Source organism: Hylobates moloch, unplaced genomic scaffold (assembly GCF_009828535.3).
Source record: "Hylobates moloch isolate HMO894 unplaced genomic scaffold, HMol_V3 SCAFFOLD_18, whole genome shotgun sequence".
In the NCBI taxonomy this organism is placed as follows: domain Eukaryota; kingdom Metazoa; phylum Chordata; class Mammalia; order Primates; family Hylobatidae; genus Hylobates; species Hylobates moloch.
Window position 1 is genome coordinate 6,279,053 of NW_026652293.1, and position 60,537 is coordinate 6,339,589.

The 60,537-nt window shown below is 39.1% G+C and overlaps 1 protein-coding gene across 8 annotated transcripts; it reads right to left on the bottom strand.

Annotated features, from left to right (window-relative positions):
* Positions 1-583: 583 nt before the first annotated feature.
* Positions 584-43,497, bottom strand: CD46 (CD46 molecule). 8 transcript variants are annotated; one of them, XM_032136734.2, is made up of 14 exons: positions 43,184-43,487; positions 38,303-38,491; positions 37,852-37,954; positions 35,760-35,845; positions 34,043-34,240; positions 28,294-28,476; positions 27,838-27,882; positions 27,681-27,725; positions 25,795-25,836; positions 12,778-12,816; positions 10,984-11,019; positions 10,409-10,472; positions 5,788-5,859; positions 2,442-2,579 (listed from the first exon to the last, which is right to left on the bottom strand). In XM_032136734.2, exons 1-13 carry the CDS (start codon positions 43,278-43,280, stop codon positions 5,808-5,810), a joined length of 1,179 nt encoding a protein of 392 aa, XP_031992625.1. In that variant the 5' UTR covers positions 43,281-43,487; the 3' UTR covers positions 2,442-2,579; positions 5,788-5,807. The 8 variants fall into 8 exon arrangements, with proteins under 8 accessions (XP_031992622.1, XP_058286605.1, XP_058286604.1 ...); XM_032136732.2 differs by having other exon boundaries at positions 5,767-5,859; positions 43,184-43,484; XM_032136731.2 differs by lacking the exon at positions 5,788-5,859 and having other exon boundaries at positions 584-2,579; positions 43,184-43,488.
* Positions 43,498-60,537: the final 17,040 nt, after the last annotated feature.

A 60,537-nucleotide genomic window follows, 5' to 3' on the forward strand; every position in this document is an offset into this window, starting at 1 on the left:
AATTTTATACTTTGTTGGGACTTGGGTTTTTATTTAGCTCTACATATGCGTTAATAGGATGCAGAAGATGTATCTTCTACTGGACACATGTATATATAGATGCTTAAATGTGACTATCCCAAGGTTAGGTAATAATAAAGACTGTAAGAGCTGGGCAGAAATCAGGCACAGTTTCATGAAGGGTAATATCTGAGCTGGGCCTTGGAAGATGCATAGGATCTCAACAGGACAGTAGGTGTTTCAAGCAACAGTGAACAAGGAATACAGCAGAAAGCACAGGGGAAATGGTCAGGCTTGACTCAGAGTAGGTTATTTGAAGAAGTGCAATAGAAAAGGCTTGGGGAAGAAAGTTGGGATTTAATTGTAAAAGGACTTCATCCAGTAGGTAATGTGATGTCACTGGATATCTCTGTGCAGTATCTATGTGATGGGTTGGGAGTGGAGAAGCCTGGGGATACTTAAGGGTCTGAGCTAGGAGGGACAGGAGGAATGGCTGCGGGAGTGGAATGGTTAGAAGATGGGCCCAGTTAGAAACATACTTCAATTTGAGACAAAACCCACTAGAAATAAACACATCATCATGAAACATCTCCAAATGTACAATTTTATTTTAACAGATTTCAAGAGTCCATTTTTGAAAAAAATGAGCAATAAAGAACCTCTATCAGTGAGACTTCTCATTTTATAGCAAATAGATTTTTGCAGCTTAAAAAATTTTCTTAAATTCATATATGCTTCTGTCATTTAAACAAACTTCCAGAGAAAACTGGTCTCTATATATTTAAGTAACGAATTTGACAAAATACATATTTATACATATATAGATCTCTAACATAAAATTTGAAAAAATCAAATGTGAAGCAGAAACTGCCATAAAAGTATATTGTATAATATTTATTTTATACATTAAAGTATTTGGTTGAATATACTTCAATTAGGTTTCTAAAAAACACCATTCTTTGCTTCTTACTAATTGCGACATTCTTGAAAAGCATGTGAAACGGGTATAAACTTCAACTCTGTGCTTAATTCAGAATTCCTGTTTGTTGTCCTCAAACTTTTATCTTCCTAAAGCATCTCGCCAGAGATTACAAAGGAAAGGAACATTTACAGAGCACTATAAACATGTCTTTGGACAGTAAAACAGTATTTATTCTTCTACACTCTTGATTCTCCAATCATATCTTCCTCAAGGCAACGTCTCTTTGACCCAATTTGTGCAACTAAACATAAAATTTCAAAACACAACTTTTAGCAGTGTGATTTGAATTGCAGTGGCAGTCCCTGCTTTTCGCCCGCTGGCTTCTTTGAAAGAAACTGCTTGGCTAAGGGACTCAGTAGAGGGCCGAGATCTGCCTGAGTATAAAGTGCTACCTGAGCTATATTTACTTTTTCCATCCCTTGGTACAATCAACAGCAAATAGACAAAGTGAAGTTACCTTCTTGAGATACATGGCTTACTTTGTACTCCGCCTTTTAGGAGATGACGTAAGACGCATACATAGATAAGAGGCTTCTACTAGCCAAGGCAATGTAAATGGACTAAGATTCTCACATGACTGGAGGTTATCTGATGAATTTATTCTCTTCAAAACCACCTACTTTTAGAGGGCATGTTTAACCCCGCTCTTTATTTAAGGAGGGAAAGAAAAACACATGTAACCAGAATTCAGAGTGGGTCACTCAACCTAAGAGAACATATGGAGTTCTCTTTGGGAAAACCACAAGGCTACAGTGTTCACATCGCACCATGAAGTGGCACTCCTGTTACGGCTGTCAGAGACCTCTCACTTCTTATGAAAGGATGCATCTGATTCTGAAATTACTGATATATTCGATCAGTTAGGGATGTTTTAAAAAGTGAAAACAAATGCCACACATACACTTTCTAGCTTTCTGAAATCACCGAACACATTACAAAAAATAAAGAATTTACCCTATTAACTTTTAGAGAATTTTTCAATAATAATCTTCGTTAAGGAAGTCAAGCTTGTGCATATTCCCAATTTTCAGTGTTCTTGTTTTTAATGCACAAGAGCCAAAGTAGCATACACATATTCATAAGGGCTTTTTACAATGAACGATATATAAAATACATTCTATAGTTGGTGAAAGAATAATCTTCAGAGTTGGCATTAATCTTTGAACAAAAAAGATTTCAAGCCACTTTCTTTACAAAGAAAATATCATTTCATTGTGAACTATATTTCTCTAACTTTGTCAATTTTATAAAATACAGCATATCCCTGCTTTAATACAACCAGGCATGCTGTGCTGACTGGTCCAATAAGTCTAAGTGTTATTTAAGGGAAAACAGGCAATCTGTTCATACCCAAATTCATACACGTTTCAAAGAAGCATCAAAGGATGCTACCTACATTCAAACCACATTGGAAAGTTAGTTAAGCCACAGTTGCACTTATGAGAGTGAAACCAGAGAATAACAACTATTGAAGATTTTAATAGAGTCAAAAGATGAACTGGCAAACCAGGTTGTGGAATCCATTCAGCCTCTCTGCTCTGCTGGAGTGGTTGATGTAGTCTGGTAAGTGGCATATTCAGCTCCACCATCTGCTTTCCTGCAAACCAAGGTATAAAGATCATGTCAAAGATAAATATAATTAAGTACAGAAATTAAATTCCAGAAGCCTATTCAGAAAATGAACAATTAAAAAAATATAGTAATGAGCCGCCAACCTGGGAAATAAATTATTCTTTTAAAATAATTTCAAATGTTCAACTGGTCTCACTGTAAAAAAAAAAAAAAAAACCTTCCTTTATCCCTGTCTTATATTTTTGATCCCCTCCAAAACAAGAAACAGAGCAGTAGCATACAAAGTACTTAGTAACTATGTCCTCATTTTGATGTAGGGCCAATGGGAAAGACTGGAGACAAACGCATGCTTTCCTGATCCCTCCATTTTAAAGCTGTAGCTCTGGCACAGAACCTTTAAAAAGATAGTGGTTCTAACTGTTCAAGTATGTGATGCCTCATCTACCCCTCACTGTCAAGAAAATCATGTATTCCACTAAGAGTCTCCTAAATAACTAAAGTTTACATCACACTTTTAGTATAACAATAGACATCTTTGTAAAACCTATTATTCTAGTCTAGTGCTGGCCAAAGATAGATGATGCCAGTCATACAAGTAATTTAAAGTTTTCCAGAAGCCACTTTTAAAAACATAAAAAGGCAAAAATAATTTTATTTTCTTTAACCGAGTATAACCAAAATATTGAGATGTATTTTACATTTTTTTGGCTTAGTCTTTGAAATCCAGTGTGTGTTTGACACTTGCAGCATACCTGACATTGGACTAGCCACTTTGGAAGTCCTTAGCAGTCACACATGGCTATTGAATATTGAATTGGACAGCACAGCTCTGGGCCCTCCCTGCCTTAGTAAATTGACTTTAATAGACAAATGAAAACCAAATTTGGACCAGTCATTATTTACTAGTATGTGTGCCACAGCAAACACATTGCCTTTCCAATGTCACAGCTAAGCATGTTAATTTTGGATACTTTAATAACCCATTTATGCCTCATGTTCCATTACTGGAAAGCTAAGCATGTGGAATTTATCTCCTACTGCTCAAGGTCATCGCCAGGGTCTGACTGCAAAAATTCAAAAAATTGCAACCTCAGGCATAAATGGGTTTGTTCTTCTTTGTCAGGGAGGCCATCATTATGGTTCTCCACTGTGTCATTACTATACTTATAATACTGCAGTTCCCTAAGGACTGTTGTGATGACAGACTTGTTTGGCCTGTCACTGAATTCTCCAAGACCACTATATTTTTCTTTTCTTTTCTTTTTTTTTTCTTTGAGACAGAGTCTTGCTCTGTCACCCAGGCTGGAGTGCAGTGGGGTGTGATCTTGGCTCACTGCAACCTCCTCCTCCCAGGTTCAAACAATTCTTGTGCCTCAGCCTCCTGAGTAGCTGGGATTACAGGTGTGCACCACCATGCCCAGCTAATGTTTGTATTTTTAGTAAAAACAGGGTTTCACCATGTTGGCCAAGCTGGTCTCAAACCTTAAGTGATCCACCCGCCTCGGCCTCCCAAAGTGCTGGGATTATAGGTGTGAGCCACCAGGCCTGGCCACCACTATATTTTTCTAAGTAAATATTTTTTTCCCATAGTAGTAGAATCTCTTTCTTTAAATAAAGTTTTAAATAAAAATCCAATCTATGCCAAAGATAAAAGGCATTAACATAAATTTAAAGAAACATTTATTGGATATAACAATGAAGCTATTTTGAAGATAGCAAAATATTAACTACAGCATTCATTAAATTATCTTCAAATGTTTACAGATATCCTGAAGCTCAGAGAGAGTCTAAAAACTATTTTCCTAGTCGGCTTTAGCCTCAAAAGTGTCCTAAGAGACTAAGAAGGTATAGTAGGCTTCCCTTATCCATGGTTTCACTTTGCACGGTTTCAGTTACCCATAGTCAAATACGGTCAAAAATATTAAATGGAAAATTACAGAACTACGTTTTAGATTGTGTGTCATTCTGAGTATCATGATGAAATCTCACACTGTCCCACTCCGTCCCTCCCGGGATATAAATCATCCCTTCGTCCAGCATACCCACGCTGTGGACACTATGTGCCTGTTATTCAATAGCTGTCTTGGTTATCAGATTGACCGTCACAGTATCACAGTACCTGTGGTTAGGTAACCCTTATTTTACTCAGTGGCCCCAGAGCACAAGAGTAGTGATGCAGGCATATTTTTATAATTGTTTGATATTATTAGTTATTGCTGTTAATCTCCTACTGTGTCTAATTTATAAATTGAATGATCATAGGTATATATGTATAAGAGAAAACAGTACATATAAGGTTTAGTACTCTCCCAGGTTTCAGGCAACCACTAGAGGTCTTGGAATGTATCCCCCGTGGATAAGGAGGAACTACTGTATATAGGACTGGGTAGGCCCAGAATGCCAATTCTGGTTGGTATGTTTTGTCTTTCCCTTTCCTCCTGTGACCAAAGACACCACTTTGCTTTTACTAAGAAATTGTCCTTCCAGCTGGCCTTTGTAGATCCTGCTCCCAAACTTTTGATTATAACCTAGGTTAGGGCCTCATATTATAAGAGGTGGGATATGTATCTCCCTCTCTTCCCAGCTCTGCAGACACACATTCTAGCACAAACAGAGGAATAATTCCAATTCAGTTCGAAGACAGAAGGTGGACAGGGTCCAAGGGTTTAAGGCAATGCAATCCATTACTTTTCAAAATCTGAGGACTTTTTTGTTTTCCTTTGATATACTAAAAATATCCCAGCCCAGGGAAACTGATAAAATGTCTTTACAGAGTTATTTATATGTTGGAATTGAATAAATTTACAAAACTAAGTAAAATATATTTTGGTTTCTATAAAAGGGCATTTTTCCTCCTTGCACTTAAAGTGAGTTGATTCTGTGGTTATTTCCCAGTTGGCTCACAAATTCTTACTCTTGGATTCACAGCTGTTTTATAAGGTAGAAGAAGTGAGATAGTCTGATAAAAGGACTAGGGGAACATAACTCTATTTAAAGCCTACGTCAAAGCAGAAGCCTGTCAGTACACATTATGTTTTCAAAGGGAATGGTATAAGAAAACATCAATAATTTAGCAAAGGGAACAGGAATGTAAATTTCCTCTTTGATATTTACTGCCAATATCTCTTTGCTCAGGTTATTGATATCTATATATCCACTGAATATTTTTCAAAAGAAAGGACATCTGAAAATAAACAACAGAAAACAGATACCTTTTAATGATAAAAGCAAACCTTTCTCTCATCTCTTCTTCTCAGAGAGAAGTAAATTTTACTCCTCTGTGGGTCTCATCAGTTAGGTATGTGCTGAACAGAAGAAGGGAAAAGGGCTGAATAAAATAGTGACTTCAAACCAAAAAGAAACAAGAGTAGCATAACAAATGGGATAAAATCCAGTGTAAGAGAATAGCAGGAAAGCTGAGAATTAGGTTCATAACTTAAGACTTTCTCATTCTCACTGAAGGACTGGAAACATGAATTTTGTGCTAGAAGCTACTTGAACTTTGAAGTCATATAGATCATCCAGCAGATAAACAGACTGGAAATTCCTGTTTAATATGTTTATCTTTGAAGCCATTTTGCATGAAGTGATTCATGTCAAAATGTTTTCAAGGAATAACATTGTTGGGGAGAAATGGTACTGGTCTCTAGCACTCTTGATTTTTTTTTTTTTTTTTTCAAGAGACAGCATCTCACTATGTTGCCCAGGCTGATCTCAAACTCCTGAGCTCAAGCCATCGGCCTGCCTCGGCCTCACGAAGTTGCTGGGATTACAGGTGTGAGCCACCAAACCTGGCCTAACACCCTCAATTTTGAGGGAATACATTGAGTGTGTATCAAATCCATGTAATATTATCTAGAAATCAACTTTACGACGTCATGTATTTTCAGATGTCTCTGGACTTTAAGAAGTTTCTTCCTGTGGCACATCTGTTTTCAACCTGAGGAGACATCCTTGCAGAACTTCGTATTACATGGCGTCTCATATTTCTGAGATGGATCTAATTTTGTAAGGATGCTTTCTAAACTAATTACAAAACATTTTTGTAGTTGCTCAAAATTTTTTGAAGGGTTAAATGCTCAAGAATTTAACAGCCAACTAGAAAAACATTTAAGTTAATTTGATCCTTTTTTTGCCCCATGTCACTATATGCCCCAGTTACCTGAATTGACCACTATTTTTAATAAATTGGGTCAGTCAATATTAATGTAACATTAAAAGTCAGTTTAGGTTACACAAAATAATAAATACCATTAATGGAAAAAAGGAAAAACTATTTGTCACAGGTAATGAATATATAAATTATGCAAATAATTTTCACTAACTTAGCCAAACTGTCACTTATCCAGGGACGCTTAACTAGAGTTAAAAAATAATCATGCATTTAAAAAAAATCATTACTTAAATATTTATGTAAACAAAAGGCATCTGTTGTTCAGAAGCACAGTCATGCCATGCAATACAGGACTCAAGCAGTAGCAAAGACAGGGCTGTGGCTTCCAAGACTAAAAAGTATGGTAGAAGAATTAGTAAAGAAAGGAAACGGGAAGGGAAAAGGAGGGAGCATGTGGATGGGACCTGTTTCGGACCCACTGGTATCCTATACTGTTCTTAGCTGAGAGCTATGAAACAGAAAAGCGGCAGAATACTTTAACCTTTTGCCCACTTTTTATCAAGTAATGTAAATGATGTTGGATGATCTTAAAATGACTACTTACACTATTTTTGTATTTTGAGATGAAGGCTGCAGAAGAGTAATTATTTTCCCAAATCATCATAAATACCAGTTTACAACAAATACATTTTGTGCCAGGCTTTAACAGCAATTTGAGATTATTTGTGCCTGCTAGCCTGCTTCCAGTTACCCCCGGAAGTGGAGAAGTACCTCCAGACATTTTATAGTCTTTATAAGAAGTTTCTAAGGCCACAACAGCCAATCTAGGGGGACAAGATTATGGACATTAAACAGTGCAAAGAAAATAATGGAAATCTTTGGGGGTTTTTTGTGGTTTTTTTTGTTTGTTTTTTGTTTTTGAGACGGAGTCTCACTCCATCACCCAGGCTGGAGTGCAGTGGCGCAATCTCGTTCACTGCAAGCTCCGCCTCTGGGGTTCACGCCATTCTCCTGCCTCAGCCTCCCGAGTAGCTGGGACTACAGGCGCCTGCTACCGCACCCAGCTAACTTTTTTTTGTATTTTTAGTAGAGATGGGGTTTCACTGTGTTAGTCAGGATGGTCTTGATCTCCTGACCTCGTGATCCGCCCGCCTTGGCCTCCCGAAGTGCTGGCATTGTAGGCGTGAGCCACCGCGCCCGGCTGGAAATCTTTGTTTTTTAAGAGTTAAAAAAGGTAGGAAAAGCCAAGTACTATTTATTACCTCATAGCCTTTTTTTAAGGATACACATGGATGAGGAATCTTAAAAACTTCAATTATCTTAAATATTAGAAAAATTTGCCAATAAGCTTCATAGTGCTTCTTCAGACTTCAACAATATGGCCACATCAGTAGTGGCCAACACCCTGGTCAGTGTAGCCCAGGCACAGCAGCAGCAGCAGCGCTGGGAGCTCACTAGACAGGCAGGGTCTCAGGCTCCACCCCAAACCCAATGAATCAGAATCTGTACTTTAACAGATTTCCAGGTGACAAATGTGCACATTAAAGTCAGAGAAGCATTGCTCTAGACTCTGAAGAAGAAAGATAAACCACCCTCACATTCAGTTCAGCTATCAAAATAACATGGAACTACAAAATAATAGATCCATAAAGAGACCCTAGCTTTGGATTCAGCCATTACATACGCTGAATTTCCAATCGAGTATGTTCCTGTCATAAAAAGGGCAACATCTATTCTAAAAGATTCCCATGCAGTTTATATTTTAAAGTTCAAAGGCAATTAGGAGTTTCCTTTCTCACACCATTTTCTGGACTATTTTTCCTCAAGTTGTGCTACTATTTGCAGGATTAATTATGTTGCATTGGCTAAAGATATCATACCTTCCCAAAATATTTTAAAATTTTAATAATGGCAATTGTCGGTTGGACCCTATGCTGTAAAATATGGGCTTTAAAAAAAATCACTGGACAAATTAATTTTGGAATCTCAGTTCACTACTGTTATTGAACCTTTCGTTTGGGAGTGTAACAGTCAGATAACTGTTCAGCTTTAAAAGACCCATTAAGGCGGGGCACGGTGGCTCATGCCTGTAATCCTAGCACCTTGGGAGGCCAAGGTGGGCGGATTACCTGAGGTCAGGAGTTCAAGACCAGCCTGACCAACATGGTGAAACCCCATCTCTAGTACAGGTACCACAAATTAGCCGGTGGTGGTGGTGCACGACTGTAATCCCAGCTACTCGGGAGGCTGAGGCAGAGAATCCCTTGAACCCGCGAGGCCAAGGGTGCGGTGAGCTGAGATCACGCCATTGCACGCCACCCTGGGTGACAGAGCAAGACTCCGTAAAAAACAACAACAACAACAACAAAAAACAATTAACTGCTAGCTAGAGAGAATTTGATTAATACTTGTCAAGGAACCTTTAAAAATTCTGATGCAGTGATATTTTAGACAAAGAAGGAAAATAAGCAGAATGCGACTTTGTTTTGTTTTCTTTAGAACTTGTTTCTACACAAACCTTACGGATTTGTAAAAATATTCCATTGATAATATTTTGTACTCATGTTGCAGATATGTAACTTTTAAAATATACAACTGATAGATAAATCAAATATGCATATCGTGTTCCATAAATACAAGATTTAAGATTCAAGTGAAGGGATTATGGGTATTTAAAAAGATAACCAAGTAATATGAAAAAAGTTTGAGTTCCTTATGAGTAAAGAATGTACTTTTATGACTTAGCCCAAACCTGATGATCAGTATAAAAGGAATATATATCATAAAACCATGAGTACCAAAAGTCTTAAAATTATTAGGTTTGATTTCAAAGCTATTTCTAAAACTACAGGGGAAAACATTTTTTAAAAATCAATAAAAATGAATGTATATTATCTTTCAGAAATTTCAAAGCACCTAATCTTAGTCTATGTTCCAGGATTCATTCTAAGTCTTGTTAAATTGTAAGCTCTTTAACTAAAATTTGAGTTTGATGTTTAAAAACCCTATTTTCTTTAGAAGATATGTACTTGTACATTTTTCTTCTATTCTAAGCCTACTCACTTTTTACATTTTTATATATTAAAAGATACACGTTAATTGAGGTACCTTATAAATCTAACCCCTCTCAGCAACTTTAACCCCATCAGTTTTACTGCAATCTGGTAAATTCAGAGAACATAAGAGGGAAATCGGATAGTGTTGTTTTGAATCCCCCAGTTTAACATGTATAAATAACAACATTAAATGAAAAGACACCAAATTGGGTATTTAAATGAGATACCTACATAGCTTCTTGCAACTAGCTAAGCTATATAGACAAGTGGAAACTTTCATTATAAAAATTCCAGTGAATACAACTGTCAAAGTCTCCACAGTGAAATACTTTAAATTTAATTTTGGCCATTAGTGCAATTTTGGAAATAGGGAGTAGGGTAGAGAAGGCCTCATAGTGAGTGGTCCACGATTTCCTAAATAACTTAAACCTCAAATCCAAGAGAAATTTTTCTTAAAGTCATAATAGCTGTAGGAACTCTGCACAGATGTTTTTATGTTGCAGCGATGTTAGAAGTAGCTGAAAATATTTTTAGCAAAGAAATGCAATTGGTAGGACACACTAATGCAGGCATTTTTTTTTTTTAAAAAGATAGCATGCAATACAGATTACAAACTTAAGCTGCACAAAAGCATGTTAAGTATAAGAAGGACCAAGAAGTTAGAAGAAACATGCTTTAATTTACCCTTTCTTCTTCCTCCTTTGAAGATATCCGTACAGGACAACACAAATTACTGCAACTCCAACAACTACAAGAAACCAGGTAACAAATGACATGTAATTCTGAAAACTAATCACCAAGATTCAACATCTAGCAGAAGAAATAAATGTTGGTTACATTTCAGTGGTCAAATGTTATTTAAGCATCTACACATTTATATTCCATCCAGACTCTTTGCTATCTAAATCCAACTTCCCATAATCACTTACACAGTCCGTAGTAAGTCAGAGAAAAGTCCTTGCTTAATTTAGAAAACTATCAAAAGCACATTTGGGAAGCCAACTAATATTACTGATCATCTTGAGAAAATATGTATTACTTAGGCTTTGTTGCTAAGTAAATATACAGAATATAACAATATATAAAATCACTAACACAAGGTAGGTAGTAAGTATATCAAATAAAATGTCAGGTTTTCCTAAATTGGTTTAACCAATTTACAAGCTGAAAAAACTATAGAAACTGAAAAACTATTTTTAAAATGCATGTCTTCACAGTAATTTTTTGACTTAAGTGGTGTCAAAATTTGTGATACTTACCTATGGCAATAACAATCAGAGCAATGACCCAATCATCTGAGAAAGAAAACAGTTCAAAGACGTTGAACACATGGATCTCCAGATAGCATTTATTTCAATCAGATCATCTAAACACTTGATATGGTTTAGCTGTGTCCCCACCCAAATCTCATCTTGAATCGCAATTCCCATAATCCCCACGTGTTGTGGGAGGGACCCCATGAGAGGTAATTGAATCATGGAGGCAGTTTCCCCCATGCTGTTCTCATGACAGTAAGTTCTCACGAGATCTGATGGTTTTATAAGCAGCTTTCTCCTTCACTTGGTTCTCATACTTCTCCTTCCTGCCATCATGTGAAGAATGTGTTTGCTTCCCCTTTCTCCATGATTATAAGTTTCCTGGGGCCTCCTCAGCCCTGCAGAACTGTGAGTCAGTTAAATCCCTTTCCTTTATGAATTACCCAGTCTCAGACTGTTCCTTACAACAGCATTGAGAATGGACTAATACAAGACCACAGAGGAAAAAAAAATTTTTTTATATAGTTTTAGCATGACTGCTAGGGCATCCAGGTCATTTTGATCACAGAACCCTTCTAACCAGTTTCCAGGTTAAGGGTTCCACTTGTGAAACTCTTAATGGGAACCTCATTTTTCATTGTTTTTCTCTATAGCTACCACATCAGGTTATTAAGCAGTAAACTTATTAGAATAATTAGAATTCACTATAGTAAAGGAAAATGATTTTTGAAAAGTATTATCCCATGAGAGTTGGTTTAGTTCAATAGTCATTCTGTCATTTCTTATTATTTTGGTAGACATTTAATTTGTATTTTTTCCTCCAAAAGTGATCTGTAGAGTGACTCATAAATAAATTTCTATTATTCTATCACCTAGATGGTATTTATAAAGTCTTCACAAACAATACTTTATCTTATCAATCCCCTTCCCATCCTCTCTACTTCCATACTCTGCCCTGCCCCAAAATTAAGACATACTCCTAAATACCAATAGGATTCCCATCATAAATGAAACACCAGCGCACACTGATAAAAAATATACAGAGAAACTTGAGCATACATTTTTGACTATCTAGAGAACACAAAATAATCCTATAAAATCTTAATTTTTAGAACTGTTTCTGTCCGTAGTACCTTTGCTTCTAAACTGCCATTACTTTTATTAAATTGCTATAAGTCAAAGCATAAAGTGCTATGTTCAACTCTGCTCTTCTCATCTCATAAACAGTTATCAAGTGTTTAACAGTTTTAGATGGCAATAGATTTACTGGCACAATGACACTTGGACCACAGATCTTGGAGGCAAGTCACATACTAAAAAACAAGCCTAAGGTGCATTATGTAAAATGATTAACCATTAATAAACTAGTCTAAGAAATGAAAGGTAATAGATTTTTGTTTTTACTTATTAAGAAATCTTTATATTTTATTGGCCTATATCACAACTGTACTTCATCTTTTTTTTAACATGCATTGTGTAAACTGCGTGAGCCTACATCAAGTGTGTTAAATCAGCTTGTTACAGAAAAAGTAAACCCAACTTAGATTACTTTAAGGTTCATGTATATAAGATATGAATAGAAAGAAAATTTATCTACAGATTACCATCACAAAATAACAATATAATGAGGAAAGAAAATTGTGTTTTATATATTTTAACCTACATACAAACACAGCATTTAAGAAAGTTATCTTACCCTACCAAGGATCCTATGTTTGGGCCCCTCATAAAAACTGTAATTACCTACACGTTTCTACACATACTACCACTTATATTTGTCATGACAGCTATACCAACCCAAACTGTCAAGTATTCCTTCCTCAGGTTTAGGATATCCTAGAAAAAAGAAGACATATAGATTAAATTAAAAAAAGAAAGAAAGAAAGCTTAAAATCCTTTACATTCATAGGGTGATTTTTTTTCACCTTTGTAGAAAATCCCTTAAAATATAATATTCCTTATAAACTATATTAATATTTCTCAAAGTAGTATCATAAAAATTTATAAACTTATATTTAATGTCATAATCTTTCTTCCTGCCCACTCATATTTCCTGTGACAATATTCTGTGGTTCAACATCCAAATTTATCTTTACTATTTTCTCAAAATTATGTCTATAAATCCAATGTGATTCTAATTAAAAGATAGAGGGATTAGCCAGGCATGGTGGCTCACGCCTGTAATCCCAGCACTTTGGGAGGCTGAGGCAGGCGGATCATGAGGTCAGGAGATCGAGACCATCCTGGCCAACATGGTGAAACCCCATCTCTACTAAAAAAAAAAATACAAAAATTAGCTGGGTGTGGTAGTGCATGCCTGTAATCCCAGCTACTCGGGAGGCTGAGGCAGGAGAATTGCTAGAACCCAGGAGGCGGAGGTTGTAGTGAGCTGAGATAGAGCCACTGCACTCCAGCCTGGCAACAGAGACTCTGTCTCAAAAAAAAAAGAGGGGTTAATAAAAATAAATGCTTTAGAGTTGACCTGAAATGGAAGGAAACTTCCTCAACATAATAAAGGCCATATATTAAAAACCCACAGCTAACATCATACTCAATGTTAAATGAATGAAGGCTTTTTCCCTAAGATCAGGAACAAGACAGGGTGTCCACTTCTATCTGACATAGGACTGAAAGTTCTAACCAGAGCAATTAGGTAAGAAAAGGGAATTCAAATTAGAAAGGAAGAGATAAAGTTCGCTCTGTTTGCAGATGACATGATCTTTTATTTAGAAAACCCTAAGGATCCCACATATACACACACATGCAAAAATCTCTTAGAACTAATAAATGAATTCAGTCAAGTGGCAGGTTACAAAATGAACATACAAAACTCAGTTGTATTTCTATACACTAACAATGAATAATCTGAAAAGGAAATTAAGAAAACAATATCATTTGTAATAGCATCAAAAAATACTTAGGAATAAACTAAGGAGGTGAAAGACTTGTACACTGAAAACTACAAAACTGCTAAAAAAATTAAAGATAGAAATAAATGGAAAGACACTTGTGTTTACGGATTGGAAAAATTTAGTATTTTTAAACTGTCAATACTATACAAAGCAGTCTTCAGATTCAGTGCAACCCCTATGAAAATCCTGATGATGGCATTTCTTGTTTGTTTTTTTCTGAAATAGAAAAATCCATTCTAAAATACATATGAAATCTCAAGGGACCACAAATAGCCAAAACAATCCTAGAAACAAAGAGCAAAGTTGAGAAGGCTCACACTTTCTGATTCCAAAACTATAATAATCAAAACAATGGTAATGACAAAAAGGCAGACATACAGACCAATGGAATAGAACAGAGACCTCGGAAATAAACTCCTGCATATATGGTCAAATGGTTTTCAACAAGCGTGACAAAGAACAGTCAAATGGGGAAAGGGCAGTCTCTTCTACAAATGGTGCTGGTAAAACTGGATATCCACATGCAAAAAAAGTGAAGCTGGACCCTTATCATATACAAACATAAACTCAAAATAGATCAGAGACCTAAACATAAGAGGTAAAACTATAAAACTCTTAGAAGAAAACAGAGGAACTGCTTCTTGACATTGGATCTGGCTATGATTTATTGGATGTGACTCTAAAAGCCCAGGCAAGATAAGAAAAAAATTGTATTTCATCAATTAAAGGCAAATTTTGTGCATCAAATGACACTATCAACAGAGTGAAAAGGCAACCCACAGAATGAGAGGAAATATTTGTAAATCATATATTTGATAAGGGAGTAATATCCAGAACATATAAATAACTCCTAAAACTCAGTGACAAATGTCAACCCAACTTGAAAATGGGCACAAGACTTAAAAAGATGTTTCTCTAAAGAAGATATACAAATGACCAATAAGCACATGAAAAGATTCTCAACACATTTCTAATTTTTAGGGAAATGCATATCTAGTATGCATATCTACTTCATATCTATTAGGATGGTCTATGGTTTGAATGTCCCCTTCAAAACTCATGATGAAATTTAATTGTCAATGTAATGTTATTGGGGTGGCACCTTTAAGAGGTGTTTGGGTCATTATGGCTCTGTCTTCATGAATGGACTAATGTCGTTATTGCAGGGGTGTGTTTGTTATTTAGGTCATGGTTTTGTCCCTCTTAATCTCTCTCTCACTGTCTCTTTTCCCTTCCACCATGCGATGCCTTCCATCACATTATGACAAAGCAAGATGGCCCTCACAGATGCCCATGCCTTGATATTAGACTTCCCAGCCTCCAGAACTGTGAGAAATAAATTTCTGTTCATTATAAGTTACTCAGTCTGTGGTATTCTGTTATCACAGTACAAAACAGACTAAGACACTTGGCTATTACTAAAAAAAAATTTAATAAGTGTTGGTGGAGATGTGGAAAATTGGAACCTTTGTTAAAGGTTCCCACTGCTGGAGGGAATGTAAAATGGTGCAGCCACTGTGGAAGACAGTATGCCAGTTCCTCAAAATATTAAAAATAGAATTCCCTTATGATCTAGCAATTCTACTCCCAGGTATATACCTAAAAGAAGTGAATATGGGAACTCAAACAGATATGTGTACACCCATGTTTATAACAGCATTACTCAAAATAGCCAAAAGGTAAAAACAAACCAACCCAAGTGTCTAGCAACAGATGAATGAATAAATGAAATATAGTATATACATATAATGAACTATTATTCAGCCATAAAAAGGAATGAAGTTCTGATTCATGTCACAAGATAGATCTAGATGAACCTTAAAAACATTATGCTAAGTAAAATAAGCCACACACAAAAGGACAAATAGTGGGATGCCATATAAGTGGACTCCACTTATTCTAATTATATAAATTTACCTAGAATAGGCAAATTCACAGAGACAAAAAGTAGATAGTGGTTATCATCAGGTGATGGGGATAGGCAGGAATGGAGAGTTACTATTTAATGAGTAGAGATTCAGTGTGGGATGATTATAATATTCTAGAGATGGGATGGTACTGATGGTTACATAACAATGTCAGTGTACTTAATGCCACTGAATTGTAAACTTAAAATGGTCAAAATGATAAGATAAAAAGTTTATTTGGAAAAAATAACATGAGAGTTCCTTAGAAATTTCTGAAAAGGAAATGTTCTGGCAGTTATTAAAACATATAGTACTACAGTAAAAAAAAAAAAAAAGACTTGCTTTTGGTACAAGAATAGAAGAATGGACAAAGTTCAAAGGAGAAAAGAGGATGGAACACCTATGAATGCAATGTATGATACAAATTGGCATTTCAAATCAGTTGGGGAGAAGATAACTTACTCAAAAAATGGTGCTATTTAGCTATTGGATGGTGGTGGCTGGGGTGGGGTGAGGTGGAACCATATATCTCATTATATACACCAGAATAAATTTCAGATTTACTAACGATTTAAGTGCAAAGACCAAAGTCAGAACACATGGTTGAAATCTTTATATAATTTCAGCATACGAAGACCTAAAGTTTTAGTAAGAAAGACACCAAAGTCATAGCCATTAGGGAAGAGATCAATACATCCAACTACCTATTAATATAAAACATCTGAACATATAAATGACCACCGATAGGAGAACAGTTAAATAAAGTATGGTATATATTTAAGTCATCATTAGAAAGGATGAGAATAAATCTAAACACAACCACAATCTAAGAGTGTAAGTGGAAAAAGTTCAAGTTGCAGAAAAATATGTACAGCATGACATCATTTTTAAGAAAAAACACCAAATTACATGTATAATTAACATAAAAATATGTTGACGGTCCTAGGCAAAGCAATCAGACAAGAGAAAGAAACAAAGGGCATCCAAATAGGAAGAGAGGAAGTCAAACTATCTCTGTCCACAGACAACATGATTCTATATTTAGAAAACCCCATAGTCTTGACCTAAAAGCTGCTCCAGATGATAAACAACTTCACCAAAGTTGCAGGATACAAACTCAATATACAAAAATCACTAGCATTCCTATACACCAACAACAGCCAAACTGAGAGACAAATCAGAGAGGCAATCCCACTCAAAATTACTTAATATACCTAGGAATACAGCTAACCAGGGAGGTGAAACATCTCTACAATGAGAATTATAAAACACTGCTCAAAGAAATCAGAGAAGACACAAACAAATGGAAAAACATCCCATGCTCATGGATGGAAGAATCAGTATCATTAAAATGGTTATACTGCCCAAAGCAATTTACAGATTCAATGCTATTCCTATCAAACTACCAATGACATTCTTCACAGAACTAGAAAAAACTATTTTAAAATTCATATAGAACCAAAAAGAGCCTGAATAGTCAAGAAAATCTTAAGCAAGAAGAACAAAGCTGGAGGCATCACATTACCTGACTTCAAACTATACTGCAAGGCTACACTAACCAAAACAACATGGTACTGGTATAAAAACAGGCATTTACACCAATGGAACAGAATAGATAGCCTAGGAATAAGGCCACACATCAACGACCATCTGATCTTCCACAGAACTGACAAAAACAAGCAATGGGAAAAAGATTCCCTATTCAATAAATGCTGCTGGGATAACTGGCTAGCCATATGCAGAAGATTGAAACTGGACCCCTTCCTTACACCATACACAAAAATCAACTCGAGATGGATTAAAGATTTACATGTAAAACCCAAAACTATAAAAACCCTGGAAGACAACCTAGGCAATATCACTAGGACATAATAACGGACAAAGATTTCATGGCAAAGACATCAAAAACAATCGCAACACAAGCAAAAATTGACAAGTAGGATTGAAGTAAATTGAAGAGCTTCTGCACAGCAAAAGAAGCTATCAACAGAGTAAACAGACAACCTACAGAACGGGAGAACATTTTTGCAAACTATGCATCGGACAAAGGTCTAATATTTAACATTTATAGGAACTTAAACAAATTTAAAAGAGAAAAACAACTCCATTAAAAAGTGGGCAAAGCACATGAACACTTTTCAAAAGAAGATATATATGTGGCCAACAAACATACAGAAAAAAAGCTCAGAATCACTGATCATTAGAGAAATGCAAATCAAAACCACAGTGAGATACCATTTCACACCAGTCAGAATGGCTATTATTAAAGTCAAAAAATAACAGATGCTGGTGAGGTTGTAGAGAAAAGGGAACACTTATATGCTGTTGGTGGGAGTGTAATTTAGTTCAACCATTGTGGGAAGCAGTATGGTGATTCCTCAAAGAGCTAAAAGCAGAACTACCATTCAACCCAGCAATCCCATTACTGGGTATATACCCAGAGAAATATAAATCATTCTGCCATAAAGATACACGCACATGAATGTTCACTGCAGCACTGCTCACAATAGCAAAGACAAGGAATCAACCTAAATGCCCATCAATGACAGACTGGATAAAGAAAATGTGGTACATATAACCATGGAATACTATGCAGCCATAAAAAAGAATGAGTGCATGTCTTCAGCAGGAACGTCAGTGGAGCTGGAGGCTATCATCCTTATCAAACAAATGCAGAAACAGAAAACCAAATACTGCACGTTCTCACTTATAAGTGGGAGCTAAATGGTAAGAACTTATGAACACAAAGAAGGAAACAACAGACACTGGGGTATACTTGAGTGGGGACAGTAAGAGTAGGAAGAAGAACAGAAAAGATAACTATTGGGTACTAGGCTTAATACCTGGGTGATGAAACAATATGTACAACAAATCCCTGTGACACGTTTACCTATGTAACGAACCTTCACATGTACCCCCAAATCTAAAATAAAACTTTTTAAAAAAAGATGTTGATGTACAAAAATAGATATAAAAAGAAACCCCTAAACTATTAACAGTGATTAACTTGGGTAATGAGTTAAAAATAAAACTAATCTTTTACTCTATATATTTTTGTAATTTTTGAAATTCTACAAAAGTATATTCATATACTACTCATGTAATTAAAAGTTATAAAAAGTAATCTATATCCAATAGTATAACAAGCTTAAAACTGACAAAACAAAAGAACCTGGAAAAAACTGTTCACTTCATATTAAAAGGGCTTTAATTCATAATGAGCTCTCAAAAATCACTAAGAAAAATATTTTAGAAACCTAACAGAAAAACAGACAAAGCATATGAATAAATAAATGTAGATCAAAAAAAGTTCAGATTCACTGATAATTAAAGAAATGCAAATTGGCCAGGCATGGTGGGTCACACCTGTAATCCTAGCACTTTGGGAAGCTGAGGCAGGAGGATCACTTAAGCCCAGGAGTTGGAGAAGAGACTTGGCAACATGGCAAAACCCTGTCTCTACAAAAAATACACACACAAAAAAATAGCTGGGTGTGGTGGCAGATGCCTGTAGTTCCAGCTACCTGGGAGGCTGAGGTGGGAGAATCACCTGGGCAGTGCACTGTGGTTGCACCACTGCACTCCACCCTGGGCAACAGAGTGAGACCCTGCCTCAAAAAAACAAAAACAAAAACAACTAAAAACCAAGAACCAAAAACCAAGAAATGCAAATTAAAACAAGATATTATTTTTCACCCATCATTTAAAAGTTAACACTTTTTTAGATACGTCTTAAGTTTTTAATTTAAAAAAATTTTAAGTAAAAAAAATTCTTGCCCAAGATGGCTGAATAGGAACAGCTCCGGTATGCAGCTCCAGCAAGATAGACGCAGAAGACAGGTGATTTCTGCATTATCAACTGAGGTACCTGGTTCATCTCATTGGGACTGGTTGGAAAGTAAGTGCAGCCCATGGAGGGCAAGTTGAAGCACGGCATGGCATCGCCTCACCCGGGAAGCGCAAGGAGTTGGGGGATTTCCCTGTCCTAGCCAAGGGAAGCCGTGAGAGACTGTACCTGGAGAAACAGTACACTCCTGACCAAATACTGCACTTTTCCCACAGTCTTAGCAACTGGCAGACCAGGAGATACCCTCCCGTGCACGACTCAGCAGGTCCCATGCTCACAGAACCTTGCTCACTGCTAGCGCAGCAGTCTGAGATCGACCTGCGATGCTGCAGCTTGATGGGGGGAGGGATGTCTGCCATTGCTGAGGCTTGAGTAGCTCACAGTGTAAACAAAGAGACCTGGAAGCACAAACTGGTGGAGCCCACCGCAGCTCAGTAAGGCCTAATGCCTCTATAGATTCCACTTCTGGGGGCAGGGCATAGTAGAACAAAAGGCAGCAGCTTCTACAGACTTAAACGTCCCTGTCTGACAGCTCTGAAGAGAGCAGTGGTTCTCTGAACACAGAATTCAAGCTTCGAGAATGGACAGACTGCCTCCTCAAGTGGGTCCATGACCCCCATGTAGCCTGACTGGGAAAGACCTCCCAGTAGTGGCCGACAAACACCTCAAACAGGTGGGTGCCCCATCTGGGATGAAGCTTCCAGAGGAAGGATCAGGCAGCAATATTTGTGGTTCTGCAGCCTCCGCTGGTGATACCCAGGAAAGCAGGGTCTGGAGTGGACCTCCAGCAAACTCCAACACACTTGCAGCTGAGGGGTCTGACTGTTGGAAGGAAAACAAACAAACAGAAAGGAATAGCATCAACATCAACAAAAAGGACATCCACACCAAAACCCCATCTGTAGGTCACCAACATCAAAGACCAAAGGTAGATAAAACCACAAAGATGGGAGAAACCAGAGCAGAAAAGCTAAAAATTCCAAAAAACAGACTGCCTCTTCTCCTCCAAAGGATCACAGCTCCTCACCAGCAAGGGAACAAAACTGGACAGAGAATGAGTTTGATGAGTTAACAGAAGTAGGTTTCAGGAACTTAACCTGTAAGTTAGTTATAACTTAGGTCAGTAATAACAATGTCAGTAATAACAAACTTCTCCAAGCTAAGATGTTCTAACCCATCCAAGGAAGCTAAAAACCTTGAAAAAAGATTAGATGAATGGCTAACTGAATAACAGTGTAGAGAAGACCTTAAATGACCTGATGGAGCTGAAAACCACGGCACAAGAACTTCATGACACATGCACAAGCTTCAATAGCTGATTCGATTAAGTGGAAGAAAGGATACCAGTGATTGAAGATCAAATTAATGAAATAAAGCAAGAAGACAAGATTAGAGAAAAAAGAGTGAAAAGAAACAAAGCCTCCAAGAAATATGGGACTATGTGAAAACACCGAATCTACGTTTGATTGGTGTACCTGAAAGTGACGGGGAGAATGGAAGCAAGTTAGAAAACACTGTTCAGGATATTATCCAGGAGAACTTCCCTAAACTAGCAAGACAGGCCAACATTCAAATTCAGGAAATACAGAGAACACCACAAAAATACTCCTTGAAAAGTGCAACCCCAAGACACATAATCGTCAGATTCACCAAGGTTGAAATAAAGGAAAAAAATGTTAAGGGCAGCCAGAGAGAAAGGTCAGGTTACCCACGAAGGGAAGCCTATCCGACTACCAGCGGATCTCTCAGCAGAAACCCTACGAGCCTTAAGAGAATGGGGGCCAATATTCAACATTCTTAAAGAAAAGAATTTTCAACCCAGAATCTCATATCCAGCCAAACTAAGCTTCGTAAGTGAAGGAGAAATAAAATAGTTTATAGACAAGCAAATGCTGAGAGATTTTGTCACCACCAGGCCTGCCTTAAAAGAGCTCCTGAAGGAAGCACTAAACATGGAAAGGAACAATCGGTACCAGCCACTGCAAAAACATGCCAAATGGTAAAGACCATTGATGCTATGAAGAAACTGCATCAGTTAAGGGGCAAAATAACCAGCTAACATCATAATGACAGGATCAAATTCAGACATAACACTATTAACCTTAAATGTAAATGGGCTAAATGCCCCAATTAAAAGACACAGACTGGCAAATTGGATAAAGAGTCAAGACCCATCGGTGTGCTATATTCAGAAGACCTATCTCACGTGCAAAGATGCACATAGGCTCAAAATAAAGGGATGGAGGAAGATCTACCAAGCAAATAGAAAGCAAAAAAAAAAAAAAAAACAAACAAAAAAGAAGGGGTTGCAATTCTAGTCTCTGATAAAACAGACATTAAACCAACAAAGATCAAAAGAGACAAAGAAGGCCACTACATAATGGTAAAGAGATCAATTCACCAAGAAGAGCTAACTATCCTAAATATATATGCACCCAATACAGGAGCACACAGATTCATAGAGCCAAGGCCTTAGAGACCTACAAAGGACTTAGACTCCCACACAACGATAATGGCAGCCTTTAACACCCCACTGTCAATATTGGACAGATCAATGAGAAGAAGGTTAACAAGGATATCCAGGACTTGAACTCAGCTCTAGACCAAGCAGACCTACTAATCATCTACAGAACTCTACACCCCAAATCAACAGAATATACATTCTTCTCAGCATCACATCACACTTATTCTAAAATTGACCACAAAATTGGTAGAAAACACTCTTCAGCAAATGTAAAAGAACAGAAATCACAACAAACTGTCTCTCAGACCACAGTGCAATCAAATTAGAACTCAGGATTAATAAATTCACTCAAAACCGCACAACTACATGGAAACTGAACAACCTGCTCTTGAATGACTACTGGGTAAATAATGAAATGAAGGCTGAAATAAAGTTGTTCTTTGAAACCAACGAGAACAAAGACACAACGTACCAGAATCTCTGGGACACATTTAAAGCAGTGTGTAGGGGGAAATTTATAGCACTAAATGCCCACAAGACAAAGCAGGAAAGATCTAAAATCAACACCCTAACAACACAATTAAAAGAACTACAGAAGCAAGAGCAAACAAATTCAAAAGCTAGCAGAAGGCAAGAAATAACTAAGATCAGAGCAGAACTGAAGGAGTTAGAGATATAAAAAACCCTTTAAAAACTCAATCCAGGAGCTGGTTTTTTGAAAAGATCAACAAAAATGACTGCTAGCAAGAATAATAAAGAAGAAAAGAGAGAATAATAAAATAGACGCAATAAAAAATGATAAAGGGGATATCACCACTGATCCCACAGAAATACAAACTACCATCAGAGAATACTATAAACACCTCTACGCAAATAAACTAGAAAATCTAGAAGAAATGGATAAATTCCTGGACACATACACCCTCCCAAGACTAAACCAGGAAAAGTTGAACCTCTGAATAGACCAATAACGGGTTCTGAAATTGAGGCAATAATTAATAGCCTACCAACCAAAATAAGTCCAGGACCAGATGGATTCACAGCCAAATTCAACCAGATGTACAAAGAGGAGCTAGGGTACCATTTCTCTGAAACTATTTCAATCAATACAAAAAGAGGGAATCCTCCCTAACTCATTTTAGGAAGCTAGCATCATTCTGATACCAAAGCCTGGTAGAGGCACAACAAAAAGAGAGAATTTTAGGCCAATATCCCTGATGAACATCGATGCAAAAATCCTCAACAAAATACTGGAAAACCAAATCCAGCAGCACATCAAAAAGCTTATCCACCACGATCAAGTTAGCTTCATCCCTGGGATGCAAGGCTGGTTCAACATTAATAAATCAATAAACATAATCCATCACATAAACAGAACCAACAACAAAAACCACATGACTATCTCAATAGATGCAGAAAAGGCCTTTGACAAAATTCAACAGCCCTTCATGCTAAAAACTCTCAATAAACTAGGTACTGATGGAATATATCTCAAAATAATAAGAGCTATTTATGACAAACCCACAGTCAATATCATACCGAATGGGCAAAAACTGGAAGCATTCCCTTTGAAAACCAGCACAAGACAAGGATGCCTTCTCTCACCACTCCTATTCAACATAGTATTGGAAGTTCTGGCTAGGGTGATCAGGCAAGAGAAAGAAATAAAGGGTATTCAAGAAGGAAAAGAGAAAGTCAAATTGTCTCTGTTTGCAGATGACATGATTGTGTATTTAGAAAACCCCATCATCTCAGCCCAAAATCTCCACAAGCTGATAAACAACTTCAGCAAAGTCTCAGGATACAAAATCGATGTGCGAAAATCACAAGCATTCCTATACACCAATAACAGACAGAGAGCCAAATAATGAGTGAATTCCCATTCACAATTACTACAAAGAGAATAAAATACCTGAGAATCCAACTTACGAGGGATGTGAAGGACATCTTCAAAGAGAACTACAAACCACTGCTCAATGAAATAAAAGAGGATACAAACAAATGGAAGAACATTCCATGCTCATGGATAGGAAGAATCAATATTGTGAAAATGTCCATACTACCCAAGGTAATTTATAGATTCAATGCTATCCACGTCAAGCTACCACTGACTTTCTTCACAGAATTGGAAAAAACTACTTTAAAGTTCATATGGAATCAAAAAAGAGCCCATATAGCCAAGACAATCCTAAGCAAAAAGAACAAAGCTGGAGGCATCATGTTACCTGACTTCAAACTATACTACAAGGCTACAGTGACCAAAACAGCATGGTACTGGTACCAAAACAGACATATAGATCAATGGAACAGAATAGAGGCCTCAGAAATAACACCTCACATCTACAACCATCTGATCTTTGACAAACCTGACAAAAACAAGAAATGGGGAAGGGATCCCCTATTTAATAAATGGTTCTGGGAAAACTGACTAGCCATATGTAGAAAGCTGAAACTGGATCCCTTCCTTACACCTTATACAAAAATTAACTCAAGATGGATTGAAGATTTAAATGTAAGACCTAACACCATAAAAACCCTAGAAGAAAATCTAGGCAATACCATTCAGGACATAGGCATAGGCAAATACTTCATTACTAAAACAACAAAAGCAATGGCAACAAAAGCCAAAATAGACAAATGGGATCCAATTAAACTAAAGAGCTTCTGCACAGCAAAAGAAACTATCATCAGAGTGAACAGGCAACCTACAGAATGGGAGAAAGTCTTTGCAATCTGCCCATCTGACAAAGGGCTAATAACCAGAATCTACAAAGAACTTAAATAAATTTACAAGAAAAAAACAACACCATCAAAAAGTAGGCAAAGGATATGAACAGACACTTCCCAAAAGAAGACATTTATACAGCCAACAGACATATGAAAAAATGCTCATCATCACTGATCATCAGAGAAATGCAAATCAAAACCACAATAAGATACCACTCACGCCAGTTGGATTGGCGATTATTAAAAAGTCAGGAAACAACAGATGCTGGAGAGGATGTGGAGAAATAGGAACACTTTTATACTGTTGGCCGGAGTGTAAATTAGTTCAACCACTGTAGAAGACAGTGTGGTGACTCCTCAAGGATCTACAACTAGAAATACCATTTGACTCGGCTATCACATTACTGGGTATATACCCAAAGGATTATAAATCACACTACTATAAAGACACAGGCACATGTATGTTTATTGTGGCACCATTCACAATAGCAAAGACTTGGAACCAACCCAAATGTCCATCAATGATGGACTGGATTAAGAAAATGTGGCACATATACACCATGGAATACTATGCAGTCATAAAAAAGGATGAGTTCATGTCCTTTGCAAGGACATGGATGAAGCTGGAAACCATCATTCTAATCAAACTATCACAAGGACAGAAAACCAAACACCACATGTTCTCACTCATAGGTGGGAGTTGAACGAGAACACATGGACACAGGGTGGGGAACATCACACACTGGGGCCTGTTGGGGGTTGGGGGCTGGGGGAGGGATAGCATTAGGAGAAATACCTAATATAAATGACGAGTTGATGGGTGCAGCAAACCAACATGGCATATGTATACCTATGTAACAAACTTGCACATTGTGCACACGTACCCTAGAACTTGAAGTATAATACAAATAAATAAATAATTCTTAACAATATCAGTAGGATAAAGGCTTAACCAACCTGGATAATTTGAGACTGGAGGCTTGTAAGTAGGCCTAGGACCTAGAAAAATAAGTTTGATTTTATAAATTCACCATAAAATTATGACTTTAATTTTTATATTGACTTTTTAAGTTTATCAAAATGAAAACTACACATACTTTACAAACTTTGCAATTCCACATCTTAGAATTTAACCTACATATATATTTGCACAAGTATGTAAGGATGTATGTACAAGAATGCTCACTACACTTTGTATTTTATAATGGAAATTCTAGAAGATAACCATCATGAAAGTAATGTGAGGATGGGCGTGGTGGCTCATGCCTGTAATCCCAGCAGTGTGGGAGGCCGAGGCAGGTTAATCTCTTGAGGTCAGGAGTTCGAGACTAGCCAGGCCATCATGGAGAAACCCCGTCTCTACTAAAAATACAAAAAACTAGCCAGCATAGTGGTGGGCGCCTGTAATCTCAGCTACTTGGGAGTCTGAGACCGCTTGAACCCGGGAGGTGGAGGTTGCAGTGAGCCGAGACCACGCCACTGCACACCATCCTGGGTGACAGAGCGAGACTGTCTCAAAAAAAAAAAAAGGAATGTGCTTGGGGTAAACATATGTATCTTTTTTAAAAACTGTAAGTAGTATTATACTACATAATTTACATCTTTCTCTTTTCCACTTAGGACTTCCTCGACATTTCTCCATGTTAACACATTTAGATCTACCTTAGCATCATTATGTTGTTATTTAGTCTTCCTCTAGCAGATGATAAGAAATCACTGACAATCCCATAAGGAATTTTGATTTGTAATTTTTCAAAAAATATCCTTGCAGTTTGTCTTTTTTATAAACAGTTTATCAGAAGCAATTCTCTCTTCAGCTCTCCAACACTAAGCTCGATCAATGTTTTATAAATACTTTATGAAATGCTTATCATCAACTCTTTCAAAAGACTGTATCAGCAAACGTAGTATTAGCACATATACCCACTAGGAGCACGTGAGTAAGCCCGGATGCCTCACTGAGTATAAATTTCACATGCAACCTTGTTTTGCTCATATATCAGTCCACTAAAAAACTCATCTCGGCCGGGCGCGGTGGCTCACGCTTGTAATCCCAGCACTTTGGGAGGCCGAGGCGGGCGGATCACGAGGTCGGGAGATCGAGACCACGGTGAAACCCTGTCTCTACTAAAAATACAAAAACTTAGCCAGGCGTGGTGGCGGGCGCCTGTAGTCCCAGCTACTCGGAGAGGCTGAGGCAGGAGAATGGCGTGAACCCGGGAGGCGGAGCTTGCAGTGAGCCGAGCAAAAAAAAAAAAAAAAACAAACAAAAACTCATCTCTTCCTGCCCCTCAAACCCTACAGCACTCAACTCAGGAGGCTACCAGTTACCAAGTTCTTACAGGAATTATAAGAAGGTGTTTTTTGTTTGTTTGTTTGTTTTTGAGACAGAGTCTCACTCTGTCACCCAGGCTGGAGTGCAGTGGCATGATCTTGGCTCACTGCAACCTCTGCGCCCCCAGGTTCAAGCGATTCTCCTGCCTCGGCCTCCCAAGTAGCTGGGGTTACAAGTGCCTGCCACCGCGCCCAGCTAATTTTTGTATTTTTAGTAGAGATGGGGTTTCACCAACTTAGCCAGGCTGGTCTTGAACTTCTGACCTCGTGATCCACCCACCTCGGCCTCCCAAAGTTCTGGTATTACAGGTGTGAGCTACCCCACCCAGCCTATAAGAAGGTATTTTAATTACTATGTTAACATGCATAATTCTCTTCGATCCTTTAAAATATTAGGGAGATAGGAAATATATAACCAAATTAGAAGCCAGTGATTTGAAGGATTTTTTTAAAAATCACCAGGAATTTAAAGGATTTTTTAAAAAAATATAAGCAGGAAATTACTAAACCTGAGGCACTGGATGTTGGAGATTTTGTAGTGGGAGAAGTCGACACTGGAAAACAAAATAATAATGTACATTGGACCAAACACTTGGGATTTATTGCTGGCATTTTCTCCAGGAATTTACAAGATTTTTGAGACATGTAAGGAAGAAGCTACTAAACCTGAATGACTCGAAGCTGGAGGGTTTGTACTAGAAGGAGGCAGCACTAGGAAATAAAATAATGTTAGAAGATCAACCACTTGGGAGTTATTGCTCTCATTTCATTTATATGAATTATGCCATTGTTGACTTACTTAGATAAAAATGCCCATGTTTCAATTCACTCCAAAAAGTTGTTGTAATTCATTTTATACATAAAAATATTAAAAGCATATACCCATGCAATGTACATAACATGCTAAGAACCCTGGAAAAGCACACAAAATCACAACAGCAGAATTTGATGTGAATTTCACGTCATACATCTGGCATAGAAATGAATACAAGACAGTTAAATACTAAAATTGTTTCTTTTCAGTTATTCTGTATGACTGATAGTTAATAACAAAGAAATAAAGTCTAAAATGAACAGCAACAACAATAACAAACCAAGACAGAATGAAGATAACATTTGTACCTTTAAGACACTTAGGAACTGGGGGATCCCAAGTACTGTTACTGTCACAGACAATTGTGTCGCTCCCAGTGAGGTAAAATCCCTTATCACATTCAAACATAACTGTTGCTTTGTAGTAAAATTTTTTTCCAAATCCTGATATCTGTTTTCCATTTTCAACTACTGGAAATCGACATTTAACCACTGGAAAATTAGAGAAACCTCAGAATTAATGGATATCTGCTTTAACAAAAAAAGTAGTACAAAGTAGTAATTTCCAGTGTGAACAGAGACAAGGAATGGAATGCAAGATGTTAAAAACATTTTTTAAAATACTTTAAATGTTAACTGATATATTCTCCTTGATATAGAATTCTAGGGTATTTTATTTTTCTTTCAGCACTAACAGACATAACCATACTGTAACCACATTTTCTTAAGAAAACTTGGCTGGCTGTCGTTCTTACTTGTCCCTGCCCTCCTAAATGTAATACGGTTTTTTGTTGTTTTCCCCACTCACTGGCTGCTTCTTAAACTTTTGTTTGGTAGTTTTTACCAAACTACTGCAGGGGGGTGGTGGTGGTGATGGTAAATTTTAATAATTTATTCATCCTGCTGAAGGTTCACTGAATCCCCTGGATCTGAGGTTGTTTTGGATCTAATTTGCATAATTTTTGGCCAATATTTTTTCAAATAATATTTTACACCATTCTCTCTCCTGTCTTTCTGAAACTCCAATTACATGTATGTTTCACTGCTTGATACTCTCCCACAGGTCTGTAAGCCTCTCTCTTTCTTTAGTCAACATTTCTTCTTAAATAAGGTTCAGTTTCTATTGACCTGTCTTCAGGTTCACTGACTTTTTGTTGTGTCTAATTGTACCTAATGTTATTTGTAAAGGTTAGTTTATTGGATATAATTTACATACAGTAAAATTCACCCTTTCAAGTGTACCACTGTATGAGTTTTGACAAATGCAAATAATCATGTAACTACCACCATAGTAAAGATACAGAAAAGTTCCATTACTCTCCAGAATTTCCTCATGCTCTTTTGTGAGTTACCCCTCTTCTCCCTCATCCCCACTTCCACAACCAGCCAACCATTGATCTGCTTTTATCCCTATAGTGGGACTTTTTCAGAATGTCACATAAATGGAATCACGGTATTCTTAGTATGGCTTATTTCACTTAGCATGATGCTTTCAAGATTCATTTGTGTTGCTGCATGAATCAGGGGTTCATTCCTTTTTATTGCTGAGTATGAGTCCATCTTTTAGAGGTAGCATAGGTGGTTCATTCATTCACCAACTCAAGAACATGTAGCGATTTGCAGTTTGGGGTGATTATGAATAAGGCTGCTGTGAACATCCTCATATAAGTTTCTGTGTGAAAATGTTTTCAGTTTATTTCGGTTGCCGAGTTGTATGATAAGAGTATGTTTAACTTTGTAAGAAATTGCCAAAAATGTCCCAAAGTGGTCATTTCACTTTGATTCTCACCATCAGTATATTGAGAGTTTCATCTGCTCCATATCCTTGTCAATACCTGGTATTGTCAGTTTGGGGGGTGTGTGTTTAAATTTCAGCCATTCCAATAGGTATTTGGTGGCATCTCGTTGTGAGTAGAGACAGTTTTTACTCCTTCTTTTCCAACATGTGTGCCTAATTGCTTTCTCTTGCCTTATTGTACTGGGCGGGATCTCCAGTACAATGCTGAATGGAGTGGTAAGAGTGGACATCCTGTTTTCCTTCCAGAATTAGGTCTTTATTAATTAGACAGAAATGTAATTAAGGTTTTTTTAACCACTAAGTACGATGTTACTTTTTACCACTAAGTATAATTTTTTTGAACCATTAAGTGTAATGTTAGCTGTGAGATCTTTGTAGATGTCTGTTATCAGGGTAAGATAGATAGTACCCTTCTGTTCCTAGTTTGCTGAGAAGTTTTATCATGAAAAAATAAGATGATGAATTCTGTCAAACACTTTCTTTGTTTTTTGCATCTAATAAGATAATCACATGATTTTTTTTTTCTCCTTAATAGTCTCCTGATGTGGTAAATTACACTGATTAATTTTTGCATTTGAACTAATCTTGCATTCATAGGGTAAATCCTACTTGGTCATGATCTACTTTTCTTTTTATGTATCACAGGATTTGGTTTGCTAATATTTTGTTGAAGATTTTTGGTCCTGTGTTCATCAAGGATATTATTTGTAATTTTCTTATAATGTTTTTGTTTTCTGGTTTTCGTATCAGGACAATGCTATCATCATAAAATGGGCTGAGAAGTGTTCCCTCCTCTTGCACTTTCTTGAAATGCTTGTATAGAATTGCTATGATTTATTCCTTAGATGGTTGGTAGAATTCCCCAGTGAAGCCATCTGGGCCTTCAGTAGGTTAGTAACAAATTTTATTTCTTTGGTGGATATAGGAGTATTCAGGTTATCCATATCTTCAAGTGAGTTTTGAAATTTTGTATCTGTCAAGGAATCTGTCCATTTCAGTTGTCAAATTTATAGGCATAAAGTTGTTTATAATATTCCCTTATCATCCTTTAAATGTCTGTAGGATATTTAGTGATATTCTCTTTTTCATTCTTTTGTTTGTCTGTTGAATAATTTTGTAAAGTAATCAAGTAAAGTTTACATCACCAATATTAAAGAATGGCCATATGCACAAAAGAATATAAAGCTTTTTGGCTAAGGGATGGGGGGGAAGTTAGAAAAAGGATGAGAAACACATACGGGGTGGACGTGAGGAAGGAGAGTGAAAGGTGTAGGCACCCCCACCTCACTTCCTGAGGCAGGGCCATCAAGGACTCTGAAGATTGAGCAGCCATTAATTACATGGATTCAGATTTCTTTCATTCTAGACTTAAATTTAACCTTAGGTTTTTGCTCCAGCACCAATTTAACAGAGCAACGTAGGCATTTCCCAATCCAGCAGCACATGCTGTTTCCAAGCGCATGTGACTGGCGCACCGCAGCTCCGTGCACACCCCAGGAGCGCAGTCCATGCCCAGAGCAGGTGCCTGTGTTGTGGAACCTGACAGGAAGCCTCCCAGAACACCGCCTGTCACAAGGTGCCACCTGAGGGGATCTGAGGTCTCTGAAGATCAACTGGTGCCTGTGATTTCCAAAGATTTAACCTTAGCCTTCAATGACATTTACATATAAATTGTCAAATAAAACCCTCCATAATTTACACTTAAGTCTAGGAAGACATGGCACAGATGTTCCAGTGACAAAAAAAAAAAAAGTGTAGCAGCTGTGTGTGTTTTCCCCATTTTGACCAAGCTCTCACTGTAACACAGGGCATAAAGGAGAAGGGTTGCACACAAATTTAAAGTATAAAAAAAAAAAAAAACCCAAAAATCATACATTGACGCTGTTGACTTGTTAACAATGCAGGGAAACTCACTGCAAAATAAAATCCCTTATTTAAACCTTAAAAGAATGAAATGTGCCAACTAAACTGTGTAGGCTCTAATGTAGCAGAACAGAATGTTTCCAGAAAAAAAATACATTAAAAAAATTAAAAAATTCAGAGATAAAACATAAAAAGATTAAAATATATATATCTTAAGAAAATGTATTGCTCAAAACATATGAAACTTAATTCTAAGAAATTCACCTACCTAAATTTAAACAAGATTGCTGCAGTTGCAGCTCGCCGTCCTGCAGGAGACACGCAAAGGGATGGGGGCGCAGGGCTGTGGGGATGTCAAGACTGCCCCAAGGTCAAAAACCCTTTGAGGAGAGCCCCAGCTCCCACTGAGACCAGCCTCCGGCCTGCCCTCTGCAGAGGGGAAGGAAGGGGATGGGTCTGGGGCTGCAGACCCTGCTGGAATTGGCAGAGGAGCCAGCAAGGCTGGGGGGCTATAGGCTGGCCAGACTCCCTTAGCTGGATGCCCTACTCCACGCCTGGCCAGCACTCCGGGATGCCTGGCTCAGGTCTCCATCAGGATCTCCACCACGTGTTCCTACTTGCCCAGGTCAGAACGCAATTGCAGCTGCAGTTGGGAGGCCAAGTGGCTGCAGGGCCAAGCCTCTGATTGCTTTGCAGGGCCACTTCCCATCGTGTGGGTCAGCACCGTGTGTCCAGGTCATCATAGGAACTGACCACGTCTGAGGCCAGCTCTTCCATGCAAACTGGGGTTTTTGGTCTTCAGTATTTCAAATATCTCATCTCGCTACTTCTGAAAGCCTCCTCTATTTTCCCCAGGGCTGTCCGTCTCCCAGATGCTGCTCTTCAGGGCTCCTGGCGCCAGTGTTGAGGTGACAGAGCAAAGGTCTGAAAACTGGCCCTTTCACGCAGCAGTGCCCAAAGCAGTGGGCATGGCACACCCCCTCTGGCTCCCGCATGGAGGGTACAGGCCACCGGCACAGGATCTCTGCGGAAACCAGGCAGTGGAATGACACCAACCCCACACTCTTGGGTGCATCTGTGTGCCACATCTCATCCCGGGCCATCTCCTCTTGGATCTGCCAGGCATGTTGGTGACGAGGACCCTGTGGCAGTGGTTGGGCTCCACCAGCAAGTAGTAAAGCTGGAGCTTCTAAAAGGACAAGTCTGGGAGTTACTGCCCCTGCTGGCTGCAGGAGGGCAGGGTCTTCAAACTGGCTGGGGTGCCGTGCTTGGCCACCACTTCTTTCATTCTCAGTATTGGTTAATCTGCGTCTTTTTTTGTCAGTCTGGCTATAGGTTTACACACTTTATTGATCTCCAAGTAGCAACTGTTGGTTTCACTGATTTCCTCTATTTTTTTTTTCTCTTCTTAATTTCATTGATTTTGGCTCTATCTTTATCATTTCCTTACATCTGCTAGTTTGGGATTTAACTTGCTCTTTTTTAGTTTCTTAAGGTGGAAAATTAGATCACTGATTTGAGACTTTTCCTTTTTTCTAACACAAGTATGTTATGCTATACATTCCCCTGTAAGCAATGCTTTAGCTGCATCCTACATATTTGGATATTTTGAGATGTTGTGTTTTTATTCAATTCAAAACACTTTCTAATCTCCCTGCTGACTACTTCTTTTATGCATGGGTTATTTAGAAGTGTCCTGTACACTTTCCAATTCTTTGAGGATTGGCTTTGTTATTGATTTCTACTTTCATTCTATTGTGATCAGATAATATATTTTGAATGATTTCAATTTTTTGAAGTTTGTTAAAAATTGTCTCATTGTCTAGAATATGGTCTACTTTGGAGAATGTTTCATGCGTACTTGGGGAGTATATACTTTTAAATCACTGTTATTCAGTGATTTCTTTCTTTAAATGGGCAAGTCCCCTACATGGTCTTCATACTTTTGGTCACTCCAGAGTGCCTTAAACATTTGGTCTTTAAAAAAAAAAATTTTTTTATTTATCCAGAGTTTATAATTCTTATTTGTGAGACAATTAGTCTGTTACAGTTTACCACTACCATAGCCAGAACTCTTAGATTTCTTGTAATACAAGATGAAACTTTCTTTAAGCCAGTGTATATATTTTTTTGGTTCCTTCAAACAAAAACGTCTAACTCATTCAGATACACAGTAGTTCACACTGTATAAAATGAAATGCCAAGAACATGTGGGGGTGAGAAATAGGGAACTCTAGCTAGAACTATTTTTTGACTTGAATTGACCTGTATTAAAATAAATTAGAAACCAATTATACAGGAGGAAGCACATACACCTGCTTTATTTGTAGATAAAACTATTTACAAAATGTTTCCATAGTATTTACAAATGAAGAAGGAAATAAATTGAAACACTACCTTTACACTCTGGAGCAGCATGACTCCATACTGAATTGTCACCACAATAAATCGTGCTCTCGCCAATAAGTGCAAATGGATCTGGTCCAGGTGCAGGATCACAACTATAAGTTACTGCATCAAGATACTCAAATACTTCTACTTCACTAAAGGTGTGTTTTCCATTTTTTATTTTTGGAGGCGGTGTACACAAAACCTCTTAAAAATGAAGAAAAAGAGGAAAGGAAATGTAAAAGATTAAGACAGCATTAGTAAAATTTCTATGTCTTCAATAAATTCGTCAATATAGGGTTTCTACAAGCTGGTTGTGAATTCAATATGGATTTAAAAGAAGGTTTCTATGAGCAAATACATTATCCCAAACTCAAACCATTAATGTAGTAACTAACTTTCAGAACAAATCTCATTTTCTTAAAGTGTAAATACCTATTGCTATGGTTTGGATCTGTGTCCCCATCAAATCTCATGTTGAATTGTAGTCCACAATATTGGAGGTGGGGCCTGGTGGGAGGTGTTTGAATCATGGGGGTAGATTTCTCATGAATGATTTGGCACCATCCCCTTGGTGCTGTTCTCGTGATACTGAGTTCTTGGGGGATCTGGTTATTTAAAAGTGTGCAACACCTCCCGTCCTCCCCACCTTGCTCCTGCTCCTGCCATGTGAGACACCTTGCTCTCCTTCTGTCTTTCCCAATGATTGTTAAGTTTCCTGAGGCCTCCCCAAACCCCCAGCAGATGCCAGCACCATGCTTCCTGTACAGCTTGTAGAAACACGAGCCAATTAAACCTCTTTTCTTTATAAATTACCCAGTCTCAGGTATTTCTTTAGAGCAATACGAAAACGGCCTAATATGCCTATATTTATTTGCAAGGCCATGCTAAGTTCTGTTCTAGTCATCACAAGAAATGCTGACAATTAATGAGAAAATATGCTTAACTGAGAGCTAGCTGAGAAATCCTTTGCGATTTATAAATATATCCATTTTCTAAATTGGTGGTTCACAATACCACCAAAATATTATTGTCTTTTTTCACTCTGATCCTAATAAGAATATAGTGATTTTTTTCCAAAGGCTACATATTGTGTGATAACACAACAGGCCAAATACAATCTTGCTTTAAGCCAGATGTTGAAGAGATGTGCAAGAAATGTGAACAATGCCACTATTCTAATTTTATTTTGATTTGGAAAATTTTTATTTTTCATAAAAATTATGTTACATATGTTAATTTGTATTGCATCTATTCTTACAAATTAATCAAGCCAGGTGGGGTGGCTCACATTTGTAATCCCAGCACTTTGGGAGGCCCACGGGGGCAGATTGCTTGAGCACGGAAGTTCAAGACCAGCCTGGGCAACATGGCAAAACCCCATCTCTTCAAAAATTACAAAAAGCCAGGCATAGTGGTACACGCCTGAAGTCCCAGCTACTGGAGAGGCTGAGGCTGCAGTGAGCTGAGATTGTGCCACTGCACCCCAGCCTGGGAGATAGCCTGAGACCGTGTCTTAGGAAAAACATAAACAAAACCAAAAAGAATCAATAATTATTTAAAAACCTCTCTGTTTGAATTCCAATATGATAAATACCAATAGATATAACCCACATAAAAGAAACCTCTTTGGGATCTTTGTTAATCTTAAAGTGTAAAGGGTGCCCTGAGGCAAAAATCTTTGAGGACTACTGGTCTAAATTAAAAAAAAAAAGAATTTACTTACTTTCACATATTGGGGGCTTACCGCTCCAAATTGCTACTGATCCTTTAAGTTCACAATATAGAATTTCTTTACCAATTAAGTAATAACTAAATGAGAAAAGAAAGGGTTACTGTTTTGTATAGCAATTAATAAGACGCACATAATAATGAAGGAATTTTTATATGGTTTCTTTTCTACACTGCAGTAGTTTGAGGGGGTGGTTTCTTAAACAACATACTATATAGTGAAAGTGCTAAATAAATCTGCAATTTAATCAAATAGAGTTTCTCCATTTGAATATATATTGGCCAAGAGCAAAGATGTCTAAATAAATCTGCTGTGCCTTTCCACCCAGCCTCTTTGCTGCCTCCTGCAATCACATTACACATTCATTTCTGTGCCTTTTCTCACACCACTTTGCACAGTAAGGACAAGGACTGTGTGGAGAGAACAAGCCCTAGAGCTGGAATGCCTAGATTCAAGTCCCTGCTTCTCAACTTATCTAGTTTCTTGAGCTTGGGTAAGTCACTTAAAGTTCCTTCACTCAGCTTCCTGATTAAAAGGGGATAACAGTACATGGGGTTGTTTAGGGGATTAGATAAGTTAGCATTTGGCACACAGTGAATGCCACATGAGTTTTAGCTCCTATTAATATTATTTAGAACAGGAGTGTATTTCTAGGAATAGCTCACTGAGTATAAGAATACTTTCATTAAGTATACCCCTATACTCAATGAAATCTTCCCTGATTTAAATTCACAGGAATCTCTCCTCCTTCTGGACTCTTAGAGTAATTATCATGAATAATTCTACTTATTTGGTATTTCTCATTTAGTATTTTGCTTTTATTGCTCTCAGTATATATTATTTCTCAATAAGGTTAGAACTTCTTTTAAGAAGGTCGCTGTCTTAAAGTTTTGGTATCCCTCGGTGTGCCTAGCAAGCAGTATGTGTCAAATGAATATTCCAATATTTCTACTTGACAAAATTTTAAAAACTGTCAGTTGCCTTACATAGTCACAGCTGATTTTTCCTCCAAGACTCACTCACTTTTTCTATATTATGGTGTATTACTGCTATTGTTTGAATCTGGTTTGTCTCTACCAAAACTTATATTGAAATTTAATTGCCAGTGTAACAGCATTGAGAGGTGGTGGGGCCTTTAAGAAATGATTAGGTCATTAAGAGGGATAATGCCTTTCTAGAGGGTCTTCATTAATTCTTGAGGGAATGAGTTCTCATTCTTGTAGGCTTGGATTCGTTACCATAAGAGCACGTTGTTATAAAGCAAGAACCCCCTCCCTTGTGCTTTGTCTTTTTTGCACATGCTAAATTTCCCTTTCACTTTCCAGCATGTTATGATGAAGCATAAAAGCCCTTGCCAGACACTACTGCCATCCCCTTGAACTCTCCAGCCTCCAGAAATATGAGCCAAATACATTTCTTTTCTTTATAAATGCGTAGCCTCAAGTATTCTATTGTAGCAAGAAAAATTGGACAGAAAATAACATTTACTCTCTAAATGCACATTTATCTTAAATGTCTAGTATTTCCAATATATACGACTTCAAAAGCCCTACAGAACAAAGGCTATTACTGAGGGCTTAGTACCTGCTCTTGAGATGCTTCAGATTATAGCAGTCTCAAAAATAAGGTTTTTCAGCTGAGAGATTTTGATCAACATGATGGTAAAGGCTAACCAGGTCAGTTTTGGTCTGGTAACACTTTACAGAGTCATCTGGATACAAGTGTATCTTTAGTTGGCAATTCTATTTCTCATTTTTGTGAGCCCTACTTCAACTCTAAGAGTTGACAGATTTAAATAGGGGACACTCAGTTGTGAAGGATAAATTCTCATGATTACTACATTCTTAATGCTTACAACAGACTTATTGTCAGAAACAGCAGGTAGTTTTGCTTTCCTTCAATATCAATTACTTTCTATTTACTATATATCTTGCCTATCTCCATAAAACATCCAAGAGTTGTTTAGCTAGAAGTATAACTTGTCACATAGAAAGTAAAATTAAGTTTACACGAATGCTTAAGAAGAGAAGCAAAACAAAAATAAAATTACTAACACTTCCCTTATTTCCTCTAAGGAGCAACTTACCCCTCATTACAAATAAAGTGTATCTGATAACCAAACTCGTAAGTCCCATTTGCAAGGATTGCTTGGCCATTTAAAGGATCCCCTAGATATGGACACGTTTCTCCTAAAAGAAAATAATTTTGAGAGTTTTCAATTCAGTTATAAAACAGATCTGAATCAAAATTAAAATTCTGCAGTGCTCTTTTGAATGCGTGGGAATATAATTTTCATTATTTACTTATTATAAGGGCAAACTTAAGATTCATATTCACCCAGGCAATCTATTGCCAAGAAAAAGATTTCTTGGAGATTTTGATTTCTCAAAGCTTGCAAAAATGCACTGTTATCTTGAACCTCATTTTACAAGAAGAAAATCATCATCACCATAGTGGAATACGTACCCTAAAATGTGTGCAAATCTCTACAGCGAGCAGCAAAAAAAAAAAAAAAAAAAAGAGGCTTGTTTACTTACTATAACAGGCATCATCTGAGACAGGTAGCCATGTGTGATTCCGATCACAAATAGTATGGGTGGCAAGAGGAGGTACGTAGAGGTGTCCTTTTTTACACTTATAATCTACTTGTTCCCCAATCTCATAGTAGGGTTTTGGTTTACCAACAAGCTCCATAGCTTCAAATGTTGGTGGCTCCTCACAGGCATCTAGTGATAAGAGAATAGGAACACGAAGATGAAGTACTGATACCACTTTAATCAGCCATGGACTGTGGTCTGGCAACAGGTAGTACAGAAAAAACAGAAAGCCCCTTGGCAAGATTTTAAATGATTGTTCCATGCTTTTACCTGAGGGCTGGTGGTAGTGGAGGAAATGGGACTTCCATGTTTTAAGTAACATCCTATCAGCTTTTGGTTTGTTTGGGAATAAATATTCAACAATAAACTGAAGAGACAGCATTAATGTCTTCGGTCTTCAAATATACATGGATGCATCTTTCCCCACATTTTTCTAAATTCATTTCAAAAGTAACTTCTCCTCTAAGAAGTCTTCTACAGTACAGAGCACTCTGCTCAGATTGTTCTTCCATAGTTTAAAACACTAACCTATAACAGCTTGTCGCTTCAGGCTGTCTTCTCTTAAAAGGCAAGTTTCTGGGGGTCAAGGACCATGTTCTTCTTTTTCTACTATACTCACCTTGCGGGTGCTCAAGAAATGCTGACACTCACACAAACTCTATCTGCAAATAAGTATTCAAGAAATTGTCTGCTACTGTGCCTGGGGAAATGAAAACAACCCTAGTTTGGATTTATGTTGTGCTAAGTCACACATAAGGCTCACGTTGCCCTAAAAGGACGGGTAATAACGAGAAAGTCTGAATTTATGATGGTGAGTGTTTATTCCTGATGAGTCTGTTGCTTTTCAGAATTGCCCACTCTGTGATTTCATCCTCTCCCTTCTTTCTTGTCTCCTTTGCCCTACTCTGCCACACTGAGTAGCTTGGCAGTCCAGTAGTGTCACATCTTGGTGCCTTTGCTCACCTTGCTTCCTCTGCTCTGAATACCCTTCCTCCCTGGCCGGTAGCTACAACTCCTGCTCAACTCGTCTTCCTTAATCCACCCATCATCTCCTCCAGGAAGCATTTTCTGCCTCCCCCTGGGATGCAGTGATCAGTCACCTTCCCCTGGACTCTCCCCTGCATGGATCTCTCAGGTAACTATCACATGCTTTTGTGTTTAATAGTTAACAAGCCCGACTCCATTCATCCATGCGGCCACAACACTCAGCACAATATGTCACTCAGAGTAGCTATTCAAAAAAAATTTGGTACTCCAAGTCCACTGCTGTCAAACACAAAACAATGTGAAGAATACATTGTAACCAATTTCATATTGAAAATAATCATTCTACAGCACAATGGAGAAAGATTAGGCCATTTCTTGTGCTGCCTATCTCCCAGTCTTCTGGTATCCTGGCAGGTGACCAGACATGGACCGCTCTCTTTGCATTGTAGTATGCCCAGTAAGGAAACTGAGACGCTACTGTGTAAGTGCTTACTGATCTTGGCTTCTTTCATTGGAAATAAGGAAAACACCTAAAATAGGCAGAAGAGACCACGCACAACAGGAGATTGGGGGTTTTGTCCAAAAAAGCAGCTCCTCTCCTGGAGGAATGAGACTGGCCTGAAATTTGATACATGTTTCCTTCAGCTATCTGGAACCATTTGGCAAATACCTTTGAGAGGGCAGGTCTCCCATGCACAGCACTGTCTGCTTACAAAACCTTCTCCTTGTGAGAGTGAGTTGCTCCAAAAAGTGAATGTTTATTTTAATTCATGTATTCTCTCTGCCTAGCATCGTGAGTTCTCATTTTTACTTTCTCTAGGTTTCATACCTGTCTTGATTTACCCTTATGAACCTCAAACTTAACCTTGTTTTTCCTTCTCTTCATTCTTAGTTTTGTTATCTTCCATGTTGCACCCTATTCATTTCATAATTCTATGTTCCTCTATTTCAAATTGCTTTCATTATCATCTTCGGCCTCCTGTTTTGTTTCTTTGTGTGTGTGTGTGTGTGTGTGTGTGTGTGTGTGTGTGTGTGTGTTTTGTTTTGTTTTGTTTTGAGACAGGGTCTCTCGCTCTGTTACCCAAGCTGGAGTATGATCAGGGCTCACTGCAGCCTTGACCGTGGGGGCTCCAGTGATCCTCCCCCTTCAGTCTCCCAAGTAGCTGGGACCACAGGTGTGCAACATCACACCTGGCTAATATTTTTTTACATTTTTTGTATAGGTGAGGTCTGCTTATGTTGCCCAGGCTGAACTTCTAGCACTAAGCCTATTCTAAACATTAATCTTAAAAGAAAAAAAAAGTCCTTTTGTTTTTGTCTTATCACCACTGCTCCCTACTCCCATCACCCTCCTTCAAAATGAACGTTTTAATGATCAGTGAGATGCAAGACTGAAGTACTGGAAGCCCTGCAGAGTCAACAAATAGGGGAGACAGATCCTTTCTGGCCCTCAGCTGCCGCTGCCCTAGCTTTTTAGGTACCGCAGAAAGACCATCCTGAGCATAGCTCTTTAAAGAACCTTCCTCTTGGAGGCAGGAGGAACTTTTTGCTAGACTCTAAGCCCCAGCCAAATAGTATATTTAATTTTCTGGTATTTAACAGATACAGAGGTAAACAAATCGGGCTTTTGGAACCACAAGTGCGACAAGACAGACAGGATCCCTGCATTCTCACAGGGAGAGACAAAGAACAGAAAAGGTCATTTTAAAAGGGTGATTACAAGTGAAGAGGAACTTGAACTGGTTTGTATGTATTCAACCTGAGATGGGGGTTTGCGAGGTGGCATGATCAGAGAAGGTCTCTGAGGGTGTAACATTCCAGCTGAGTTTGCAGAAGAGCGAGACTGTTTCTGCAGCAGGTCAGGAGGAGAATGTTCCTGGGCTGAGGGAACAGCAAGCACAGATGCCCCAAAGTCTGTTTGATGAGCAGAGAAGCCTTCCCTCTCTCCAATCATTTGTTAAATGTTGTCAGATTTATATCTGAAAATTATACTGCTTGCCTCCAGAGCACTTCCCTTGGTTTATAATTTATTTGTCACTATTATGTTTTGGATTTTAATGTCTGCCACTCCCAGTACATTTTAGCAAATAATTTATTGGTTATCTACTGTGTTCCCGGCACTGAGCACTTAGCATTGAGCAAAACAAAGTCCCTGCTTATCTTCCTGCATGAATGTGTGTGTAAACAAATAGTGAAAAAGGGATCAAGAAAATAGGAATGGTTTGTTATTGCCTACCAGTGTAATAGCACCAGACATACAAGACCCACATTCGTTGAATGAATGCTCCTAAGGAAAAAAATGCAACGTAGAAACTATACATGTTATTGGATCCTAAATACAATTTGGACACAGATACACATGAAGCGCACATAAAGTCAGAAAGAAATATACCAAAATGTTAAAAATAGTTGTCTTTTGATTCTGTTCGTGTCGCACAATGAGCATGTATTTCTTAGCGGGTTTGTTTGTTTTGTTTTGACAGGGTCTCACTCTGTCATCCAGGCTGGAGGGCAGTGGCATGAACACAGCTCACTGCAGCCTTCACCTCCTGGGCTCAAGCGAATCTCCTACCTCACTCCCCAGAGTAGCTGGGACCACGGGCATACCCCACCATGCCCAGCCAATTTTTGTATTTTTTGTAGAGACAAGGTTTTGCCATGTTGCCCAGGTTGATCTTGAACTCCTGGGCACAAGCAATCACCCCGCCTGGGCCTCCCAAAGTGCTGGGATCACAGGCCTGAGCCACTGTGCCTGGCCTAGCATGCATTTTTAAAAGTATTGGTTCCATTCAATGAAATACAAAATAAATTTAGTGGGATAGGCCTTAAGCTTTAGCTTATGAGCTGTAGGGGAAAACCAGATTAACATTATTTGCCTTCCTTTGTTAGGATACTAATTTCTCACTAGGTTTGGCTACCATTGTTTTTTAGGTTGCTTCACATCTCTCAAATATGACTCAAAGTAATGAAAAGAAGGAAAACAATGTCAAAAAGCCATTAGGCAATGGAATCTGGTACTGTCTATATTGGTTGGGAACAGGAAGATGACTCGATGGTCCACCCACCCCGCAAAAAAGCAGCCATTTACAAACTAATAGGAGCTCAGGCAACACGGAGACTGTTCACAGAAGGCACAAAAAGCATGGCGTCCTTACCACCTCTCTAACCCCAGGCACTGAAAGCCTCCTCTCACTCAACATGCCCTCCCTAGCCCCAGAGTCCGCGCTCACTCCATTCAAAGCAGTGAGCTGTCTTGCCCACAGTGAACTCTGCATGCAGGCCACTTGCGCACAGCACGCTCCCAGCAACACCTGGCCAGGCCCCTGCTCGCCCAGCCCGGCCCAGCACATGGGGCACAGCAGACGCACTGCAACCCTTACCGCGGGTACCGTCCAAGCCCTAATGAACACCCCACTCACCAAGGCACCAAGGAAACACAGGGCAAACTCTCACCACGGGCACAGCACGGGCCCTAGCAACACTCCCACGCACCTGTGCACTCCAGAGCAAGCCCTCACCTAGTGCGCCCAGTTCGCGCTCCCCTTGCCGACTGGCTCAATCCCGAAAACACGATTCACGCTTCTTTTGGGAACGCAGCCAGATGCTGCGTAAATGCCGGCCGCGCACACGACGCCACCAAACAAGCTTCACCTCGGGCTCTGCGTGGTCCCCGCATTCCCCGCCACATACCCCCGGGATCTGAGCACTGCACCCCTCGAAGAACCCTGTCCCCAAGCAGGCACGACCTGCGGTGAGCCCCGCCCCGCGACTCTTGTCCGACTGAGGAGAGCTCCAGTCTCGCCGCGGACGCGCGAACCCGCCCCGGGGTCCTACCGGAGAAGGAGGACAGCAGCAACACCAGGGCCGCCAGAAGCAACCCAGGAAAGCGCCGGGAAGGAAAGGGACACTTGCGGCGGCCGCGAGGCGCCATGCGCGGCGCGGAAGACGCCGTTATTTTTCCGGAGGAAAGTCGAGAAACCGAGAGCCAGCCGAGCAGGGAAGTCCCTTCTGAGGCCGGCTATCCGACGCAACAATCCCCAACTCATAAAGCACCCAGTGCCGCAGGACAGGCGGGCGTGGCCCCGGCCGCGCCCGGGGCGGAAGTGAGTCGCGTCACCAGGGCGGCTGGGGCCAATCGGCGGGCCGCGGGGCGGGGCCTCGGCTCTCAGGGGCAGCCCTTGGCCTTCGAAGGGGCAGGGCGAGGCCCTGGCGGTGCCTAACCTAACAGGTTCCCCGAGGCCGCCTTTTCTCTTGCTAAACCCTTGGCCTACCACCCCGGAAGCCTGAGGCGTCCAGCGGGAAAGGACTGGCTCGCCGTCATATTTGTGACCCAGGAAGAGTGGAAAGAAAACTAAGCCGCTTTGGTAATAGTTTCCGGGAATTCGAGAATCAAGAATAAAGCACTTCGACCTAAAAACAGAGATCCAGAGTCCAGGCAGGGGGTTACCGTGGGCCAGCACCCCTCAGGGTTAGTTTTATCCTGGGGCACTGCAGGCTGTCAGGACTGTCTCAGCCCTTACTTGGTATTTGGCATTAGTCAGGCATTATTGGGAACAATATTTGAGTTTTACTTGCTTGAATGTCTGCTACTGGATCGTCTCGGGGCCGTCTTGTTTTCACAGTCTCAAAGGTTTGGCTTCTGCACTCCCAGCCCCTAAGGTAATTTGCCCTTTGCTCCCCTCCCTGGAGAGGACCCATCCGAATCTAATTTATTAAGCAACACCAGGCCATTAGAATATTGAGACTCTATGGGGCCCTTGCCCTTGAGCAACTAAATTTTTTATTGAAGACGAAATATACATGCATGAACAGTGTAAGGACGAGGGTGTCCTAAGCTCCAAATTCCTGGAAGCAATAAATGCAGGAGGATTGGGATGGGTAGAAATTGTTAGGTGAAGAGTGGCTAAGGGGGAGAACTTTTCTGGTGAAACAATCTCAGGAACAATGCTGGAAAATTAAGAATGAGCAGGATTGATTTGTAGGGTTGTGAGTAAACCGGAATGACTGGTAAAAGGAAAAGGACATGACTGGCATTAAAAGAGCAAACAAAGAGTTGACATCTCTTCCCCTCAGATTGACAAAGAATTAAAACGTCAGCCAGTGTGAGTGAACGTGTTGCAGGGGGACCAGCACTCTTTGTAACATAACTTTTCAGTATGTTAAAAGTCTTAAAGTGGACATGACTTGTGTTAGGCTCTCAGTTCCCAGAGAAATCATCAGAGCTGTGATCAAAGCTCTGATGTGATCAAAGCTCTGATGTGATTAATTTTTGAAAAAATGTAAACCCTAAGTGTCTAGCAAAAGTAATAAGGAATTTCTGGTAGTTACCTTTGTGTGATGGAATTCTATGCAGCAAACATTGCAAAAGAATACCAAATATGACAAACTATGATATCATTGTAAGTGGAAAAAGCAGAGTCCAAATTGGCATGTGCCTTTTGGCAGTCCTTTTATTAAAACAAAAGTACCACATTGATATGTACAAAAAGAAACTAGGAATACAGCAAAATTAACAATGGTTGATAAGATTATAGATATTTCACTTTCCTTATGCTTTTCAGTTTTCTATGTTGACCTTATGTTACAGTTAGAATAAAGTAAAGAAAATGTATTTAAAAAATCAAACCTATGTATCAAGGGCTGTTTTGTTCATAGAATTATGGGAGTAGAACTTGTATTACACAGGGTTAACCTATGAGAGGATGGTGAGGAACTGGATGCTCAGTGTATAAACCTAAAATCGGTCTTATAGAATTGTAGAGCTTAAGTGTATTTAACACAGTTTTATAACCGAGATGTACTGAAGAATTTCTGGGTTCACCAAACCATGGAATTTCCTCTTCCTGTCCAACTAACAAAAATTTTTAAATTCTTAGCAGAGATTATAAGACATCAAGTGTGGAGGTGGTATATCAGATAAACATCTTAGTATCTTGGATTATAAAATTCAATGACAGCAATTAAAGCGGGTATAATTAAAGAGATGGTAAATAGGAAAATCAATGCGGGGAAATTATTATTTCTGTTAATATATGGTGTGATATGACAGATATATTCTGTGGCTCAATGCCAGCCTTCATTTGTGAAAGTGGATGGTCTATTTACTGTTCTCTGCAACAATAAATATTAAAAATTCTCCATCCATTTTCAGGCTTGGAAGGAAAATGTCTTTTTTCTCATGAGAAATTTTATTATAAACTATAGAAGAAAAAACAGTGCTAGTGTTTGATTGCCTAGTTTCAGGTGTCAGATTAGATTCAAAGATTGGTATTTTGTTGAAACTTTCTTTCAATCAGTAAAATTTCTATCCCTGGGGTTAATCAAGCCATTCTTAACATACTCTAAGACTTTCACATTAAATATTTAAAACTTATTTTTATTTGATTCAACTGAGGCTTCATTTGAATGGCTGAGCCTTGTTCTCTACTTTTTGGATAAGTTTCGTGAGTCAGGGATAGCATTTTCTCATATCTACAGTGCCAAAATCTATAGTAGGTGTACAATGAATAACTGGTAAATATTGGATGAAATAAATGGTTCTTGTGGTCAAGTGCATTTTAACATGTCTCTGCCAGTTCTCCCCCAGCATGAATTTACCAAATGCCCACAAAGTTCTGAGACATTTTGATTTAAATAATTTTGACCCTAGGAAACAAATCAAGATCGGTCTGTAAAAGGGATGAGCTACACCTGTCTGCACAGCAAACTGTCCTAAATCAGGTGTCGCAAGCTTACTTGTAAAGTGGAGCTGTGGTCTATCCCTTAGCCTTGAGATCATTTTAGTGACTGAGTTCAAAGGGAGGGTGTCGACAGTGAACTTCCTGAGGCCTTAACAGGGGTAGAACTTGAAGCCAAAGCTTTGAATGAAGTGGATTTAGGAGATTAAACACTAATGTTTCCTCCAACTCTCCCTAAAGATTTTGTCAAACTGCCAAAGAGAAGAAAAGGAGCGAATGGAGGATATGTGTGTTTGTGGACCAGGTTTAGAACTATGGGATCTCCTTTAAGGGGCTTATGAAGGGCAGTGTGGGTGGAGGCTGGTGTGCAGGGATGTCATTAAACTGTGGCCAACTCTTTTAAAATTTGATGTTAGATGGCTCTTTGCCTCCTAAATTAGTATGCTGTATTTACATTATGCTTTTCAGGAGCAGGTGTAGTAGCATGAACGGGCCTCTATTTGCATCTACTAAGCACCTGCCAGCCAACTGACCTTTATGGTTAGTTGTGTCTGATCCTCTTTCCTGTTACTATCAAGAGCATTTTTGTGGCATTACATATCAACACAGGGATTATGAAAACAATCAGCTACAGAAAGAAGTGCATTTCTCAGAAGAAATAGATAGTATTTTGTTTCCTCTTGGCTTTTGAAGGCTTTTAAAACATATATTAGAAACTATATTCCATAAGTAGATTTGCAAAATAAAAATATTTTACTCTGTTCTCATTGTAATAGTAGAGACAGAAAATTTCATTTAAGCATCATAAACTTTACACACTTAGTATGCCAAAAAAGCAAACAAAACAAAGAATGTTAGGACTAGGAATAGCTTCAGAGAGCAATTGGTGTCCAGCCCCTGATGACAGGGCTCCGATGTGTGGAGGAACACCAGGTTCTTCATCTCGCATTGAATTGGAAAAAAACAAGATGGGCACAAGTGGAGTAGTTTTAAGGAGTGGAGAGTTTAGTAAGCAAAAAAGAAGGGAGAAGAAAGAAGGAAGAAGCTCCCCTGTACAGAGACAGAGTGGGGGGCTCCAAAGCTGAGAGTGGAGACCTCAAGTGGGGCAGAAACCAGCCAGGTATACATAGGCTGGAGGAGGTGGTGCCTGATTTGCATAGGGCTCAGCAGATTGGTTTCACTAGGCATGCCATTCACATAGCCCGGGAAAAAACTGGTCTTCCTACCCTAGTCTTTTAATATGCAAATGCAGGGCACCATGATGTTCTACCCATGTGGGGATATGTGGGGCCATGTTGCCAGGCACATGTCGGGGCAAGGGCAAGAGGACAACCATGGGAATCATCATGTTGGGTGGACCCAATTTCTAATGGCCGGTATTTGCGTATCTAAGGTTGCCTGCCTGACTCTAAGGGCCTGGGCTTTCCTTCTTCACAAGAAACTTTTCTGGAGCTGCTTTAAAAGAAATGAAAACTTTCCAAGGACCACTTTTCCTCTCTATCTGCCTAAAATAATTTCTTAATAACTCCTATAACATTCCCCCCCAGCCCCCGTGGAGACAACCTAATTGCTGTTAGGGGGTTATTGGGTGACGACTTTTTCTGGCTACTTCTTGCTGAAAATGGACATCGAATGGGGAACACCAGCTAGGGCTCTTCCTGGGGTCTGTCTAAGGGTTCTCGGAAATAGGGCGTGTCCACGCGTGATCCAGTTATAGCACCCATTTGGAGTTTGGTTGCTTCTAGAGGAGAAGAAACTATTTGAGTTACAGTAATGAATATACAGGGTTCAAGTATTAATACAAGACATATAAGCAAGAGAGGGCTTAATAAAGGGTGTAACCAATTCCATAAAGAAGACTGGAATTCATTAAAGAGGGATTGTAGCCACCCGGGGCTAAAGGCTGCAATTTTCCCTGAGCTTGTTAATGATTTTGATTTGATCTTTAAGTAACTGTAGATTTTCCTGTACTTTAGTAGAGGTGTTAATCCAGAAGCAGCATGTTTTATTTAAAAGTGCATCGCTAATCCCAATAAAAAGTCATAGCAGACTCAGTAAAACTTTGATGCTTCCTTTTTGTCAGTAACTATTATCGCTCCTATAAGGATAATAATTAAGCAAAATATACAACAATGGAAACTTTCTGTCCAATATTTCAGTTAGAAGGTGCTACCATGTATAACCCTATCACAAACAGTAGAGTGCGTATAGCAATTCCCACAAGTGTGGTATAGTAGATAATTTCCATCTAAAATTTTACTTTCTAAGATACACAATTTCCCTTTGGGGTTTATGAAGTTCCTTGGTTTTATTTCCCCAAAAAAAGGAAACCTCCAGTTTATGGGCACCCTACGCACTTTCATTACCTGGCAGAATTTGCAGGATAATTGCCCAGAACTAGCATATTGATCCAGATTTTTACATTACCCATCCTTTTTTGTTTCTTCCAAGCTGCAGGAGATCACTTGATTTACAGGAATAAGCAGGGTTAGTTTAAAATGTAGGCAAAAACTTAAAAACAATTAATGAAACTAGGATTTAATGACAAATGTATGATAAGCTTTGGAGCACAATTTCTCTCTCCAGTTCTCATTTTTGGTAAAAACAAATTATGATAGGACCGTGTGTGTTGTTCATAGAATAAACTTTAGTCTTATACTTGGCCTGATTATTTGCATAAAGTGCAGCAAGAATGGTTATTTCTACATAGGCCTTTTGTATTGGTTTTGATGAAACTGTTCCATAAGGACTTCCAGATAAGACCCTCAGAGCCAAGCCTACCATGTGTTTGTATCCGCAAATACCTGTGAGCTGGGTGATCCTCACCTCTTGAGATCCCAAGATAAACTCAGAGCTCCCAGACCTGTTAGAAAGTGACATTCTTTACTGACCACAGGTTAGGAACCATGTGCAGGGGCTGTGTGTAGACAAGGTATGAGGCCAGTTCTCCCCAAGGGCCTTTTATTGGCTCTGCATGTCAAGCTTGATTCCTTAAAGGGAAACACATCCTTTCAGTCAAAGCCTTGCTAAAATAACCAGTTTTTCCAATTGTGTCCTGTTGCCAGAAAAAAAAAAAAAAGAGATTCTTATTGCACTGATGCAAACAACTATATTGCCATAAGTTACGAGTAATCAGATAGTCTCCAAATTCCAGAGGAACCAGGCAGAGAAAAATAAACATGCTCCAAATTTTGTTCACGGTAGTAAACCTTACTCAATTATTAAAGGCCATAAATAGCTTAAAATAAGTTTCCTTGACTCTGAAAAACAAAACAGGGATCAGCAATATTCCAAGCAAAAGTTAAAAAGTTTGCTTCAACTTTCTGAATGCAGTCCCTTTAGTTAACTCTTGTTTTGCTTGATATCTGTGAATATGTCAGTTCTTTATGAGTCCCGTATGTCCTTTCTCTATTCCAGTGTTACAGTGTTCAAAGCTATTAAAAACTTGCATTTGCGAACACCTGTTAAAGTCCTTAATATAGCTTGGTTATAAACCGTGTTTTGAGAAGGAACGAAGCAAGACAACAATTGTCTGTGAATGGCAAAATTTCCAGGATAGTTACAGTTAAAAACACGACTGAAAAAGAAGTTTATTTATCTCCATGGCTACCAATAATTTTACCCTTAATTATGACTGATAGCATATACTTAGACATTAGAATTTTGGAAATCCCATATAATTTTCGAACATATATTGTTCATCAAAATATGCTTAAAAGAAGATTGGACATCATTTTGGCAATCTCATGTGACTAAACTTGTCAAATAATCCTGTTTACATCTTTTCTGAATGTTTCAGGGGCCCTCTGAACCATCCAAAAAGCCAGCCCTCAGGAAGGAACATTTTGAAACTTTAAGTTTGATTTTGAGATGACTGTTAAATGTGAGAGGTTTTGAACACTTGATGTTATGAAGTAGAATTCCAGATTGCCATAAATTATTTTGCCAAAATGATGACTCAAAAGGCAAAAAGGTTTCATTAGCCTTTACTATGACGTGAAAATCCTGTTCAAAGACAAATTTTACCCTTGCATTAGTTTGTTAATGTTAACCCCAATTTGTTTAAATGAAACCTTATAGATTATTCCGTCTAATCTTAACCAATTTGACCATGAAGTGAAAGCTTTACAAACCTTTTATACCCCTTTTACTAAAGGGCAGATTAGTGTTTTAAGACCTCCTTGCTATACTTGATTTCAATGCTCAATTTATGAAAAGACCATATAGATACTATGGGAGAAGACAATGTAGTGCTTCTATCATGTACTTCATTGCAAGGCAACCCAAAGTCAATCGGCTTATTTTGTAATTAGCCCATCCCCCATGGGAGTCTCATCTCTTAGTTGGGGGTGAGGTGGGGTGGGGTGGGGATGTTTCCATATCTTTCAGGTGGCCAAGAGCATGCTTCTCTGATTTATAACTGCTATTAGCCATCCCTTAAAGTATATTTCCTACCTAGTTCCTACACACCAAAGCTCTCTCATAAAACGCGAAGTAATTTTTGATACCCCAAAACTCAAAACCGTCAGGTAACACAATGCAAAACAGAACACAGCCTTTGATTTTGAGAGGGATCTATCTTCTTTTAATTCCTGGGGTTTCGTGAGGAAAACAGGTTTTGGTTTTTTTTTTGCAAAGTGGCGCCTTCTGTTTTTCCCAAGGAGTCCCATGCTACCAGAACTTATCTTAGGGCCTCTCATGCTTGCATTAAGAGTGGTAAGACGAAAAATGGAGAAAAATAATTCAGCTGACAGAAGAAAAGAGCCTTTTTCCAGAAAAACTTTTAAATATACCTATAACTTGAATATCCACTTTTAATTAAGCTGAGCACTCTTTTTTTTTTTTTGAGACGGAGTCTCGCTCTGTCGCCCAGGCGGGAGTGCAGTGGCACAATCTCGGCTCACTGCAAGCTCCGCCTCCCGGGTTCACGCCATTCTCCTGCCTCAGCCTCTCCAAGTAGCTGGGACTACAGGCGCCCGCCACCACGCCCGGCTAATTTTTTTGTATTTTTAGTAGAGACGGGGTTCCACCGTGGTCTCGATCTCCTGACCTCGTGATCCGCCCGCCTCGGCCTCCCAAAGTGCTGGGATTACAAGCGTGAGCCACCGCGCCCGGCCAAGCCGAGCACTCTTTAAGAAAATTCTTTTAAATTCCTCGTTACTTGATTTTAACCACACCAAGCAGTTAAAATTTTTGGCTTTTTAACCTTACCAACAGTAACCTCACAGGTGAAACCGACAAGCCTTAAGTAGGTTATGATTTAACCACAAGCGTACGAGGTATTATTTAAGGGGAGATAGGCAGCTTTTGAAACTGTCATTGCAAAAGTGTGACTGAGACAGTGAAAGAGATGCAACCCAAGCAACTCCGTTTTGTTTCCAGCCCCCAAGCTGTCGTTGCCCATCCGTAGGCATAAACTGAACCAACTTTGTGAGGAGCCTGGTTTACAGTGTATAGTTGAAAACAAAGATGATAACAGCCCCTTCTTAAGATGTACTTCCCTCTTGCCAGGGGACCAGACCAAGAAACTAGCCGTAAGATTTGAAACCGTGGCTTAGGGGTCATGCAGCTGGAGGCTACAAGATTTGGACCCTCTCAAGATGAGTGCTTAAGATATTTTGTAAACCCTGCTCATGATGGATTAGCTGGCACCATCCAGATTGACACACTGGCTTATCTGACTTTGTGGCCGTCACCCAGGAACTGACTTAGCACAAGAAGACAGCCACCATTGTAAGATGGCAGAAACTAAAATAATGTATTGCCATGCAGTTATAGGTTATGCTCCCAAGGACATGAAACAAGATGGACGCCTGTAGCCAAGTTTGTTACGGACAGTTTTGTTGGGCTGGCTTGAACAGCAGGCTTATAGGGTCCTGGGCCTGCATCCTAACCTAAGATACCCTTTCTTTGACAGAACCATACAGAAAGATATGCAAAGCACATCAGATTGTCTACAGCTTAAGACCAACCTCACAAATCCTTTTTCATTAATTATAAATTTACAGAGAATATAAACTATGATCCTTACTATCCCGTTTACTGGTTTGCACAGGGAGAGAGAAGCCAAAAGCCTGACTAGTAAGAAATTTTTACCCTTTTGCCAGCATATCAGGCTTCTGGGTTCCCTTGCCCCAGCTCAACTCTAAGCCAAGCATTTTAAGGTTTGGAAAATTAACCTTTCCTAGGTTGGAAGAACATTATAAAAGAGAGAGAATCCATTTTAAACTGCAAAAGAAGGAAAAACACTTTAGAAAGGAGTTCCAGTTAGGGTTGTCAGTGGTGTTTCCCCTATTTCTTTGCCTTCCCTGTTTTCTCTTTTCCCTTTTGGCCTACTACAGGAGACATATTGCTCATCTCCAAAATTCTCTTCTGCTTGCAGAGCTTCCTGTTTTAGCTGTAGTTAGGGTTTGGCTTAGGAGCAGCATAACATTCCTCCATGAGAGGTCAAATACCTGAGTTAAATTTTGGAAAACTTCTATATACCTATCAGTGTTGTCAGAAAATTGGCCTAAGACTCCTTTTATTTGTCTGAGGCCCTGCAATGAGAAGGGAACTTGAAGGGCCCCCAAATAAGGGGAATCCTCAGATGATTCCCCTGGAACGTGCTTTTTTAATTTTGGGGAAGTAAAAAGGCCATGCCCTTGTGCAAAACAAAATAGGCCACTTTTTCTTCAAAGTTTCTGTGTCGAAAGAGTCCCAGTGCTTTAAAAGACACTCCAGGGAAGTGCATGTTAAAAGATGATTTGTTACCCAACTAGAAAGAGAAGTGAGAATAAAAGCGTCCTTTTAGTCTCCTTCCTTTCGGTATGTGATCCAGGATGAAAACGAAAACAGTAGAGGGCGTCCCCCCAACTATATTCCCTCTGGGGTTCCTGGATTCCCGGCACTCGTTTAAGTGTGCCACCCATGACTGCAGGTGTGACCCCCCCAAGCCATGGCACCAGAGGAACTAAACTTTTGGACCTTAGTCACGCCGTCCCCAAGCAGTCTTAGTCCTCTACCTTTTATTTCCCTTTGACGTCCTAGACTTGTGTGGCCTGTGTTCCTTCCTAAATGGATTTCAAGAAAAATCACGTAATTGGGCAAGGTCCCTGTAAGGGAGGGGGCATGCTAGATTGAACTCTATATCCTGCTATTATAGCCCGTGCTAAAGCATTTTCCCATAGAAAAATGGTTCCGGTTAACTTCTGGACTTAAAATTCCCTCACTAATTAAGTACCATCTTAATAGGAGAGAGAATACATGCCTTAAAGAAACGAAGGAACTGAATGTTCATTTTTCTGCCAGTGCGACAATATCGAGACTAAAATTTGGCTACGAAAGACATCTTACTCCTAACTGTTAAAAGCAGAGCTTTCCCGTCCACAGAAGTATCAGTAGAAAAGTGCAAAATGGAAAAGTTGTGAAGCTGCAAGTTACCACAGAGAACCAGCAATGTGCCTCATAAAGAGGATTTTTATTTCCACTAAGTGGCTTAGAAATACCATGTGCTCGCCAGAGAAACCGTAGAGAGTAAGAGACGTTTATTGAATTACTGCCTGCCATGATTCGTGATCTTTTCTAACAGAACTGTTTCCCTGAACTGTAAAGATTCCTGCACATTAGACACACACAGAGAGGGTAAGAGACCGCAGATAGAGAAAGTTTGGTGACAGAGTAGCTGGAAGAGAGCCTTGAGATTAAAGGACAGATTGAAAGTTGAGATCCACTCCATACTCACCAGTCTGATGAATGAATTTCTTTTGCTGGCCCATGCACCAAAATGATACAGCTCTGAGGCGTGGAGGTGAGAGACAGGACTAGCTGGATTTCCTAGGCCGACTAAGAATCCCTAAGCCTAGCTGGGAAGGTGACCGCTTCCACCTTTAAACACGGAGCTTGCAACTTAGCTCACACATGACCAATCAGATAGTAAGGAGAGCTCACTAAAATGCTAATTAGGCAACAACAGGAGGTAAAGAAATAGCCAATCATCTGTTGCCTGAGAGCACAGCAGGAGGGACAGTGGGATATAAACCCAGGCATTCAAGCCAACAATGGGAATCCCCTTTGGGTCGCCTCCTTGTATGGGAACTCTGTTTTCACTCTATTTCACTCTTTTAAATCATGCAGCTGCACTCTTCTGGTTTGTGTTTGTTACCGCTCGAGCTGAGCTTTTGCTCGCCCTCCACCACTGCTGTTTGCTGCCATCACAGACCCACCACCGACTTCCATCCCTCTGGATCCGGCAGGGTGTCCGCTGTGCTCCTGATCCAGCGAGGCACCCATTGCCACTTCCAATCGGGCTAAAGGCTTGCCATTGTTCCTGCACAGCTAAGTGCCTGGGTTCATCCTAATCGAGCTGAACAGTAGTCACTGGGTTCCACCGTTCTCTTCCATGACCCACTGCTTCTAATAGAGCTATAACACTCACCGCATGGCCCAAGATTCCATTCGTTGGAATCCGTGAGGCCAAGAACCCCAGGTCAGAGAATACGAGGCTTGCCGCCATTTTGGAAGCAGCTCGCCGCCATCTTGGGAACTCTGGAAGCAAGGACCCCCTGTAACAGAGGAACACCAGGTTCTTCGTCTCATATTGAATTGGGAAAAATGACACGGACACACATGGAGTGGTTTTAAGGAGCAGAGAGTTTAATACGCAAGAACGAAGGAAAAGCTCCCCTTTACAGAGACAGAGGGAGGGGGGCTCCAAAGCCAAGAAAGGAGATCCCCACCTGGGATGGAAAATAGCCAAATATATGTAGAGGCTGGAGGAGGCGGTGTCTGATTTGCATAGGGCTCAGGGGATTGGTTTGACCAGGGATGTCATTCACATAGACTGAAAAACTGGCCTTCCCACCCTAGCCTTTTAATATGCAAATGCAGGACACCAAGATGTTCTACACGTGGTGAGATATGTGGGGGCAGCCACGCTGTCAGGCACACGTCAGGGCTAGGGGCAAGAGGAAAACGGAAATCACCATGTTGGGTGGACCCAGTTTCTAATGGCTGACATTTGCATATTAAAGGTTGCTGACCCAGCTCTAAGAGCCAGGGCCTTCCTGCTAGACAAGAAACATTTCTGGAGCTGCTTTAAAAGAAACAAAAACGTTCCAAGGACCCCTTTTCGTGTCTATCTGCCTAAAATGATTTCTTAATAACTCCTATCACACTGCTTTTCAGATGTAAATGTAAGGTCAAAGGTCAGCAGAATTGTTTAATAATACAAGTTAGGCAATATAGTATTTTACTCATAGTATATACAGTATTTCCCATTATAACTGATGTAATCAAAAACAAACCTTTTGGCTTTCTTGTAATTAAAAAGTCACAGGTGAGGTTGCAGTGAGCCTAGATAGCACCACTGCACTCCAGCCCTAGGACAAGACCCTGTCTCCAAAACAAAACAGAAGTCACAGGCATTGCATATTTATTAATCATATTGCTCAGTGACCTACTCCATTCTGGAAAATAAAGAACCCAGGATTTTTTTTCTTGTGTTGGGAAATTTTAATTCTAAAAAAAGCCAATTCCCAAGCATTTAGTTTTAAGTCCTCTTTTAAAAGTTACTTCTTCAAAATCCCAAGAAATACAAGAGATATGCTAAAGATCCAGCTAAGCAAAAGTCCTATCAAGTATCTCTATATATATTCACTGGCTACTTGCCCTTCTTTCTTGGTGACCTACCTGTATGTCCTTTGTCCATTTTTGTGGGGTGGAGAGAAGTTTGGTCTTTGAATTTTTAAGTACTCTCTAAATAATAAAGCAATTACCCTTTGTGGTATAAGTTGCATTTTTTCCTTGCAGTTTATTAGTTGATTTTTCTTATGTTTTTTTTTCCTATCTTGCATGATTTTAAACTGAAATTCAAGTTCATGTCTATCTCTTTATATCGTTGTCAAAGTAAATGTTGAAAAGTAAAGCCGAATTCTACCTTTAAAGCAACTATTAAACAGAATTACACAGAAATGAGCAGTAGTCACATATAAAGCTATTATTAAATATCCAGAAACATTCTGATGTTTTTTAGAGGTCGTTAGCATAGCCCATAATAACATAAATTTTTGATCTCTAAAGATGTAGACTGGTTAAACAACACAAGGTCACTTATTTTAAAAATGTCAGAACATGTTTATTATTTTGATAAATATTTTAAAAGTTGTGCTTTTAAAAGTTGGTATATTCTGAATTCATAAAAAGCTACTTACTTTTATAATAACAGTTATTCTTTCATTTCAATTTTTATTATGTTTTTTATAGAAAACATAGCACAGAGAGCTTTTGAAATAAAGCTTAGAAAATATCCAAAGCTGGCTGGGGACGGTGGCTCACGCCTGTAATCCCAGCACTTTGGGAGGCTGATGCGGGCGGATCATGAGGTCAGGAGATTGAGACCATACTGGCTAACATGGTGAAACCCCGTCTCTACTAAAAATACAAAAAATTAGCTGGGCATGGTGGCTGGTGCCTGTAGTTCCAGCTACTCGGGAGGCTGAGGAAGGAGAATCACCTGAACCTGGGAGGCGGAGGTTGCCGAGATCATGCCACTGCACTCCAGCCTGGGCGACAGAGCAAGAATCTGTCTCAAAAAGAAAGAAAGAAAGAAAATATCCAAGGCTTATATTCCAAATATTTCTCTTGAGTAGACTTAACCACTCTTTCCATAATCATTTAATGCCTTTTTAGTAAATTAACTTTTCTCCCTAGAGAAAGTAAAAACTGATATAGCATATATTTCACTCCAAACTATGTAAAAGACTAGGGTTCTGCTCTATAAAATAAAAGGAAACTAAGGAGGAAAAAGTACATATGTAAAAAAACACGTATGTGAAAGAAGATAGGCAGAAAATGAATCAAAATATTAGGAGTGTTATCAGTAGGTAGCCTAATTATAAGTGACTTATTTTTCATAACTTTCTGCATTTTCCAAGCTCTCCTTACTGAGCCCATTCCATATTACAAATATTTTAAAAAAGAACAATGACCACCTTACAAACCAGAAATTCCAGGCAACACCTTATTCCTTTAAGTAATCCAAACCATTTTCTATCTTCTAAATGCAGTCTTTTCCCCTGACTAGATACTGTGCGCGTTTAGCACGAGGCAGAAGGGTGGGGGTTTCACACAAAGAGGGAGGAGCTTTGCGAGGTACTGGGGAAGCAGCAGCATCTTCAAGTGCACATGTCTACATCTCTGTGAAGTCACTTCAAAGACTTTATGAAGCTCAGATCTGATTCTGTTGAAATCAATTGGCTGCTTTCCAACCAAAATTGTATTCAAGATGTTCTTCAGCTGTATAGTACTTTGTCAAGGAAGGACCCTGAAATAACAGGATGTTTTCATTTAATTAACAGCATGGTCGACAGTTGAACTACCCAGAATTTACAGGCTGATAGTCATGATGCTAGCATTCCATATAAATTACAAGGTCATGAGAAGTGTTTATTGCCCTCTGTGATGGCTGCTATGTAGGACATAGAAATTATGGCGTAAATGGAGAGACATCAATAGATAAGAGAGAGATTAATGATTAAATTGACCTTTTCCTTTTTTAATTTTGTCCAAAGAAAAAGTGTTCTCAGAGTTGAGCTACTAAATAAAGAGCCTCATTCCATTCTAGAAAACGTACAGGTCACTCAGAAGAAATTTTTTTGAGTCTCTTTTTCTAAACCACAGTGGTAACTGGTCATCTTGGAGGGGGTCAGCTTCAGAAAGCATGTCCTCCTCTTCTAATTACAGTCAAGAATGAGCTACGATAGTGGATTTAGTACAAGGTAACCACGTGCTTCCCCAGCCGTGTTGGAGCCTCTCCTTTTAAGGCCAGGAATGGTGTCCTTCCACCAAGGGACAGACCTCCTGATGAGGCCCTCCAGCTCATCTGCTCCCCGGTTATTACTGCCACCAGATTCCTCATCTTCGTTCTCCTTCCATTTCACAGGACTTCCCAGCATCACCTGTTACCTGGATTCCTCCAAACACTCTCATGTCCAACACACAGCTATGTCTTTGGAGCCTGCCTCTTTACTCCAACCCAGAACCTGGGTGCACAAGGTCTTAACACTTGGCACAGATTCTGACTCACTTCTTGACTAGCATATTTTGCCACAGTTTATTCACTTTGTTCCTGCGGAACACTGTGATCAAAATTCCAATCTTAAAAGGGAAAGTTGAAACAAAATTTTTAAGGACTTTATACCTACTAAAAGGTGATCAGTAGTTAGGGTTAGGCAACAGGGGTACCTTAATGGTGCCGGTTCCAGGTTCTTCTCCCCTCCTTGACCGGGCACTGTCTGAACCCACCAAAGGAGGGCCAATCAGAAAGAAGCATCTCTCGCCTTCCCTTGGGCCCGCCCCACGTAGGCCCAAGGGATATAAAACCCAGCACACCAGCAGCTCTCTCTCTCTTCTCTTCCTTCTCCACTCGATACCTTCAATAAATATCTCTTGACCGCAACCGGTGTAGTCTGAGCCTTGCCTGGCCTCTTTCAGTTAGTGTACACACCTTGAAGTGTACTTTGATATAAAAGAGTATTTCCAAAAAGATGAGGATAACTGAAATTTTCATAAATTCATTTCTCGATTGTTTAACATGCTCAGTTGATTACTGAACATTTCTCATTTGATTATACTCAGAGATTTGGGGAGATTTTCTTTTTTAAATTAATTTCTCTCCCTGGAGAAAGTAAAAACTGATATAGCATATATTTTTTTAAAAGGTGTCTCTTCATCAGAAGGTAATTTAATATGGGAAAGAAAACACACATAAGCACAATGTATGGTACACTGTAAGTGGCTAAGAATATTTTAAGAGTAAATAAGCAAGGAAATGAATGCAATAAACAGGCAACAAAAAAACACATGAAATGTCAAGTGGATATATACTGTTATCATGATGGGTGAAATGTTTGTCATTTGGTGAAAAAAAGCAGGATTCAATATTGAACAATCAATATAATCTCAAAGTGTAAATGCAAATGTAAAATAATATGCAAAGAAGCTTAAGAATACTACTAGATAGAGATTATTGCAGGTAATTTTTACATTCATTTATATTTTCTCCTATTTCTTATTTTTAATAATGATGAGATATTATTCTTTAAATAAATTAGTTTATTTTTAAAATAGTATAGTCAGGAAATGTGAGTTTCAAAGAGACATTATTTTGGACTAGAGCTGTTTGGGAGAGCTTCTTGGCTGAGTGAATTCAGAGCTAGGTTAATGGAATTTAGATAGAAACAAAGGTAGAAAAGGCACATGAAATCAACACGTGTTATATCATTTAAGCAGATGTGCTTATCAAATTCAGTGTTTGTACAATGGACTGAATGTTTGAATCCTTCCAAATTTATATGTTGAAAATTTATAGTATCTAATTACTTCTCAAAGAGCCCTTGTGAATGGGCCTAGTGCCCTTAGAAAAGAGACCCGCAAGAGCTCCCTCACTCCTTTTCTCTGAGGTGAGGACACAAAGAAAAGATTGAACTCTATTAATTAGAAGGCGAGCCCCATCGCTTCTCGGCCTTTTGGCTAAGATCAAGTGTGTGAAAGCGAGCCCCACCAGACACTGAATTTGCAGTTGCCTTGATCTTGGACGCTCTACCCACCAGAACTATGAGAAATAAATGCTTGGTTTTTAGAAATGAAATAATGTTTTTTAGGGACAGGGTCTTGCCATATTGCCCAGGCTGGCCTTAAACTCATGGCCTCAAGCAGTACTCCTCCCTCAGCCTCCCGAGTAGCTGGGACTATAGGCGGGTACCACTGCACCCAGCTTAAATGCTTATTGAATCCACCTAGCCTATGGAATTTCTGTTATAAATGCCCAACTATATATACCAACAGACTGAGACAGTTCGTATATTAGAACAAGGAGCAGCCTTGAAACCTGGAGTAAGTTTAGGACAAGTTAAAGGTGCACTGTTTAACTTGGTAGAGAATTAATTAGAGCAGAAATTTCCCCTTGTGGTAACACTCTTAGTGGTGTTTAGCTCACTCATTCATTTGGTAAGTATTTATTGAGACTCTCTTTGTTCCGGGGACAGTTTAGATTTGTTATGTATCCATTGGTGAAGACAGGACAAAAATCCCCGACTTCATGGAGGGAGAGAGACAATAAACAAGGAACTTAATTATTTAATTAATTATAATAAACAATAAGTATACAAAAAAAAAGCAGGATAAGAAAGATTGGGAATGTAGGGGTGGGGGTCATACCATCTTTACTAGGATAGTTAAAGTAGGCCTCCTTGAGGAGCATTGTAAAGAAGGTGAGATGATTTCTGTGTGAATTCCTTCTATTTCTGTCTTATTTTAGTTTCTTTTTTCTTTCTTTCTTTTTTTTTTGAGAGGGAATATTGCTTTTGTTGTCCAGGCTGGAGTGCAGTGGCTCGATCTCGGCTCACTGCAACCCTGCCTCCCAGGTTCATGTGATTCTCCTGCCTCAGCCTCCTGAGGAGCTGGGATTACAGGTGCCCGCCACCATGCCTGGCTAATTTTTTGTATTTTTAGTAGAGATGCGGTTTTATCATG

Excerpts from the sequence above, each read along its gene's own strand:
- CD46 (XM_058430622.1), bottom strand. The coding sequence starts at position 43,280 with ATGGCGCCTCGCGGCCGCCGCAAGTGTCCCTTTCCTTCCCGGCGCTTT. Across the intron at positions 27,726-28,293 it reads AGTTCCTAAGTGTCTTAAAG|TGTCGACTTCTCCCACTACA; the intron begins GTACAAATGTTA and ends TTTGTTTTCCAG. Across the intron at positions 2,580-10,408 it reads CAAAGGAGGAAGAAGAAAGG|GAAAGCAGATGGTGGAGCTG; the intron begins GTAAATTAAAGC and ends CTTGGTTTGCAG.